This window comes from Phaethon aethereus (genome assembly GCF_964289735.1).
Source record: "Phaethon aethereus genome assembly, chromosome: 3".
Lineage (NCBI taxonomy): Eukaryota > Metazoa > Chordata > Aves > Phaethontiformes > Phaethontidae > Phaethon > Phaethon aethereus.
In genome coordinates, this window is record NC_138576.1 from 4,020,970 (window position 1) to 4,091,401 (window position 70,432).

Sequence of the window (70,432 nt, forward strand, 5' to 3'; positions counted from 1 at the left end):
GGGGCCAAACTAGGTCTAGGACAAGGAAGTCCTTTCCCTTTCTGAGCAAGATCATTCTCTTCCTAACCCAGAGCCTGCCCTTTAGGTTGGAGGGGTCCCACGAAAGGGGCTGTGTCCTGTAAAACTTGGACCAAGAGATTGATTTTAGTTACATGCAACCTTAAGAAGAAACACTATGATAAGAATTGTTGAAACTGTATACTAAATTAATACCAGTAATATTTGGGGTAGATTTTGAGCATTTGCTGCAGATAGTAAGAGCATCCGACTCTAACATCAAGTCCAGCAGGTTGGAAAAACAGCCACCAACCCAAGGATCAGAGTGCGTGGCCTTGTGCTTGGTGGGAATCTTGCAGCAGTTTTGACCTTGGCTCTACATCCTACAGTTGTAATCCTACGTGTCATAATAGTTTGCATTGCCTACAAAAATCAAATGCTTGATGAGTCAAGTGATGGCTCTCCAAATTGTGGGCTACCCTCAAACTTGTGCTGGTTGTCACAAGGCAAGATCAGGCAGGGGAAGCAAATGCGTTTGAAGGTTTGCTGTTCTGTCCTGGTCCCAGGCCTTGCCACACGGAAGGGTTTATACCGTCCTTGCTGCACTTCAAGTGATTTAAGTGTTTTTTCACTCTGTAAATACAGGGTTGCTGCTGTTAACAGCAGACCGTAGGCTCTGTGCTAACTAAACTTGGACTTACCAGGAACTGTCTTGAACAGCCATGGGTCTGTTTTCAGCTGTAACTGCAAAAATTGATAAGGGTCATGACGTGGTTGGGTGGGCTCTATCGTACAGCTTAATGCTAGCTCTGTGGTGGGCTAACTGCAGGTGGTAAAGGTCCGACAGCACTGAGCAGCCATCGTGAAACTATCCCATGGACCAGTCGGAAAAGAAAATACAGCCAAACAGGCAATTTTGAGAAAGTAGAGAAATACTTTTGGGCACAGGAGACAGGCGTGCCGGAGGACTTTCATTTCTCAGAGCACATCCACAATGCACAGGGGGCCTGGGGGTGCACCATGAGCTCGCACCCCTGACCCCGGAGGAGGTGGTTGTGGAAATGGCAGATGGATCGAGGAGTGGCCAAGAGAGGGGGGACTCTGGGGACAGCACCGGAGGGGGCATGATGGCTGGGGCACGGATGGGGTTGTAGGTGTGGGAGCCGTGTTCCCATGGCTTTGCTCCCTGATGATGGGAGATGGTCACTGGTGAGATCCCATCGTGCTCCCTCTCACCTTCTCCTTGGGGGCAATGTGAAATCAGGTGAAATAATGAGGATTATCTGTCCTTAAGGACTTCTAGCCTGCATGAGAGCCCTGTTGCACCCAGGGTCCAAGTCCTGCATGCTGGGTACAATCCTAGCACTGAACCACAGGTCTCCACCTATAGAAATGACTTACATTTAGTTAAATCTAAAGCACTGTTGGGAGGAGGCTGCAAATCACAGCTCCAGATACCCCCACCCACCCTTCCCGTCTCTGCAGGGCAGGGAACTGAAGGTGCACCAAAGACCTGGTGCACATCCAGATTTTTCCCCAACGCTGCCAGACCAAAGAAGTCAGGCTGGGGAGGTGTTTCTCCCCATAGCTCCTTGTTCCTCAGCCACCAGAGGGAGATGCTGCTCAAGGCCACAAAAGCGACAGTGTCTTCCAGACGCTGCGTGCCCGCCCAGCACCCGGGATGCAGGAGGAGAGGGATGCGGCAGGACTGATGCTTCCGTGGCATCGCAGATGGGAGCCGGTGGGAGAGAAACGGGTGGCTCTGGGGTACTGGAGGTGGGCGATACGGTGCACAGTGAGTGCCCGGAGGAACGTGACCATAGTTGTGGGAGTCTGCTTCCACCTCCCCAGGCATCATGGGGCCACGGGGAAAGTTTGGAAGCCCCTGCCAGGGTCTCACCAAGGTTGTATTTGGAGCCGGGAAGAGTCATATCCATCTGCAAATATCTCATGGTGACTTCAGATCCAAAGGTGGATGTGCAAGGGGAGCTGCCACCGACCACGTTGGACACAGCATGGGAACCTGCTGGTTTGGTAGAACCGGCTCCAGCTGTCACCACCACGGTGCTGAGTGCTGATATTTGGCGGTGTACCCATGGGCCTATGAATATGCGCCTGGGCAGGTGACACGGTCACTGCCCATTCTGATCTGTCTTCACATCAACCCACAGGGTGCAGAGGTCCCCCAAAATCCAGGTCATTGCTCTTTGTGGAGCAACGTGCTCCTGGGCCAGTCCAAACCCAGGGCGTGAAGCTGCATGAGGAACTGCAGCTGGGCAGAAGCGTGGCAGAGGGGCAACAAACCAACTGCTCAGGGGAACCGGCTGATGTTTCCTCCCTATGCTTGAGGACACCCACCCAGAACCTCTGCTACTTCTTCAGCATTTCCCATTAATTTCTTTTCATAGAATCATAGAATAGTTTGGGTCGGGAGGGACCATTAAAGGCCATCTAGTCCCACCCCTGCAGTGAGCAGGGACATCTTCAACCAGAGCAGGTTGCTCAGAGCCCCGTCCAGCCTGACCTGGGGTGTTTCCTGGGATGGGGCATCCACCACCTCTCTGGGCAACCTGGGACAGGGGTTCAACACCCACATTATGAAAAATTTCTTCCCTATATCCAGTGTGAATCTCCCCTCTTTTAGTTTAAAACCGTCACCCCTTGTCCTGTCACTGCAGGCCCTGCTAAACAGTCTGTCCCCATCTTTCTCCTCAGCCCCTCCAAGCCCTGGCAGCTGCACTAAGGTCTCCCCGGAGCCTTCTCTGCTCCAGGCTGAACCCCCCCAGCTCTCCCAGCCTGTCCTCCCAGCAGAGCTGTTCCAGCCCTCGGAGCATCGCTGGGGCCTCCTCTGGCCCCGCTCCAGCAGGTCCATGTCTCTCCTGTGCCGAGGGCTCCAGAGCTGGACGCAGCACTGCAGGGGGGTCTCCCCAGAGTGGGGCAGAGGGGCAGAATCCCCACCCTCGCCCTGCTGGCCACGCGGCTTTGGGGGCAGCCCAGGTTATTTCAGATGATATACATTGTCCTGAGCTAGACCTTAAGATCTGCCCAGCCTTGGGGGATGCTCATCACCAACGTTTGTGCTTCAGCCACCAGCAAAAGGTCTGGAGGGGGGAATGTCTCCATCTCACCACACTCAGCCGGATCCTCCTGCACTCTCGCCTGCTCTGGAATAGAAGATTTCTGCTCACTTGCCTCCCATGAACCTTTTCTGTTTGTTTTGGTTTTTTAAGGAAATCCTCTCCAGCACTTTAGATAGGCGGAGGATCGCGCCCCAGCCCAGGAGAGCTCAGTGCCACCGATGAGAGGACCTCTTGCAAGCTGTGAGAGGGCAGCAAGGGAGCGGAGAGCAGGGATCGACGGTGAATTTTGACAATGCAGGGAGTGACCGGCGGGCTCCCGAGGAGAACTGGCTGTGCCGCTCACCACCGACCTGGAAAAAGGAGCGAACAGGCAGGAACAGAGGCTGCGTCCCTAATAAATTAAACGATACCCGGGCGAGAGCCCGGGCTTGTGGACGTGGCTGTCCGGGCTGCTGGCACCATCCCCTCAGCTTGTTGTTTTTAATGGGTCACTCTCATCCCTCTTTCAAGGTGAAATAAAATAAAAAGGGTTGGAAAAGTACTGTCAGGGCACGAGGGTTGGCAGCAGCCCTGCCCCAGCCTTGCTGCGATCTTGCCACCATTTTCCGCCTCCCTCCGCAGCCCGATTTCTGAACGCTGCCCGCGGCTGCCAGGTTTTGGGGTCGGTTTTACTCGACACACGGGGAAAAAACGTTCCCTCCAGCTCCAAGACGATGTAACCCCCTGAACCAACCAGGGAAAGATTTACCCAGAAAAACATCTTTTCGCGTCCAAGAATATTAAAACACAATACTTGGACATTACAGAAAATCTAAGTGTTTGCCCTGGGGTTGTTGGTATTTGCTTGGTTTTTCCAAGCTGAAACTTTGGATGCGTTTTTTCCCCGCTCATTAAACAGCTTTGATTTGTCTCAAATCCCTTTTTGGTGTCTTTGCTGTTCCTGTAAATGGCTTGGCCCAGGCTGCACCTCTGTGCCCATCGCTCTAAGGCTAAACAATAACGCGGAGGGGGGGTTGCGGAGGGTAAACACGGCTAATCAGGACTTGCCTAATATGAACGACTTGCTTAATGAGAACCCGGGGACTGTGCTTCCTGTGCCGGATTTGGCCGGAGGAAAACGCTTTGTGCTCTCAACACCAGGTTTGAGACGGCTCAGTTCCCTCGAACGCACCGGAGCGGCATTTCCTCCCACCCGTGAGTCCTTCGGCCGCGGGATGGGATCTTGCGGCTGCGAGCGAGCCGTGAGGATCCAGGGATGCTGGAGGGAGCTGGGCCGGATCCCACAAGCCAAAGGATCCAGTGTTTGTTTTGTTTGAAGGGCGATCTTTTAAAAAAAAAGCCCTGTTTGTGTCTTTTTCCAACCAAAGGCCCCGTCCACTCCCCTTAATGTCCTTCAGGCTCCCGGGGAGATTTTGGGGGGCTTTTTTGGGGACAGGCTTTTAATAAATATCGGTGAACGTGGCACTGCTCTGCCCCGGAGCGTCAGCTGAACCGTCTCCCCGTCCACGCCGGCCAGGGTGGGGGTCTGGGAAGGGGGTGTGGGATGGGGTGGGCGCCCCGCGCCTCCGGCCTCACCCCAGTTAATGAAGGGGGAGATTTGGGGTTCAGTGCGGGGGCTGTGGGGGCTCGGCGGGGGGGGGGGGGGGCGAGCTGGAGGAGGCGTCGGGGTGTGCTGGGCCACGGGTGGGCGACGGATGCGGGCGCGGTCGGCGCTGGGTGTGCACGGTGGGTGGGTGCAGGTGCGGGTGGGCGCCCAGACGCGCACGGTAGGTGGGCGCAGACGCGCGTGGGTGCCCCGAGGTGCGCGGCCGGCGGGCGCAGATGCGGGTGCCGAGGCCGGCGGTTCCCTCCCTCCGTTGCCCCACGCGGAGCGCCGCGGCGCGCGTGGGGCGGCGCGGCCGGGGGAGGCGGGGGCCGGGGCGGGCGGCGGGGAGGGGTCAGGCGGCGGCGCGGGCGGCGCCTGCGCGGGGCCGTGGCGGCTCCGCCAAGTTGCGCGTGGGCCCGGGGAAGTTTGCAGCGCTGCGCGGCGGCGGGGCGGCGGGGCGGCGGCTCCCGCTCCGCTCCCGGCGCGGCCATGGCCTTCCGCCGGCGGGCCAAGAGCCACCCGCTCTTCAGCCAGGAGTTCCTCATCCACAACCACGCCGACATCGGCTTCTGCCTGGTGCTCAGCGTCCTCATCGCCCTCATGTTCGAGGTGAGACCCCCCCCACCCCGCGCTCCCCCGTCCGGGGGTGCCGGGTCCCACCCCAGTCCTTCCCCATCTCTCACCCACCAGTGGAGAGGCCTCCTTCCCAAACCCCCCCCCCCGGGCACCCTAAATCCCCGTGGGGGGACCCAGCCCGGCGCTGGTTTTTGGGGTGGCGCATCCTTCTGCCCCCCCAGGCCTGCCCGGGGTCGCTGGCTGCAGAGCGGGGAGCAGGGGGGGTGGCGCACCCCCTTCTCCTGCAACCCCACCGCCGCTGCTGGGGACGGTCCCTGCCCTGCTCCGCTGCCCGAGCACGGAGGGGTACATGGGCCGCCCGGCCACAGGCAGGGACAACTCAAGCCCCGCTGATATTTCCAGCTATTGGAAATGGGGGGGAGTATTTTTTTGGTTTCTTTTTTTTCTTTTTGGGGCTTTTTTTTTTTTAACGTTAGCCCTTTTCCAGGTGTTTTCTCCGCAGCCTGCTGACCCCGCGCCGTGGGACGAGCACCGGGGGCTCCTGGGCCTCGTGCAGACGCCAGCGGCTCCCCGGCCTTTCCCCATCCCGGCCATCCCGCTCCGCCGTGGGCCATGAGAAGGCATCCCCGGCTTCTCCGCGGGCAACCTTTGCCAGCCGGGGTGGCCCGAGTCCCCCGGGAAGGCCGCTGCCCCAGCGCCCTGCGGAGCCGTGCTGAGAACACCGCTCTCCCCCTTGCTCTGTCTCCTTCCCTCCCAGCTTGCTTTTTCCTTTCCTCTTTCTGGGAGGAGACATGGGAGGGCTGGAGGCCGCCACTGCCGGGCAGCTTCGCTCCGCTGCGGGTGCCCTATGCGGAGGCACCTCGGGCGGCTGCGAACCGTGGTCAACAGCTTGGCCGGATCGGACCCCCCCTCCCTGCTTCCCCCGCGCAAACCCTCCCCTTCAGCGCAGTGCCACGTTTCAAAGCAAATCCGGACGGGAAAGGGGTGGCCGGGGGGCCTGGCGGAGGAGGAAAGGCTCCTTCTGTAGCAAATCACAGGAGGAGGAAATCCATTTCCTTAATACCCTCCTGGTGGCAGCCCCCTTCTTTTTTCTTCCCCCCTCCCTCTTTTTTTTTTTTTCTCTACAACTGCATTGAATGAGCGAGTCGCTTCCAGTGCACAAAACCCTTTTGATGTGCTTATGCATATATATATTTATTTAAGGGTCAGGAGGTTTTCAAAACTAACCCGAGAGGGCCAGCTGTATTCCAAAACCACATGCAAATGCTGCAAAGTTTGGCTGCAAGTTTCATAGTCGTACTTCTAAAAAAAAAAAAACAAACCCACAACTCATCACTGAGGTTGCATCTCTATCAAGGTTTCTCCACACAGCTGTTTTTTCGGGGTGCTGGTGCTCACGGTTGCATGCCAGAAACCCCATCTTGGTGCGGTGGTACCCGGGGCTCGCAGCTGCGAGGGCTTTGGGTGACATGATACTCCGAGGGCGGTTTTGAAATGCAATGTGATGAAACCCCCCATGTGGAGGTGGTGGCAGGGTGGGTTTTGCGGCATTTCTGATTTTTTTTTTTTTTTTTTTTATGTCTTTTAATTAAATCTCCCCTGGTTGCTGAGAGGCAGCAATTTCCTGCCGGTGCCGCCGCTTTCCCGGCAGACCACGGGGAGACGGCGCTTGTCGTGCTGGGGTGGCTTTTAGTGCGTCTCTGCACTGGCTGTGTCCCCGCTCTGTGGCATCTGCCCTTGTCTTCCCCTTGGCATGGGGTTTGGGACAACTCTTCTGGTCCTTGCGGTTACTTTGCTTTACTTTATTCCTTCTGCTTTCATTTCCCCTGGAGGAGAAATCAGGCCCTGCTCTTCCACAGCCCTCCAAACCATCCACGCCCATTTGCACCACCTCTGCAGTGCGTTTCGGTGGCAGCTCCGATATTTCTGCCTTTCGACGCCTTTTCAGTGCCTTTTCTGCGATGGTGGGGAGGACATGTGGCCACCCCTTCTCCTCCTCCTCACCACCCTGCTTCCCACCCCGCTGCCGCGCTCCTACCTTCCCCGATGCCAGTGGCCACGGCTGAGCTTGGGCTCAGCGGAAACGGCCGAATCCTGCTCACAATAGGCCGCTTCCTGCAGGGGAGGTTTCTTTGGGGAGGCACAAATGTGATTTTTAACCTTTTCTCAGGCGGCCCCTGGGAGCCGAGTGCTTGCTTGCTCCGGCAACGTGCTCGTGGTGATGCTCAAGGGCTGCCATGGGTCTCCCCCCTCCCAAAGCACAGCGCGAGGTACACCTTCAGCATCCTTTTGGGCACGCAACCTCTTCCCTGTCCAAATGGATCAACGGGCTCCACCAACCCGGTAATTTCTCCGCAGCAGGGAGCGGGTACCAGGCGCGATGGAGGTACCGTTCGCATCTCGCTTTGAAGCCCGGCTTCGCCACTAGTGCCGTCCCGGCTCCAGGGAGGGGATTTGGGGGCACAGAGCGTGGCACGAGGCTGCTCACCGGTGTTACGGGTGTGTTGGACTTGATTATTTGAGTATTGTGCGCATTTTAGATGATCATAGCATTGCTCGGGGAGGGGAGCCCAGGGCTTGGAGGGGGTCTCCCCCACAAAGAGCTGTCCTGAGCTGGGCGTTGCGGGGTTTTCTGCCTTCCCAGCCAGCCCTAAGCCTTCTGGGTGTGAAAACAGACCTGGTGCCCATCTGCGTGGTGCCAAGGAAGGATTTATGCTGCGTCTGCGTGGCTGCTCCATCCACGAGTGAGCTGGAGCCCGGAAAGAAAAACCTCTTCTTTTTTGGGTCAAAAACCCTTTAAAGTGACTGCTTATAGAAAAGCGAAACAGGTGTTTTCCATCCCCGCGCAGAAATGGCTTTGCATATCTTTTTCTACCCTGCTTTGCAGAAAAATTAAGCCAAGGCCAGGCTGGGTTTAACCTGCAGCTGCCCAGCGACCTGTGTCCCAGCTGGGACGGCTGCTGTGCGCGGCGTCGGATCGATCAGCCTCCGTGCGGGCTGAGTTTGGGGTAGACGTCGCCGGTTTTGAAGGGGTTTCTATAATAGGTGGGGGCTGCTGTCATAATGCCTGTAAGATGGGGAAATGGAGGCTCAGTCTTATTTGTCCTTTATGCCCAGAACTGGCTGCCACAAGCTCACAGGCAAAGCAGGGAACAGCTCCTGATGCTTATGCATGGGGTGGTGGTAATGAAGTTATAAAACTTCCTAATACGAGAGATGCCGTGCCCTTGCCGGGCTTTCCCTCCTGCGCAGAGCTGCGGCAGTGAGTCACGGTCTCCCAAACACCGGGTTGTGACACTGTCAAACGAAGGCGGCTGACAAATGAGCTGCTATTTCCAGGCTTCCTGCTAAATATACTTTCCCCTCCCCGGTCCCCTCAGTAGTACTCTGCAAAAATTAAGGCCTTCCCGTCGTTAGCGAGGGAAAACAAACAGTGTTTCTGCCTCCCCCGGTCTTTGCCAGATGCGGGAACTGAGGCACGCGGGTGGCTTAAGGGCTGAGGAGTAGTGGGGAGAGTAGCAGTGGGGGAAGGGGAAAAAAAGCAGAATTTAGGTCTGCTTTTGAAAAGGGAATACGCAGGAGGGAGCATGAGGCAATGATAATTGTGTCGTCCTGGGGGATGAGCATGTCTGCGGGAGCAGAGGGGCTGCACCGCCCTCGGGGAGGGTTTTTTGTGGAAGCCGGCTGTTTACTTTTAAAGGCTTTGGTCCAAAGTTTGGTCTTTAGTTTATATAGGGCCTGTGTCAATCCATACCATGAATCAACAAGTTTTTCTTTCAGTAAACACTCCGGCTGGTGGAGGGGGGGAAGAAAACACCACCCTAAGCTGTGAGAAAAGCCTTCGGACAGCATTTTATCTTTAATTAGTTGGAGTTGTTTTTCAAGCCCTGGAAATATTTTCCCAGCTCAGACTGCAGAAACTCCCCCAGCCTCCCCCGCCAGAGGTTTGGAGCTGCTTCCTTCCTCTGAAGCGGTTTTAACCCAAGCAGGACGGTGGGGATGGCTGCGTGCCTGGGTGCTCCTGGCTGGGGTGAAGACAGCACGGACTCCGCAAATCCCGCTGGGCTCAGGCTGTCGGGAAGGGAACCGGGTTTCATAGAGCGGCCTGGTACCTCTCTGAGAAGGATGCTCAAAAATTATCCCTTGCTCCTGAAAATATTAGGGTTTGAGAGTTACAGCAGGTAGATTTTGGGAGTGGTGCAAAGCTGCCTGGATGCACCTGCTTAGATGCCTTTATTAAAAGGCGCTTGCATGCCTGCGAAAGTGGAATTGGGATTTTGGTTTGGACTTTTACAGCATTTCGTGACAGGCAAAAACCTGTCAAAAATCTTCTAAAAAAGATCAAAAACAGGTCAAAAATCTTCTAAAAAGGTGTCTTGCTGTATTAGGCAGCAAACTCCAGGTTAACGGGGGTGTGAATTTTTCCGGTCACTGCATTATCGGGGAGTAGATGCATCATGGTGGATAGTAAATGCATAGTAAATGCATAGTAGTGCTGGGATTGTTCGGTGTTATCCCCTGCCCTGCCGTCGAGGGCTGCGAGGTGGATGTGCTGATTTGATTTCTAGCTGTATTGCTCCATGAGAAACAGCCCGAGGCCTGTCCTGGCTGCTCTGAGCATTGCAGGAAACTGTGGTCTTGATGGACACGTTGAGTTTTGCCTCTTCACCGTCCAGCTGCCCTTTGGTCCTTGGGTTAGTGTCATTAACCACCAGACACCCGCTCACCACTGAAGATGCTGTTCTCTCTGTGTGGCTGTTGAGAGCCCCCAGGACAACTGCTTCCCAAATTTAGCTGGTTCAGGCACATCCCTCATGCAAGGCAGGATGAGGCCGGGATGAGGAGCATCTCCCTCATCCCCTTGGGCAGTGGTGGGTTGTATAGAGGTGCCCTTAATGCAGGCAGGGAGCAAATGAGGAATATACAGCTTTTCCTATAAGGTCCCTGCTCGGCTAATCCCATGCAGACAAATCCCTCTCCCACCCTATAAAAATCCCTACCCAAGCCATGAGGATGCTCTGTAGGATTTGGACTTCTGTCTGCTGTGAGAAAAGGCTGGAGATAAGAGGGGAAAACCAAAGAAGCAAGTTGAGGAGGTGGCCTCACAGTATAACTAAAAAAAAATAGTAATATGTGGAGAGGCTCAGTTCTGCCCCTGCCTGCAGCAGTTTTGCGGCAGCTCCGGCTCTGCTCATTGCCCTGCAAGGCAGGAGCATGCCTGGCGCTTCCTTTCCCCTACCAGCATTTTGTTTCGGAGCAAACAAACAGCGAGTGTCTTGTGCCTCTGAATAATCCTCACGTCGCTCTTCCCGTTACAAACTTCTCCTTTCTCCGGCCGCCTGCGAAACGCTTGATGTGAGCTCTAAAGCTTTGCCATCCCCAGTACTCTTCCCTCCTTCCCGAGCTGAGAAAACCTGGTTTCTGCCTTGCAGGGGAGCTGGAGGTGGCATTGCTGGAGGTCACAGTTCAAGTGTTCCCTGTTTTCCAGGAGGCTTAAGCTGCTTGGTGATGTTTCTGTCTCTATACGCTACGCAGGGCTGTACAGCAATGCTTACATGGTGGAGGAGCTGCCGGGGGGCTTACAGCTACAGTGTGGGATTTTGGAGCCTGATGTTCTCTTGATGGAGCTCAGTTACGACCTTGGTCAAATCACCCATCCCTCCATTCCTGCTGGTAAGGAGCATGTTGTGAGCAATGGCAAAAAGATGCAGGTCCCTGCGTGGACATGCAGGGTGTCCTTCACCTTCAAGGATGGAGGGATGTCATCAGTGTCCTGCTCAAGGTGGTTAATCCCATGCATTTCATGCTCCCTCTGCCTCGGCTGCTGGAAACCACAACTGTTCCTATCTGAACTGAGATGACCTCGCAGTGGTGGCAGGGAGGTGGAGGTGACCTGGCCAAGGGTGTGCGATGCAATCCGGACCCTGGTGGCCTTGTGAGTGGCGAGTCTTGGAGGACAGCGCTAAGCCGGATCATAAGCACGTTGTGGCCCCTCCAGCAGGTTTAAGAGACTTCATCTGGAGATGATATCTTGTTTCCAGCTGTTTTATAGAATCATAGAATCTTTGGGTTGGAAGGGACCTGTAAAGGCCATCTAGTCCAACCCCCTGTCATGAGCAGTGACATCTTTAACTAGAGCAGCTTGCTCAGAGCCCCGTCCAACCTGACCTGGGATGTTTACACCTCTGGATGTCAGCAGCCAGGTACTTCGGTGGGATGTCAAACCTTCAGTGCCTGCTGCTGTTGACACATCTATGACGTGGCTGGCTGTCCCTGCAGCATCACGGCCACCGCTGCCTTCATACATTTGTTTCATGGCCTGCACCAGCTTGTGACAAGGTTTGGATGTAAACTCTGGGTCCTGGTTGTGCTTGTACCGCTCTGGGATGAAGCAACTTTGCTTTCCTAGTCAGCAAGGTTTCCAAGAGCCAGAAGTGTCTCCTTAAGCCAGCGTGAGGCCAGGCGATGTGCTTTTTCCATTACCACCCCAAAGTCTGCCCGTGGTCTCCCCCTCCCTTGGCAGTGCTTCTTGCATCTACTCCTCCACAAGCAGAGCGCAACATGTGGGATTTCTTTTTTTAAGTGGGGGGAAAAAAAAAATCCCCAAACATCATGAAAACACGCTGAGGAGTTTGCTTTCCCTCAGTCGAGGCTGCAGGAGGATGGGCAGCACTGCCTGTGCTGGCAGAGCGGAGCCGCCGGCCGGTTGCTCAATGCTGGGGGTGGGACAGGAATGCTTGGCAAAACCCCTGTGTCCCCCCCACTGCAGCTACGTCCCACAAGACGTGAAGCAATATTTCCAGCCAGGTTTTTAATAGCCTGCAGCTCTGAAATGGTTGCAGTGACGTCTGTGTGAAATGCAGCTCGTCTCCATCGGTGTTCGACGGGCACGGGATTTTTTGGGACTGGTTATGTATGAGGCTGGGCGCTTGCGAAGCCACTTTGTGGGAGGGGTGGCTGAGGAGCCATCGGAAAGGTAAAAATCTCCGGTGATCCTGCTGCCTGTGTGGGGTTGGCATGCATGGACATCTGTGCACCAGTTTCTGCTGCAGCCCTGGCTCTGAGGTGCATCAGTCTCGGAGATGCTGCTTTAGGGGCATCCTGCAGATGCACTGGGGTGCTCGGCTCTGCCCCTGCACTGTGAGGTCTCCTGCTTCGCTGCTGTGAGGATCTTTGCCTTGAATTAAAAGTAATAAATGAAGAGCAAGCAGCACAGCCCAGGTTTGTAGGGAACCTGATGTCTCATCCCAGGGTTGGGTTTTTTTCCCTCTTTTTGGGCCAGCCTATGATGCTGGTTATGTGGCTTGTGCGTGGCCAGCGCCAGGTTCATCTCTTTCGCCAAAGCTGCTTTTCCCCTGCCCCGTAGGATCCTCACAAATACCTCTGAGGTCTCTAAATGGGTCTAGCCTCACCGGTCCTGTGGCTGCTGTTACTAGAAGAGTCTCCACAAAAATGTGGGGGCTAAATCCATGTGTAGCCCATGGGGCTTTGAAGCTACTGAGCTTGCTCAGGTGCTGCATGTTGTCACTTCTAACCAGGCTGGACTCGGGCATGGCTGCCCGGAGTGGATGGGAATGAGGGATGGTTTTAATGACCACAGACAGCCCGCTGGGCCGGGCTCCCAGTGTCCCCCGAGCAGCGGGTCGCACGTGACGATGGTCCATGCTACTGGAGGGATGCTTGTCCTCAAGGGGAAGCAGGAAGCTTCCCATGTCAGGCTGGCTGGTGGCTTTTACAGCTGCATTGCTCTTCCAGGTTTCTCCCTCTTTTATCTACGCCTTTCCCCTTCCCAAATGCCAAGTCCCTGTTGGCAATCTTCCCTAGCAATCCCCTTGCTGAAAGGTACTTTTGTGAGTGAAGCCAGTGCCTGCACATCTCCCTGGATGATTTGCCTTACCCAGTGCGGTAGGAAGGGGGAGTAAATGGTGGCAGAGGAATGGATTTAATAACTGATTTGCCTTTTTTTTTTCCCCTCTCTCTGTCTTTGACAGGTTACAGCCAAGACTGCCTTCCTGTTTATCTTACCTCAGTATAATGTTAGCATACCTACAGCAGGTAAGAGATGCTACCACTGTGGAAACCCCAAGGGGAGGGTTGAGTCATGGACTGCCCCAAACCCTTGCTGCCAGCTGGCCTGGGCTCACCCTCTACTGATGCACACTGCTCAGGCCCTTGTCTGGTAGTAAAGGAGATTTTAAAAATAAGATATGCAGAGGAAAAGCAAAGTTTGAGTGGCTCAGAGCACTCTGATTGTGCCTGCAAGCCCTCCTGCTGCCGGGGTTGGGAGGACATGCGTTCCAGGGGGTCTTAGGGCTTCCTCTCTACCCTGTTTCTGCCATGGTCAGGCCACTCTGTGTGCTCTGCAGGGTGAAGAACCTCCTCCAGGCTTGGTCAGGCAAGATCAAATTGCCTGATTGCATTCCCAGAGTAGCTCTGTGCCCTGCCGAGGAGCCAGAGGGATTTAGCTCTTTGCTAAGCAGCAGGGGTTGCGCTGATAATTCCCGTCTTGCTTTATTTATCGGGGATGGCACAAGGTGAGGGTGTGGAGATGCACATGGTGCACAGCATCCCTGCTTCAGGCAGCTTATGGTCCTGATGCACATGGAGAGTAGTTCAAGGAGGCTCCAGGCTGGCACAGGTCCAAGCCCGATGGACCAGAGGATGTGCCCCAGCTCCCAGCCAGGAGGCAGCTGGAGGCTCGGGTCCCTGTTTGTATTTTGGCTGCTAGTAGCTACCTTCCTAGCCGAGACCCCCTCTGGGGCTGGCAGTGATCTGGGCACCAGTGTGGGGGCAGCAGGAGGTGGTGTGGGTTGGCTCAGAATGAGCATAATGCCTGGGGCACAGAGCCTGGCTTGGTGGCAGAAAACTGCAGCTAATTAGAAGTGTTTGAGTAATCATCCAAGGGAAGAGTGGGGTTGTTGGGAATAGTGAAACTATGATGAAGCAGACACACGGAAGATAAAAGGTCTGCCCTTAAAATCTTTGAACATTATGGTTGAAGAAATCATCCAGCTTCCTGATGAAACTGTGGTCTGCGCCCCCCCATGGCACAGCCCAGACAACCTCCGCTGCCTTTTTGTGCTAAGTGATTTATTCTTCCCTGCTACCAGAAATCTCAGGGGTGCGCGTAACCATCTTGCCAAGGACCAGGTACTGGGGTGTCAGTACAGGGCATAAGCTAGCTGAGGCCGTGGGGAGAGAGACCTTGGTGCAGCAAGCCTGCTCGGAGGAAAGGTTTTTGCTTACCTGAATTTTTCCAAGGCTGCTCCACACCCCTCACAACAAGGATGCTGTTGCCTGTCAGCTGGCAGATCTTGTTCTTGTCTCCTGTGCTCAGCGCACGCACGGATCCTGCTAGAGCAGCTTCTGCAGCACCCTGGAGAGAGGAGCCAGAGCAGTTGCACATGTGCATAATATTATTTTCTTTAGGCTTGCAGTTCTATCTTTTATCTTACACTGTGATACAGGCAACGTTTTTACTTCTGGGTTTGCGCAGCACCCATCCGGGGTGCTCCTAAGGATAAGGTGTTCTCACATCCTTATGCCAGGTGTTTTCATAAATCCTATTCAAATCTTATTCATGTACCTTAAAGCTTAGAAATCTGGACTGAAGCTTTGTTCAAGAGTAAACAGGGCTAGTGACAGACAAGTTGCTTCCCAGCATTGATATTAGGAGAGGATGGCCAGGATCAGGGTAACCAGCTGCAGGTGAGCTGAGCTTTACATCACGATGCCACGAAGACAGCAGCTTTCCCAACTCTGCTTCTTCCTCACGAGCTGCAGGGCTGCAAATAGTTGCCTAAATGCAGGCGTCTGGGGTATTTTGGGTGCTGTTTGGTCTCCTGTTGCTCCAGAAGAGCAGGGCCTCCTGTGGATTCTATTTCTCATATGCCAGCCCGTGCCGCTGTCTTGGATCTCTTAATAGCAAAAGGCATCTGCATTTAGGCAGCTGAATCCCGCTCCAGCAGCTTTCAGGGCTGAGTGGGAGACTCTGGGTGTTGGATGATAACTGAGGGGGTGGAAATCCCATCCCGAGCCCTAATGCGGGGTGTCCCATTGCCTGCTTCAGCGCTGCCTCTGTGTCTTCGTCCCTCCAGGCTGATACGTCCCTGCCTCCACAGCTGGGCTGTCCCCAGGCCCTCACCTCTGGCAGGAGGAGCATGAAGTGTCCTGAGTGTCACCTCCCTTGAGGTGTGTAACTGCTAGAGGGGAAACCATCCACCCTCTGCCAATGAACTGACTCAGGCTAGAACCCTTTTTTCCATCCCTGCAGCTGCTGACAGAGTCATGACCTCCCTCTAGCTCCACCTCTCTGGTGGCCCCATCCAAGCTGCGTGTTGGGAATAGCCCCCACCACCACTAACCCTTAAGCCCTTACCTGCAAATCATTTGGGTCAGGGGCATTTGACCCACCATTTGGTCTCTTTGCAGATGGAGAGCTGGTCCAGTATCACTACGGGCTGAAGGATCTGGTCACCATCCTCTTCTACATCTTCATCGCCATCATCCTGCATGCGGTGGTGCAGGAGTACGCTCTGGATGTGAGTGCTGGTCGGCATCTTGAGTTGCCAAAATATCTCAAGTACCTTGGGGTACAGTAGTGGTTCTGCTGCAATTTAATGCTGCTGTGGGGATGGTCTTGGGGATTGGGGTAGTGATGAGTGAGCCTTCATCTCTGGGGGCTGCTTGGGATAGGGAGGGAGAGTTGTTGACACGGTCACTCATGTTTTCTTCTTCCTTTTCTCTCCCTCTGCTACTTCCCAGAAAATCAACAGGCGTCTCCATCTCTCCAAGGTCAAACACAGCAAGTTCAATGAATCAGGACAGTTGGTTGCCTTCCATCTCACCTCCGTGATCTGGTGCTTGTACGTCGTGGTGACGGTAAGGCACGGGGCTGCCTCGCCTTTGGGTTCCCTGGGTGGGATTTGGAGTTTCTGGAGCGCAAAACCCCAACGGCAGTGGAGGGTCCCCAGCCATGGGGCCAAGATGGGGATGTTGCAACGAATTTAGCTTTCAAGTGCAGTGAAAACTTGCAACTCCAGCCAAGGAGTAAGGACAGTTTCAGGACATCTTTCTCCTGCTTCATGCAAAGCACAAGCAAATGGGCTGTAAAATATTTTTGGAGCTGGACCCCAGAAATCCTGCCCAGCCCTGTCATCTCCATCCGCTGCTCTGGGACCTGCCTTCTTTCTCAGCCTTTATTTTCCTCCTTATTTGAGTTTAGTGCCTTGGGGTTTTCCCTTTACAGGGATGTGGGGTGAATGGGCAGATCTTTGTGATCCCTCTCTTGGGGAGCTTGCAGTGAGGGGAATGCTGAGAGCAGGGAAACCATGCTGATTTTTGGGAGGAGGGAAGAACAGGCAGCAATGGAGAGACACAACTATTTTGGCAGTGTGAAGTGATGCCAATGCTTCGCTGTCGGTGGCAGTTGGGGTCCAGCTGTGGTCCCCAGTGGCGCTGGGGATGGGTGCTTGAGGGCAGGTCCCCTCCCTGCTGCTCAGGGCTCCTGCCAGCCCTCCTTAGAGGACTGCTACCCGCTCCAGGCCAGCACTTCTGGGGATCTGCGGGCACTGCTCCTGCCTCGTAGGGCTGTGGGAAGGGAGGCTTTGGCAGAACAGTCGAGGCCACTGTTTTTGGGCTGCCCTCACCCACTGCCAGATGCATCCTCGCCAGCTCCAGGACTGTAACCTCCTATGCAAAGCCATGTTGCCATAATGTGGTCCCCACATGCCCTGGCTGTGCAGATCAGGTCATCCTTTGCAGAACTTGCACCTTCCCCAGGCTCCCCCACCAAAAAAAGGACTTAGGGAAAACAGGGCATGGGCAATGCTGACAGATAGGTCCTGGGCAAGATGAATTTTCCATGCCAACATCTTTGCAAAGCCCAACGCAACACCCCTGTGGCAGGAGCTGTGGAACGAGGAGGGAGCCCCATCCTGTAATCTGCCCTGCAAGCATAAGGCAAGAGGCTGCAGGGGAATGCAGGCAGGTGGAAAATTAAACTATGCAATGCATATTAAATTATTTTTGTAGGCATTTTCTATTCCCCTTTCTCTTTAGAAGTACTTCTTTTTGCCTAAGTGATACTCGGGTTGGAAATGCTGCTGGGGAAGAAGCCCTCCCCGGGCCGCGCACACAGTTGCTTGTGGCCATGCTTACCAGCATCTCACCCCCATGCCTCCAGAGCATCCCTCTTGCATCACCCAAACCCCAGAGCATCCTAAACTGAACTTGGGGCCCTCTGTGCAACCGAGCAAGCAGCCTTCAACCCCCAAACACGGGGGCCTCAAGAAACTTGAGCAGGGTGCTCGAGACCCATGAATCACAGAATCATTAAGGTTGGAAAGGACCTTAGAGATCTTCAAGTCCACCCATTAACCCAACACCACCATGCCCACTAAACCATGTCTCAAAGCGCCACATCTACATGTTTTTTGAACACCTCCATGGATGGTGACTCCCACCACCTCCCTGGGCAGCCTGTTCCAATGCTTGACCACTCTCTCAGTAAAGAAATTTCTCCTAATACCTAGTCTAAACCTCCCTTGGTGCAACTTGAGGCCATTTCCTCTCGTCCTATCGCTGGTTACTTGGGAGAGAGACCAACACGCACCTCACCAAAACCCCCTTTCAGGTAGTTGTAGAGAGCGATAAGGTCTCCCCTCAGCCTCCTCTTCTCCAGACTAAACAACCCCAGTTCCCTCAGCTGCTCCTCATAAGACTTGTGCTCCAGACCCCTCACCTGCTTTGTTGCCCTTCTCTGGACATGATCCAGCACCTCAACATCCTTCTTGTAGTGAGGGGCCCAACACTGAACACAGGATTCAAGGTGCGGCCTCACCAGTGCCGAGTACAGGGGCACAATCACTTCCCTGCTCCTGCTGGCCACACTAGTGCTGATACAGGCCAGGACGCTGTTGGCCTTCTTGGCCACCTGGGCACACTGCCAGCTCATGTTCAGCCGGCTGTCAACCAGCACACCCAGGTCCTTTTCCACCGGGCAGCTCTCCAGCCACTCCTCCCCAAGCCTGGACCATTGCATGGGGTCGTTGTGACCCCAGTGCAGGACCTGGCACTTGGCCGTATTAAACCTCATACAGTTGACCTCTGCCCATTGATCCAACCTGTCCAGATCCCTCTGCAGAGTTCTCCTACCCTCCAGCAGATCAACACTCCCACCCAACTTGGTGTCATCTGCAAACTTACTGAGGGAGCACTCGATCCCCTCATCCAGATCATCAATAAAGATATTGAACAAGACCGGCCCCAGAACCGAGCCCTGGGGAACACTGCCTGTGACTGGCCACCAGCCGGATTTAACGCCGTTCACCACAATTCTCTGAGTGTGGCTGAGCTTTGGAGAGCTGAGCCCTGGCTTGTGAGGGGGACACGGGTTTTACTGCATGCTGAAAGGATTCAGGTGTGATCCCCAGTTCCTAGTTTTGCTGTAGCATTAGCCCATCCCATCGTAACCATGTGCTGCCTGTTTCTTTTGCTGAAGGTTTGCATCTTTTCTCTTTTTCAGGAAGGATACTTATCAAACCCCCGGAGTTTGTGGGAAAACTACCCGCATGTTTATCTTCCGTAAGCACTCGCAAGGGCATTTTGTTCTCGGGCTGACCACTTCCTTCCTCTCTATGGTTTTCCCTGTGGCTGGGAGCGGGGTGCTGACAGCGCAGTGCCCTTTGCATGCACCCTGCTGCAAGGATGCTGCAGTGAGATCCTGGAGGACGGGGGATATCTCGTTTGTGGCCCTGGGAAGGGTGTTCCCAGAGGCTTTCCTCCATGAGGAAGGTCCTGAGGGCTTGGTTACTCATCCTGGCTGCTTCCTGCCTGCATCATCTTGGGCAAGTTGCTTTGCTGTTCATTTTTCATAGTAGAAATGAAGTGGAGGATAATCCACCCTTCTTGGGTTTTTGCAAGAGTGAGGTTTGCTGAAAGCATGGAGACCGCAGCACGAGCATCTGGATAAACTCCGGGCACGGCTAGCTTGTCTCAACATAAAATTTTAGCCCAGAAATGATGCCTCCTAAATCCTGTGGCTTCAAAGCAGTGGAGGGATTGCCTGGTGCTGTGCAGCTGGGTACTCTCCCTGGTGCCTGGGTCCTTGAGGTCCTGCCATGCCCCAGCCTGGCTCACACGGCTCGTCCCTGCGTTTCAGGTTCCAGGTGAAGTTTTTCTACCTGTGCCAGCTGGCGTACTGGCTGCACGCCCTGCCGGAACTCTACTTCCAAAAAGTTCGCAAGGTGAGAGCCAGGCGGGTACTTCTGCGCACTCTGGGGATGCTTGAGGTGGTTTGCCCATCAGCTTTGGGGAAAGCAAGCTTTGGGAGAGGGTGGGCAAAGAGGGGTGAGGGCTTAACGCAGCTTTCTGCCCCTGCCAGGAGGAGATCCCCCGCCAGCTGCGGTGCATCGCGCTCTACCTGGTGCACATCGCCGGCGCGTACCTCCTCAAGTGAGTTGGCTGCTTCGGCATCCTGTCCAACACCAGGGATGGGGCTGAGCAGGTCCTTTTGCAGTGCGAGTCACCCGGGAAGCCTCAGCAGGGTGTGGGGCTTAAAGGGGATAAAAACGAGTGTTTAAAAAGCAGATGATATTGAAGTTGACCTCCCAACTGTGGGACAATAGTCAAACAGTTTTCACAGGTCCACAGAGCTGATTTTGAGGGAGTTGAGCGATGTTACATGAGTGCACAGGCAGTCTCCGTTCACAAGGCATTGCAAAGCAAATGTTAACCAGGGACCCAAAACGCAGGCTGATGGGTGCATCTCACCTGGGTGTGGGAAGCACCCTGGGGTGCTCTCCCAGTGCGGCACAGGCGGGCAAGCTCTTATCCTTCCTCTGAGCGTGTGCACAGAGCAGCTGTGCCAGTGGTTAGGGCTTTGTGTTGGACCCATTCCAGCTCTGCTACTGGTTGGGCTGCTTTGCTGTTTTGGGGACAGGGATTTCCCCCATTGCAATCCTACCCCAACTGCTGCGGAGATGTTCAGCTTTGGGCTGGTGCTTGCTGCAGCTCAGGGGTGGCAGGGGAGATGCTGTTGCTGGATATGAAGGACCAAGGTTGACCAGCCCAGTGATGTGTTTTTCTTCTCTTTCTTCCCAGCTTAACCCGCTTGGGGCTGATCCTCTTGCTGTTGCAGTACTTAGCCGAATTCTTCTTCCACATGGCCCGGCTGGTTTACTTCACAGATGAGAACAACGACAAGCTGTAAGCAGGCGAGCTGGCCACGGCTTCCATCCTCCAGTGCCCAGGAGAGCCGTCAGCGTGACACGGGGCTCGCTCTCACCTTCCAACTCAGTGCTGGACTGTGGCTCCTGCTGACACCTCTGCTTGCTCTCCTGCAGGTTTAACGTCTGGGCTGTCGTGTTCGTGGTCACAAGGCTCTTCACCCTCACCTTGTACATCCTGGTCATCGGCTTTGGCCTGCCACGGGTGGAGAACCAGGTCCTGGACCCCGAGAGAGGGAACTTCTTCAGCTTTCTCTTTAACAATATCCTCTTCAGGTAGGAATATCCCCCTATCTATCGCCTTTTTTTTTTTTAATGCATCCTTTCACATGATGACTGAATTGTGGAAACCTCTCCCATATGTTCCTTGGTTGTGGTATCCCAGGGTGGTTTTCGCTGAGTTTGGAAATGGCCAGTGGGGATCTGATCTAGGTTCTCTTTAGGGAAGGTCCTAGTAAGCTGCGAGGGTGTGAAGGGAGCGAGGAGGAGTTAATGGCTACAGAGCCATGACAGAGGGGAAAAGCCAGCAAATAAGTTGTTCGTTGAGTGAAGTTATAAAGCATGAGCCTATCTTAGAGAAAGGCTTGCAGGCTTTCCCTTCTGCACCTGTAACTGCGCTTACAGTTGAACTTGATGATCTTGAAAGTCCTTTCCAACCTTAATGATTCTGTGATTCTGTGATACAGTGATGTGGTCAATGAAAAGGCATTTCCCCTTCTGCTTGGACATGTTTTGCTGCTTATTGACATGGGAAGCAGGGGATGGGATGGGTTCCTCATGCCGTGCAGTCTGTCTGTCAAGACTTGGGAGCCTTTCTCACCCATACAGCAGCTGTAGGTTCAGTTCAGAAGTTGCTAGGACAGGTGCCTGGTCGTTCCTAAGCTTTTGGGAGCTATGGACTATTGGCATGCCTGAGGATTTGGGGCACTTTCTTAGGTCCCTTCCAACCACATCCACGTTTTAGTTGTACAGAGCAGCTGGGGACGTCTTACCTTGACCATGCAGACTCTGGTTTGGGCAGTGCTGGTTGGGATGATCCTATTCATCCATTCCTGCCCTAAAGTCTTAAGAGTCAGCAATGCCATAAGCACCTGAGAGCTTTGTAGTGAGGAGGGAAAGGGAAGAGGCTGCCTTGAACTCAGGAGATGGCAGAAAGCAGAGATGGTGGCTGGAGAGATGGCACTTGCCTCCAGCACTCGGTGCAGCCACACAGGGTGACCCCAGCCACAAGCCCCAGCGTGGGTGAAAGGCTGGGCTGGTGGCGACCTCGCTCCTCTTCTCAGCCTGCCTCTTCTCCGCCCCTACCAGAATGAGTGTGCTGCTGTTGGTGTGCCTCTTCCAGGCCTCGGTGATGTGGCGCTTCATCCACTTCCAGCTGCGGCGCTGGCGGGAGTACTGGAATGAGCAGAGCAGTCGGAAGCGAGCTGCTGCCGGTGCCAAGCAGCAAGCCAAGCCGCTCAAGAGGGACTCGGGTGAGTGCCAGGACTGGTGTGCCGTGGGGTGGGACTGGCGTGCCGTGGGGTGGCACTGTGGGAGGCATCAGTCCTGTGGTTCAGCATCCCCTTGGCAGGCTGCTGCCCATGCAGGCGACGTTGCGGCAGTGCCTCCTGCTCTGTGCTGAGCCCAGGGGATCCTCAGCAGGGTCATGCCACAGTGGAGGTTCTCCCCATGTCTGTGGGGCAGCTGCAAGAGCGTTACGGTTTTGACCTGTGCAAGGGACAAAGATTTCTCTCTCCACCCCCAGGTTACCATGAAAACGGAGTGGTGAAAGCAGAGAACGGCACCTCGCCGAGAACCAAGAAGCTGAAATCGCCGTAGGAGCAAAGGCTTGTCCCCTGGGGAGGAGGGCGAGATACCAGGACTAAGAAGCAGCCCTTCTTCCCGGTCCTCACAAGCTTCATCTTGAACGGCTTGGAAACCGGTCGTCTTCCCAAGGTGTCTCTCGCTCTCCTCCCTTCCTTTCTTGCTCTCTTGAACTATTTGCAATAAAACCAAAAAGGTCCCTTTCCCCTGCTCCCTTCCCCTCGTAGGAGACTTTTCCAAATCCTCCTGTTTTTGCCTTCCTCTGTTTCATCGTAAATCAGCATGCAATTTTTTTCTTTTTTACTTTAGTGTTTGGTTATTTTGGATTATTGTTACAAATGCATTGTAGATGGTTCCAAACAATCCTTTTTTCTTCTACAGCACGTTCCTCTCCTCTCTCCATGATGCTTCCCTGAGCCCCGGGGTCAGGGCCACAGCAGCTTGAAGGCACCACATACCTGTTATGGGAACAGGCTCCTGGGAGAATGCGCTGGGGCTCTGTGACCCTGAGGCTCAGGGGTGCTCTCGGGGGAGGGTTGCCTCTTCTAGGGCACATCTGGCCAGTGCTTGGCAAGTGCCACAGGATGGTGATGCTGCAAACAGAGACCAGGGTCTGAGGGAGGAACCTCAACCATGTCTTGTCTCATGGTGGACCTCTGGTTAAGTGGGGTTTTTCTGACTCCTTTGTTTTGAGCTAATTTTGGAGAGCTGGGCAGCAGAGAAGGGAGAGAATTTTCTGACTCCTAGCCTTTGCTTACCACAGTTCTTCTGGTACAGCTGGGTCCCTCTTACTCTCTTGGCTGCAGGAGGTGAGCTGCCCCATAGTTGTTCTGGACCTCCCAGCCCCAAGAGCTGGGCTCGGGGCCCTGCAGCTCTCAGTGCCTTGTTGTGGGGCAGCAGCATCCTCAGGCCCACGTGAAACCTTGAGTCCTGCCCCACTCTGAGTGCTGGGCTGGCTCCTGTCAGCCCAGGCCCTTTGCAAGCTCATGTGTGCCTCATGGACCTGGTGTTCTCATGGCTCATGACCACGTCCAGATGACAAACTGGCTGCTGCAAAGGGTTTTTGCATCAATGGGACTGTGCCCCTCATGCTGTCACCTTTAGCCTTCTTCATCCCTACCAATCCAGCCATGGCATTGGCAGCCACCAGCTTCACCCTTTGTTTCCAAAGGATACAGAGCTTGTATCCACCCAAGGTGCTATCAATTGCAGGGTTTCTTCCAAAAAACCTAGCCCCTTCATCCCTTTCTGAGCTGTGAATGAGATGACAGGGAAGGGGAAGGAAGCTGGGGCTGCAAGGAGCAGCTTGCATGTTAGGAAAAGCCTGACTTGTGAAGCATAGCTGTTGTCAGATGGAGTTGTCTCAAATCTACCTCAGAGGCCATCTATTGCTGCAGACCACTTCCCCTCTTGCTCCTGCCCACTGCCACCTGTACGTGCTGGCAGATTTTGTGGGAACCGCAGATCCCACGGGCTCGGTCCCCTGCTGCCTCTTTGCTGGGGAGTGGCATCTTCTGCCTGGGGCTTTGTGGGTCAGTGCCATCTCACTGAGCTTCTTTGGGGTGCCGTGCACCAGTCTAGATTTGGTAGGCGTGCTGTAAACGGGCACTTCTCACCCCACAGGTCTCCTCTGGGGCAGTTTCTATAGCTGGGCTTTGCTGTTGGTGCCTCATGTGCAGCGAAGCCGGCAGTAGCTTTAGTTCTGCTTCGTCGCAGCAGGCGAGTGGTCTGCTCCCTTGGCTGGGCAAGAAAAGGGGGCACAGGGTTGCAGGGAGCTGGGGTGGTCTTCAGTATGCAAGCCAGGATTGAGGTCCACCTTCCTTGCGGGTGAGGGAGGCGTGCAGTACTTAGCATGCCCCTTGCTCAACCCTTCAGGCTAGCTGATCTCTGGCTCTCTCCAAGTGCAATTCTAGCTTGAGGCTGGCGCAGTCGTCCTTCGCATCATTCATGTTTTGGGGAACGGGTGACAATTGATTTTCTGCCCCTCTTTGAGTTGGGTTGGGGTTTTTTCCTCCTTCTGTAGGTGTCTTTTCTCCCTTCCTCCCCCTCCTTGTGCTAACGCTGGACACTGGAGGGAGAAAATGCACAGGGACACAAGGACACTTGTTCACATTCCACTTGTTCCCCTGTTTCCACGACCTCTGAGTGTCAAACGAGAGATATCGGCTGCAGAGGGATTCCCCCTTTTTCAGGGGAACTGAGGAAGGAGACTTTGGAGCAGAGCCCTTGGGAGTATCTTGCGATTGCTCCTCGTAGCCCTTGCCAGGTAGATAATACACATTTTGGCTCACAGGCAGCGATGGTACCTGCAGTGCAATGTGAAGAGAAGAGGGGAAAGAGCTTTCTGTTGGGGAGGATGTGGAAAAGGTCTAGTGTGAGAGGTTTTTTCTTTCTCCTGCTTCTTCCCATCCCCAGCCATCCACTGCCACGTGCCCTCTGAGAGCGACTGCTGGCCGGCATCTCTCCAGAGCCTCAACCGGTCCTTTCTGCAAAGCCGGTGCCTCGCAGCAGCTGAGGTACTGACTCTGTTAACAGGTGACACATACAGTCCCCCAAAAAACTGGCTGCTGAATGATTCCTCCTCCTGCCTGCTTTGCTTCAGGCAGCTTTTCCACTTGCACAACCCCGCGTCTTCATAAAGTAGATAATTATTCTTTGTATCCCAAGTGCCTTATGTTGCCATGTAGTCTCTCGTATGCTTGATCTGTGTACTATATGAGTAGCTGAATGACCTCCTTCTTTACAACATATGTACAACGTATGCTACATTTATGTGTTTTTTGTTTTCTTTTTGATAGAGCTACCAGTAAAAGGGACAGTTTGTTTTGGAAGTGTTTCCATGTGTTCGTGGTTTTTTTTGTTTTTTTTTTTTTAAACCTATAGATGATGGGGCTTTTTTTGCCCTCCTCTATACTTAGTCCTCAGAAATACCCATCCTTCTTCTGTTATACCCAAACGTGGCAGGATCTCTGCAGGGGGTTTGAGCTGAGCCTTTGCTGTAAGGCAATATGTGCTGTCACCCCAGAGGTCTGCAATCTACCCTCCATTGGAGGGGCTGCCACGGTCTTCTTCTGTCTCTATCTTCTAGTGCAAGCACCATCCCTTGGCTGCAAGCCCGAGGTAACTGCTTCTACGTCCATGTCATTTCTCAGCAGACCGAGCCTTCTCTTCAGCCCAAAGAGCTTTTTCTTTCCCAAACGGAGTATTTTCATTGCAAGCCCTTAGTTGTCAGCCTTTTCTTGACCGCCCTGCGTACAAAGATGCCGAGAGCCCACTTTCCTTGAGTGGACACTCTTACCACGCCCCATCTTCTGCAAAAAAGACCCAACCCCAAACAGGAGCTCTTATCCACTACAGTGCAGAAAGTGTTAGAGACTATGCAAAACTGAAAGTCCTTACTTTCAGCGTTATGCTATTGCTTGCACCCTTCCTGTGGCCTTGAGGCTGCTTTTGTAGTCTGTGTCCATTATCCAACCTAAGAAGGTTGGGGATTGAGTAGGCTGTGATTTTTTGGTGTGAAGCATAGTGTTTTCCTGCCATAGCCTAGAAGAGCTGTGAAATACCAGCAGTAGTTCTCTCATTTTGTGTTAGATAGGTAGTTGGGAAATGGGCTTGGGAAGATAAAGGGGTGGAAGAAAAACAGATGTAGCATTTCAAATATAATTTTTGAGTGAGTCATGTTATGGGGCATTACAGTTGTGTTGTTTTTTTGTTTTTTTTTCATTTAGGAATCCTTCTTTTTACTTATCGTTTCGTTTAGTAGTAAAGAAGACAAGTTCCAGTTTCTCTGTAGGTCCCCTTACACTTTAAAATGGTGAGTTAAGGGTATTTTTGGTAGGCTTCCCCAGTTGGAGGGAAGAACGACTACTCTAGGATGCCTCTCCCTTGCCCCCAAGTGACTCCTGAAGCCTGTAGCTACCCTGCCTTTGCTGCAGTGTGTGGGGGTTTACAGCAGCCTCTGTCTCTTGCCTTAGATGAAGTCTTGGTAGATGGACCCTGACTTACATCAGCAGTAGATGGAGTTTATGGGGTTTGATTCCCAGTCTTCTGGTAAACTTCATGAGTGTGTAATAGATGGTTTGGCAGGCTTTATACTCAAGCTGTGAAGTTAGTTAACTTTGCCTCAGGGCTGGGCAGGGGGTTGCTGGCAGCAGGGAAGAGTGGCTGTTGTAAAAGCCAAGCAGAGGCATGTAGTTTTTCTTTGAATACATTGAACTCGATGGACCAAACTTCATCAAAGGAACTCGAGGAAAATTTCTGTTCTTCCATATTTATGCTTCAGTGCAAATTGCCTCATTTTGGAGGGGGTGGGGGAAAGTAACAGGCTCTGATAGTTTATCCCATTTGTTTGGTTCTTCCTGTCACTTAAATTTTTGTACGGATTTTGTTTGTTGTTGTTTGTTGTTAAATGACTTTTGTGATAAACTCAACAAAAGTATTTTTCTGAAATAAATAAACAAAAGGCATAGATTCTTCCATTGCTGCTGTCCGATGATGCTTTATCACTCTGCTAAGCCGTATGCGTTTCCAAAGCAAGCTGCGATGGCTTGTATTTGTCTCCTGCCATACCAGACTAGTCTGTTCCCTTGGTGCAGTATCTTGTGTCCTTGTATTCCCCACAGCTGGGGTTTCTCTTCTCACATTTCCCATGTCTACAGCATGGGCAGCTGCTTCTGAGTTAGTTATCTGTGGCTGCCTTCATCGCTGGGAGTGGAGGATAAGGGCATTTGTAGAATATGATTTATTTGATGTGGTTTAGGTGCATACTTTATGGTGAGCCAAATTGTATATTTTCTGCAGCTGGCCCCGGGCATGCTACATGATTTGGCCTAGTATTAGGTTACAGTTTCATAGCATGTGCAGAAAACAGTTTCTGACTTTCTTTTCTACAGCCTATAGCTCCAGTAATTTAATCTGTAAGTTCCTGGTCTCTGGAAAAGCTGATTAAGGTGGCCTTTAAAAGTTAGCCTTTGTCAGCTGCTGCTTGGAAGGCACATCATGCAATGCCAAGCCATGCTTTTGAAATCTGAGGTGGACCTGAGAGCGCTGTAGCGATTCTCAGTTGGAGTGAGCAGCAGCACAAAACGGGCCTAGAAGGGAAGAGTGGTGACCTTTCTGAACATGACGAGGCAGGAGGGAGCTGTCATGTGGAGACTTTCAGCTGTCTGAGGGGAAGTGGGAATCCACAGCACAAAAGCTGATTTAAATAAGCATTTTGTTCCAAAGAGCTTTGTTCTCTACTGCATGCATGATAGCTGCCTTTCATATGTGCTCAATGGCAATATCTGGCAGGTGTCATCTGGGGTGAGAAGGTACCTGCCACGTTTACCTTCATGGACAGATGAGCAATCGTAAGACTCGTAAGTGGAGCACAAGTGTGATAACTCTATTGCTGTGCTAATTGCTAGTTTTCCATTTTCATTGGACCTGTCTGGTAAGATGACAAGTTGCAATAAGATGGGTTTGGATAGTATCTCAATCCTAAAACCATCCTCCCAACCTTCTGTTAAAAAATGCAAAGCTGCTGTCAGCAGACTTATGTACAGACCCCTGCTATCTGCACAGCTATGTAAGAGCTAGACTCACCACTCCCTTTCAAGTAAACCCAGAATCACAGTTCTGTGGGGTTTTTTTCCCCTCACTTTATTCCTTAGCTATTCCAGCCACTGAGGAACTTCTATTTAAAGCAGATTTATTAACAAACACTTTTATAGCAGCCATGCATGACTTGCTTACATTCAGACTAGCAAGCGTGAGTTTATCATGGTCCATGGCAGGGCTCTTAGATCGTCTTGCACTGCAAATAACAATTTAAACTGGCAGTCTTCACTGCTTGAAGGTGAAAGGCTCCTTTTGACTCTGTAAGAGAAATCTAGAGTGGTTATCACACCAGGCTTTAGAGAGCTTTAGCTCTAGCAAGCCTTGCTGTACTGCATTAAAAAGTTGAGAGATCAGCAAGAGAACCTAGCTTTAGTTCTCCAAAGTTTTTTCTCATGTGACTCTCATTTCAATATCCAGCAGTTGTGAGGTTGAGTTTGGTGGTAGCTAAAACGGCAGGGAGAGGTTAGGAAGTGAAAAAAAGTTTAAAAAGTGGGGGTGAAATTAGTTGGCTCTAGTGAGAAGGGAAGGGGCAGAGTGAGTGAAGCAAGGGTGAAGACTAAAGCATCTTTTTTGAAGTACGCTGTCTTAAAGTCAACTCAGCTAAGAATTTTATTGTTTGGTCTTGTTCTTCAGCTCCTGGGGGAAGATCACGAGGGGAAGGCTCTAAGGAAGTCATGGTAGTTTATCTTGTCTTCTCCACAAGAACATAGGTCAATCAGCTGGGGAAAAAAAAAAACAAAAAAACAAAAAAACCAAACAACAACATAGAGTTGGAAGAAGCTGCAAATTTGTTTTTTTTAGGGGAAAGTGCCCAGAGATACTCCGTGTGTGACAGAGCAGAAGATCTTATTCACCTGCGTGGAAGAGCCTACCACCTTAGTAGTCCTGAATCACAGCTAACCTTGAATGCTTCTAGATGACACTAATCTATGCAAGGAGAAGAGTTAAAGTGTTTGAGTTTAATCTTGATTGCCTTCTGTGTATAACCACAGTGGCAATCAATCCATAAAAAATAAAAGTGTGGCCACAGACTGACATAGACTACAGCAAATTTTTCAGAAACCCCATAGAAATCTCTGCCACAAGTGGGGTGGGGTCAGCTTATCCGAACAGTTACCGTTCACTGGTGTCACTTTGGTGTGTGCACATGGCATAAAGTGGAGACACAGATAATTGAGCTCACCGACAGCCCTACTAATGAGCCAGTTCTGGTATCCGTGCCTGACCCTGCATTGTGTTACAGAGCTATAGCCTTTGTGTGCTTAAGGGGAAGAAAGAGGGCTTTTGTTTCTTTAATTGCATAACTAATCTCCTTCTGACACCCAGAGAAATGGAAAGGGTCTAATATCACAGTTCCTTGAAAGGATTCTTCTTCCCCTTGTCGCCTGGAGACAGATTTACTAGGGTTGCTCTTATGTGACTGACAGCTGTGCACCTCTCCAATCCAGACAGTGGTTAACTATCTGCCATATGTTTAATTTATAGCACTGCCACACATCTGAGGGCTCTGAGCACACTGTTATTAATAAGATTTACAGAGAGAAGAGAGATGCTTTTAGTGTATAGGTCCTAGATGGGGATTCAAACATGGGGGTTCAGACTCAATTGTCACAGGTTCCCCACATGCTCGTGGGCACGTTAAGTGGGCACACTTAATCTCTCATTCTTGGAGTGGGAGCAGGAAGGGCTGTCACCACATTGCAAATTCCTTAGGGCAGAGTGGTCTCCAATGAACTCTAGTACAGCATAAGCCCTGCGTGCTGATCAAAGGCCTTTATTCAATGCGCATTCAGAGACATAAATACCACGCCTGTGCACCTTTCTAACCACGGCTGTGATGCTCACAGTTGGCTGCTTTAGAAAATGTTTCTTTTTTAGCAAGAGGTCTACTCCTGGTTTCTAGATTTCTTTAAACTCTGAGTGAGTCTGCCTTTATTGGCCACTAATCTACTGCATACCACATTATGCTAAGAAAACATCCTTGCCAGTCATATTCCTAAAAGAATCCTCTGTCCCCACTACATGAGTTTTTCTCTTCAGTTGCCCTCACGTTTTCTGCCATGCAGACTGTAATCTCCATGTGCTGTTGCTCATACTGCCCAGCAAGCCTATGTTTTAGTTATGTTAACCAAGCAGTTATGATTCTAATTTCTTTTTCTTTTGTTTGGTACAATACTTAGTTCTCAAATCTTCGATTCAGTTGCTGTTAAGTCCAGAATGCATCTAAGCTTTCCTAAGGCTCATTCCCTAAGCACCTCAGTGTCATCTCGACCCAAGCCCAGGTGTGCTGAAGTCATGACAGACATTCAGTAGCTCTAAAGAAGCCTATGCCCGATCTCTGTCATGATATACAACCTCTTCTGCTCATCTCTGAGACCTGAGCCAGCAGGCATTTTCAGGCTTCACATAACAGTGCAGCCAAACACTAGGCTGCTCATTTGGGGGGCAACCTGGGTAACATTTCTTCCCTTTACTTAGAGGACAGCAATTATTATCTCCTTCTTTAAGACAAAGGCTCAATCCAACAGGTCAGAGGCCTTTCTGAACTGGGACTCTCTTCCCCTTTTCTTGAAGCTGTTCCCCTTTGTAGGGTAGAACAGCTTTTGTTCTCGCCTGGCTAGGGTTGATTTGTAGAAGAGCTCTTTTGGAAGGGCTATAGGAGGGAGTTTGATATGCACAGCACCCCTTCCTTCTGACCTTGTTAAGAAGAATGGCGTTGGTTGGCACGCTCAAGCTGTTGCAAAGGGCTAAAAATTTTGCCTTGTCCAGAACACCAGAGCTATCCTCATCACACTGGAGAAACGCCTCCCGAATGTTCTTGTTGTTCAAGTACTTATGGGGCTTCAGCTCTTCCTGAACCTGCACAATTAATTCATCCAGTGCCTGCTTGCTGGTCCCAAGCATGGGGATGTCACTGTAGAAGAAAGGAAGACCAGGACTGCATGTAAAAGCTACTTCTGGCAGCCTTACTGTGACACTTGTGTGCTGGCTGCCCACCATGGCTGGCCAGACTGTATTTCTGAATACACAGCAGGTTTCTGGGGTGCTTGGCTTTTATGACAAGCTCATCTCATCCTTGACATGAAGATGAAGCTCAGCCTTGGTCTTGGAGCATTAGGTAAACTCTTTTCCCTTTGCAGGACATTTCCCCCATGCACCTTTTGTCTGCAAGTGCTTTCAGACAAGCAGTGTTTCCTTGTGTGCTCCATACAGTCCCAGGAACTGTATGCAACTCTGATTTCAACCAGAGCTTCTGAACTACCATGATACCGACTCCAAAGTGTTTTGTGAGGTAATAGGGTTGTTACTAGGTCACCCAAAATGGGTCCAGACAGCTAAGAAACCAGTGGTCTAGGTTTTGATGGGCTGATAAGCACAGCCAGAGCAAATGAAAAAAACGACTCCAACTCTCTGCTGAGCCTGCAACCATATAGCAGCTTCATGCAGATACTGTTAGCAGCATCTGTTACAGTTAACTGCTGTCTTTTGGGAAAAGATGACTGTGTCCATTTAGCCGAAAATATCTCTGCTGCTGAGCCAGAGCTGTCCCTCAAGGTTTTTGGGTCATCAGCGGCATTATATCATACACACTTGGCCCCCTCTGTATGTGTCCAGACACAGGCTCCTGGAGATGAACAATCAGCTGAGCAGCCATTAGACAGCAGGCTGGACCCCACGGTGGCTGCTAGAAATCCGCTCAGTTGTCAATCGTGAGTCTCATTTAGCTCCGTGACGCCATCCTTCAAAGCTTACCTTTTGGCAGCCGTCTCTACCGCCTGCCGTGGGCGAAAATGATCCCTCAGGGACTGCAGTGTTGCTGCAGGGAAACTCTCTGCGTTGCTCTCCATATAATTAAGCACATACTCATCAGCATCAGTGATAACAAATCTGTGGCCGAACACTGGAGAAGAGGCATTAAAGAAAGCAGTGTTACTTGCCTTTCAGCATGGGTAAGTCACTTCATCATCCAGGAGAGAGCATGGTTTCTCTCTTGTGGCTGGGCTCAGGTTTGGGCGAGCTCTGATATTTGTTTCAGTCCTTGAAGTGAGAATAGCTTCACTGATTCAAAGGGAGTATTGCTCCAAGAAAAGCAGCTCTTTTCCTAATTATGCCAAAGGTCCAAACACTGACAGTAACAGAGTTATATCAACATACGCCAGCTGGTGATCTGGAAACTCAAATGTGATGAGACCCATAAGGAACAGATCTTTCGAGTGAAGGAAGGTATATGCACTGCCTGTGCAATAAATGACATATCAGAGCAGGCACTGAAAACCAATGCTCAGAGAATATTATCAATCCAGACTGGATTTTACCTTCAATTGTAGAACCGATGGTGAGGTCAGAGGGTTCATAGTACACAGCATTCTCTGTAGTAGAGCCTGGTTTGGCAACTCTGGTCTTTGCTAAGTATTTGCCTCCAATGATACCAGAGTTACGGACTGGGGGTTCATAGATGCTGATCATGTCATTGGAGAGGAAATAAGAGAGGATGAAACGACGCTTTCTGTCCTCGGGGTTTGGTGATTCCTAGAGGAAAGGTAGTGGCTTTGGAAAAGAACATTTGAACTAGTATTTTTTCTTTCCTGGGGTGCTTAGGAGTACCTAGTAACCCATTCATAAGCACCCAGAGTTCCTAGCTTTTTTTTATAGCTGACAAACAAAGCACTTGATGTAGGCCAAGAGCTACAGATATGCTGACATAGCATAACAAAGTCTTAAACAGCATTAAGTACCCAAATTTCAAAGGTTACTTGCTCTAGTCAGGCTAGCAGAAGCAGAATCTGGGCTTCAGTGACCAAGTATATTCAGTGTTTCCACTGAGTAATCCAAGAGAAAGGAATATCCTATAGGGAATGATTCATCAGAGAGAGAGAGTGGCTGTAAAATGTAGTATTAAAGTTATATTTTTCATTGTAACAAGTGCCTGAGAGAGGTTGGTTCTGCTTCCAGCTCTTAGTCACAGGAAGACACTCCCCAGACACACCAGTGGGTTTACTTGCTTAGTTTAAAATTAAGTGGATCTGAACTCGTCAGCTGTGACCTTTAGGAACTCCTGCACAATAGGGAAAAGAAATCAGCCCTTATTCACCCTGAGTGTTTGGAGAGAGCAGGCACCAAGCAGCACAGGAAATGCCATTGCTACTGCTGGATGTGCCAGGGGCTCCTTGCAGAAACCAATTGTAAAGCTGGCACAAAGTCCAAGGCCTGAATGCCATTGCTGCGGGTGGAAAACACCGTCCCCATGGACTCCCCAGCTTCTACGCTGGCACTTGGCTGCTCCGCTAGCACAGCCCCTTGCTGGCTGCTGCAGCCAGGACTAGCCTGGAGAAGGACAGGTGCTGGGAGCCAGCAGCGGAGAGACAGCAAGCTCACGCTTGTGGCAGCAGCTGAAGGCAGGCAGAGGCACAGTGCCCAGTTGCAATGCTGTTTCAGTTAGGGCCATCTGTCACGTGCTGTTGTCAGTGGGAGTTTTTCCATAAATGGCTGTGGTTTTGTAGCATGTCTGTTTTGTACTTTCTGGCCTTGTTTTTTTCTACCTTTGCATGCTACTAATTGTCACAGCAAGTACAAAATAACCCAACGGCATCCCCTAAGGGGCACTAGTGTTGGCTTGGGGAACTCTCTTTTCCCACCAGCACAGAGGAGAATTTGCTAACAGCCTTGTCTGAGCAGGCTGTTCCTCTCATCCTTCTGACTCTACAACATAAGCTGGCACTATACCATCATGGAAAGCACTTACCAGGGCCACCTGGTATCGCAGCACCTTGTGGTCATTCTCTAGCATCTTAATTATATCTTTTGGGGGAGGCTTTGGAAACAGAGAAAAGCAGTTCTGAAGAGAGTCTTCAAGGATGCCAAAACCATTATAGGGAGGAATTACCTGCATGCAGAGGGGATATCAAGCAGAAACAGCTGAAACTAAGAACAAGCCAATGTTTGCAAAACAGCTTATCAGAAAACAACTGTTTGGAAAGAAATATTCTGTCACCAGGTAGCACATCCTCCCCAGTAGAGACACTACTAGCCCACCCATGTGTTGGACCCCTTAGTTATAGAAAACATTAAAGAGAATTAAGAAAATCTGAAATTCAGAAAGCTAGGTAATTTTCTCTGAAGAAAGAGACTATGGCTATACTAATAACTAAACCTTCCTGTGCACAGGAATTCCATCATCTCTGTTAACCTAATCCCCACCATGTCTGTGGTCTAGGCCAGCTAGCACTCCAAACCATTCCTAGTCTCACTTTGGGAGGTAACAAGGGTTGTGGCCACGCCCAATAGGGAGTTTGGACTTGGCAACCATGTTTTGGAGGGTGAGGGAGAGTTTAGTAGTATGAGTGCAGCCAGATTGTGCCAGTTGGCTTCTCAGCCAAAAACAAACACTGACACCATTTCATTTTCTAGTACAGACATTACCAGAGTTCTTTATATCACTATTAGCAAGCGATTTGTCCTTTACAATATTAGAAATCAACAGTTTCAGAGGACTTCCATTTTTATATCGATTATGACCATTCTTTGTCTTTTTCAAGGTACTTGCTCTTTTCTTTAAGCTGACCTTGTTTGCAACAGATTCTTACCAAGCTGAATCTATACTTTACTATAAGAGCTTATACCAACTGCTTCCTTCCCCGCCTTCCTTTGAGAAATTGTTTGCAGTACCTGTGGAACTTCCTCAAGTGGTTTCTTCTTTATTTCCACTGGCTGGAAGTCTGTAATGCCAAATTTGTCACGATAGAAGTTTCGTGTGAACTCATCGCAATCATAGATGAAGAAAGTGCGTCCAAGGAGGGTGGTAGATTTGCCGACAGCAAAATCTTTAGCTGTGTACCACTCAAGTACCTCCTGATCAGAGATCTCCAGCACACAGCTTGGAAAGGTCTCTAAGGACAAGAGAGCAAAAGGAAAAATAAATCAATCAGGTAGATGTTAACATTTCCTAGTGAAAAGGGATACAAAAGCAAGCACTATAAATAGCTCCAGGGAGCTGTTGGTACTGCTGTCCTGACACTGTTTCCTAAAAAGATATAGAATTTAGTGATCATTTAAAGAACTTTCTTTGGCCAAAAACTGGGGATACTTGGAGTCTTCTCAGCAAAAATTCTCCAGACTTGGTGTACCTCTGACACAGCCACCACATACGTGTCTGCCCACCAAGGCACTCTATCACAGACAGATGTGCTGGTCAATCTAAACTTACTTTTCTTGTCCACAAAGGTTTTGGGCAAGCGTTGGCGTTTTATCAGTATTGGGAATGGGTCTCTACCATCATTTTGCTTGTAGACTTCCCGAACCTCCACTGTGTCATCTGCCAAGTAGTAATGGATGATGTAAAGCCGATTCTCACCAAACATGCTGTCAGTGTCATCCCACACGGCATAGAAGCGAAGGACCTCAGGTGGAGAAAAAAGAGGCAGAGAAAACAAACATGGATTAGAATTACTAATGCTTTGTCCAAATGAAGCGAGTTGAAATGGGTTGGATGACTGGAGGCATCTCACCAGTCTTCTCTGCCAGGTACAGGAGAATGAAGCGCTTGTACTGTGGGTACTGGGATGAATGGGCTGCTGAGGCAGCAGTGGGAAGGGCAGCAGGGGCCTGGAGAGCTAGACAGGGCTGACTTACCTTGACAGCAGCAAGTGAGAGAGAACAGTTTATGCTAGGACAAGAAATTTAGTTCAAGAAGCATGAGGAAAAATGGGGGTAAGTGATTAAAAAGCAGCAGAAAATAATCTCCCAGAAATGAGTAGGGAAGTAGTCTTTTAAGAGAAATGATTTTTATAAGGAAACTTAATTCAACAAGACAGAATTTTGTTTTGACTCTTAAACCTCTTAGAAGTTTCATGGCCAATTCTTTACTAATCTCACCCTAAGGAAGGCAGAGGGGAATGCACTCAGCAGTCCTGAGGAAGCTGCATTCACTGCTGGAAATATCATCTTTTAATGCCACAGAAATCAAACTCCTCCCACTACAATGCTCAAGAGTTCCCCAAAGTACAGCTCCTAAACAGGCAGCCCAACAGCTGTTGCAGGCAGAATTGGCCCAGCACAGTCACTAAGTCACTAAAGCTAAACTGGCAGTAAAATGGCAGGCATGACCCAGCTTGCATGCACACAGCAAAACTGTCTGCTCCCCTCAAAACAGGGTGACCATATCCGAAATGCCAAGTGGATATGATCCTGGCCTGTGCTAATACCTAGCTGATGCCCAGGAACTGTTTGATTGATAGCTGGCCAGGCACAATATGCAGAATTGTGTATTGCCAGGTTGTGTCCTGGCTCTGTTTTATTTTCTAGTATAGATGTAGTCTATAGGGTTTCTTACATTGTAGCTAGATGAAAAGAAGATCCAGAGGAGCAGGGAGGAGAGTGTTAGTCAACTGTGTGCACAGGGAGAATTCAGTCAGAGCAAGTGGCATTTGTGTTTGTCTGAAATTGTTCACTCTGACACCTCGCATCAATGCTTTGGGGGAAGACAGGAGTGGAAGCAGCATGCCCACTCGTAATAGAACTGCATCTGGCCCTATCTGCTAACTTCCCCAGGCAGGTGGCTTATCTCATCCCAATAGAAAGCAAGAGAGAGATGGAGGAGCTAGAGCACAGGCTCTGCAATCTGAAGAGAAGCGCAAGGCACAAAGTCCAGCAAAAACATCAAAGGTTTTGCTTCTCACAAAAGCCAAGAAAGGAACAAATCTGGAGTCTGTTCAGTGGGCTGAGATTTTTTCGAATGAGTAAGGTTGCAGACACGCACAAGACTCGAGTTTCAATAACACATATAGTCTGTAATGCAAGTAATCACTCCCAGCTCTCTCACCTGCTTGTCGTAAGTCAGAAACTGTTTGAGTTGGTCGAAATCTGATGGTGTGATGTACTTGCGCATAGGCATCCGACGCAGTTCTGTGTAAGGATCGAAAACCATTTTCTCTGGAGGGTTCAGTTCAATTCCTTGGCTCTCCAGGAACACCTAGGAAGGTCATCTAAGGTATTAATGCTGCCATGAGCTCTGAAGGTAAGCAGTAACTAGAGATTACAGATGGACTGAGATGAGTGTTGTCAGAACACTGCACGTTCATTCCTCACAGACCACCAGGCTGCAGGAGTATTAGTTCTACTCCAATAGCAAGTACAATAGAAGATGATAAAAAAAAATGTTTCTGTTTAAGCTGCTTCTTAGCTTTACTTGCCCTTTAATTACGCAGAGGAGTCCTGTCCTCAGCATCCTAACTCAGATTTTACTTGAGCACAGTTTTCCTTGGCCTTAGGGCTTTAAATGGAGGATAATTGTCAGTTGGTCTCTTTCATATAAATGAAAAAAAATTAAATTAATGCATAACAGCAGATGTAGTCAGTCAGAATTTGCAAGAGGCCTAAAGCTCCCCAATGTATCGGGCAGTGGAAGTTAGTGTTACCCACACTAGACCCACCAAGGCCTGTTGGGCCATGAGGATAAGTGCCATAGTGGCAGCTTCAGTCCATCTTTCAGAATCAGTACTTTTGCCACAGAAAAAGGACAATCTGTTTGTTTATAAAGAGATTTTTTGCTTACCTTGATGCATCAACAAACTCTAGGGTATTACTTGTGCACTCACATCAGTCACCCAAAACAACCTCTGAACTCAATGGACTTCTTCCCTTTTTGGCCTTGGGAAGTGGCCCATGAAAACATTCAGCCCAGGAAGCACCTATGCAAACATCTCCCACAGGCACATGAGATCACCCCGAAGACTCACAAAGGAGGTTCATGCTTTCAGACTCACTATTTTCTGGTCTGGAGGATGCCAGTTAATGGTAAATAGACTAGTGTCCTTGAGATGTAGACCCATGTAGCTCATTTCTTGTTTTCCATCAATCAACCAACATTTACTTAAGAACCAGCTCTTCATCTGGTGTGAACTGACTTTGACAGTCATCCACTTCCAGCAGAGCTGGCCCCACATGTTCTCAACAGCCACATATATTTCAATATATTATACATACTTGGGAACATCCCTGGCTACTGAGGCCAAATGGCAAGAAACATCCTGCATCTAAACCCTCTCAGCCTCCAGAACAGGTTGGCTGCATGTAACTCACCTATTGGGAATGGTCCCTGGAGTATGCTAACTCCTGGACTGCTCCTGGGAATTGCTTGAAAGAATAGTAGTTGACCAGGGCTGAGATTATATTGGGGACAATCTTAACAGGATACCATTATACTGGTATTTGTTATTATTTGGTACTGGATTGTTATTATTTCATTTACTGGTACAGAAGTAGCAGGAAATAGAAAACCAGACGACGAGTAAGCTCTCTTAGAAAGGTCAGTTCATACCATGATTCTCAACCCACGGATCATAACCGCTCTTCTGGCTTGGCTGTAGGTGGATGCAGAGTTACTGACTGCATTCCCTTCTCCTATTCTTAACAGAAGAGTATTAAGTCAGAAAAGAGTTAGGATCAGTAATTTCCCTCTCACCTATGCACAATGTTTCATCTGGACTCTAAGCAGTTAAGCTGGTGTAGACATAGAAATGAGCTTAGACCAATTCTGTTCACACAGAAATAAGCTTATAATTTGTACTGTACGGAGCATTTCGGAGGACAAAGGACTTCCAGCAGCCCTGGGGCAAAAATACTGAGCAATTAATGTGCCCTCAGCACATATACCTTGAACTTCCCATTGGTCCAAAGAAAGAATTCTCCACTAAAAGCAAAACGAAAGATTGCAAACAACCTCATTGTGAAAGCTACAGATGCAGACTACTGGATTCTAACAGGTCTATCCACCCGTAACTCCTGGGATTCTCTGTGTCAGTGTTCTCTGAACAAGCAACACACCTGTGTGAATGGATCACAGTCGACTATGCGGTACGTCCTGCCATACATGGTGATGTTCATGCCCCGATTCAGATCTTTCCAGTGGTAATGATCCCCATGGTCATTCTTGGGCACTCGGTGGCGTCTGATAAGTTTGCCTTGAGGAAGACCAGAGTTCTGCACAACAGGCTCTATGACGGACATGCTGTCATCTTCCAAATAGTAATAGATACCCACTTGGCGGATCCGGTAATGTTCTTCTGCAGAGAGAGGAACATCTTCCTGGAAATAGGCATCAAACTTCAAAATCTGCCAAAGGGGTGATATCCCAAAGGAAGAGAGAGAGGAACATTTTGAACACCATGATTAGTCTATTAAGACAATTAATTTATTTGTAACATTTTTTGCCAGTGCAAAGTTACTGGATTGTAACCTATAAAATCACCAAAGCCAACTGTAGCCTAAGCTGTGACTGATGGCAGAGGCATCGTGAGGGCTTTCCTAAAGACCTGCTTTTTACAAATTTGGTACACTTGACACATGTAAAAAATACAGCCTCTCCCTACTCCTCCTTGATCACCTGCTATTTCACCTACTGCCAGGTGCTTGGTTAGTGCCAGTAATCTAGTTTTCTGACATACATGACTTTCTTTACTATTGTCAGCTTTGCAGACCCTGACTTAGGGAAACTATCAGGAGATTTTAGTAAAACGTTCAGCCACATCTGTGGATTTTAAAATCTGTGTGGGTCATCTTAAGTTACGTCTATTCATCACTGACAGCAAAAGGTAATTGCTGCTGGAGAAACAAGGAGAGAAATCCAGGTGCAGAGAAAATGCACCCTGCCAAAAGCCAGTTAATCACAGTTCCTGTGCTTGGCAGAAGTATGAGGAATATGCCCTCCGAGATCATTCATTGCCCTAGGAGGATGTAGGTGGCCAACCAGGCCTTACATACCCAGCCTACATCAACCCAAAGGCCTAGGTAATTAAGTGATGATAAAGGCAGAAAGTTCCTACCAGCCAGCAAAAGTGCTTCAAAGGGGACCGTGACTTTCCCCCACAGCACTGAGGCCCCTGGTGCTACTCTGGCTTGAATGAAGGGGCAGAGAAGTATCTGACAGATTAAGCGGCAACATCTACATTACTCTGAAGGAATAGCCTCCGTAATTAACACAACACATCTGTTCCTCAGACTGTATCACAGATGGGCTGGGGGTTGGCTGCAGACTGCCTTTCCAGGCCTGCCTGGCAGCTTGCAAACCCCTGCACGCGTTCAGGTCTGCCGAGCCTTGCACGCTCTGCAGCGACTGCTCTGTCCGTGGCTGCGGCTGCACTTGCCAGCTTGCAGTCTGTGCCTCTGGCACATTTAAAATCAAGGGTCAGCTCAGGACTGCTCGGAGCAGACACACAGCCACCTCCTAGTCAGATACAGTATCACCAAGATGTAAGGCAGAAAGTACTAACAGAGCAGTACAGGCTGTAACACCCTGTGGTGACAAGCACAAGCATAAATAGATAGACCACAGCTAAACAGTCTAACAGGGTCCCCATTGCAGTCTGTCTTTTACAGTTTAAGCTCAGTTACAATCCCAATATAGTTTTGGAAACACAGAAGGCCAGGCTGTGGTTTACAGGGCAATGGTTATAAATTGAAGCTTTTCAGAGTTAATCAGAATTCTTTTCCAACGCCTGCTGGAAATGCTCTAGCGTAACTTGTGGGGAATGTCTTACATCGTTTACGTATTATAATCCTCCTCCCAAGCAAAGAAAGCCTCTTTCAGTCTGGGGTTCAGCTGTCTCTGACTAAGGGCTATGGCATCTGAAAACTGCTGTACACTGTCCCATGAACCCTGGAGCTGACTGTTTATGTCTCCGAACTTGGCCAGCGATATTCCTGGAATAAGCTTCTTTATACCTTTTTGTCAAAAGCCACGTGTGCTGGAATGAAGCCTGAAGGTGGAGCCTGCTTGGCTTGCCCATAGGTCAGCGTGGGTCTCTTGTTGGATAATTTATCTAATTCAGCTTGAGAAAGCTGATTCACATATAGTCGCTCCCCGCCAATACCCACTGTTGGCAGCCGAGAAAAGGCAAATCCATTTTTGTAGCCCAGTGTCTGAGACCGATGAAAAGATGTTTTCTGTGGAAGGAAATCCAGCTGTTAAAATACTGCATGCACTTGGTAGATACGGCTACTTAAAGCACAGAAGAACAGTAAAAGAGTGTAATATCCAGAATGCCCCATCGGCATTTTATTATAACCTACTGCAGCAGTTTTTTGCACTCAGATTTTACACCCAGATCAAGAAGGCTGAAAAAACAGTAAGTGGCTGTAGGAACAAAGCATCAGAGTGAACTCAAATCCTAGCACTCCCCAAGAGCTTAAATCACTTAATTTCCCTATTGCCACCATTCTCGGTGCCTAGAATGGGGTGACAGTACTTTATTTGCCCTAGTATTTATCTCACAAACTCATTGTTCCCTACTCTGCGTTATGGCAGTACAGAGCACCATGGGATCTCACTCTGTTATTGCCTCACGGTGCTCCCTTGACTATTACACATTGTACACCCTCTGTGTTTTTCATCGCTATTTATTTTCTTAACCCTCTCCTGGGGATGATATCCACAGGATTTTCTTCATTGGGCTAAATCAAGGTGTGTCATGCTCACAGAACTGCAATTATGAAATGTCCCAAAGCACATTAGCTCTTTCACCACTACTCTCCACAGTCTGTGCAAGGGTCACACAGGCAGTTGGACTAGATGATCATTGTAGGTTGCTTCCAATTGAAATATTCTATTCTATTCTATTCTATTCTAAACACAGTGTAAGGCCCTACAGCAGATTAATGAGAATCCTGATAAGACAAGAAGAATTCTATCCATGTGAGCACTATATAATGTTGGCTATAGGATTCACCTGTTCTTTTTTGTTTTCTTGGTTTAATCTTGGTTTTGAGCTTCTTGGAGCCTTTCAGCTATCTTTGCTATCTGTCTGACACCAGCTACTGAGCCATTCTTCAAGCTAAATAGTTTTCCAGATGGCACAAGAAGGTCCCTGCTTTGCTTAAGGACACACCACATGAAAACGTCAGAGCTGTGAATAGGACATGGTCTCTGTCAGCCCAGTCCTGTTCTTCACTACTGGAGATTAGGATAGGACTTGACTGACACCAAGCTACTCGACTTTCTGGAGAGTCCATCATCTGGGGTACCTCACCTGCAATCCTGAAAGCATTTGAAATAACACGTGCCTGGCTGGTCCCACTGGGCTTTCAACACTTAGTGCTCCAGAGAAAGCCAGAGAAATTGTGAGTCCCTGATAATAAAATCTCTGACTTTACCTTGACTTTTGCCAAGTAAAACAGAGTTGTACACATTTCTACTGCCGAAGGAACAAGCTTCAGCTCCTTTTCCAGACACAGACTTGCAATCAGTCCAACCTCAGGCATGTGAACCACTTCTTCTCCACCCCCTCCCTCACCCTTCATGGTTAAGCCTCTAATCTTATTTATACCTTCAAAGCCCCACTTGAATTTCACATAACTGCCTGTTTTCTCTTTAAACTGGTGCTATGGATCTTGCAATGCTGTGGAGAGAGCAGTTAGGAAAACAGGTTCATGTGAAAACAAGAGACCTTACTGAAGACAGGTTAACAGAATGTCTTATAAACATTAGCCCTGCCACAGAATGGCCATTTCCTTCTGTTAAATAAATACCAAGGGAAAGGTGTGGGAAAAATATTCAAGGAAAAACGGGAAGTTTGTCTTTAAATTGGGCAATATCAGTGTTTGTCAGAAGCGCACAGGCTTTTAAGGGCCCACAGTTGCCTGAAGAAAACATCTCATAAATTCATAAGACTCCCAAAGTCGATAGGCTCTCTCAAGTCAGCATGGATGCCAGATTACATCTCACAGTATCAGGTGACTAATGTAAATTTAAAAGGGAAAACCCAGAATGTAAACTCCTAACCTCAGTTGCTGCCAGTCCATATATGAAGAAATTCCACTGAATTAAGTCTGTCCTTCTGCCAGGTCTATAATGCTTCATACAAACGCTGTTCATCCTCCCAGTGTCTGTGTTCCTCTGTCACATGAGCACTAAGCAATAACAATACTAACTTATTTGAACACAGAGGTTTTCTTCAGCACTTCTCAGCACTCATTTAGAAAACAAGGATTGTGACGCATAATTTATAGACTGGAAAATTGAGGCAAAGTGAGTTCACACACAGAATCACACAGAATCATTAAGGTTGGAAAAGACCTTTAAGATCATCAAGTCCAACCATCAACGTAACACCACCATGCCCACTAAACCATGTCCTGAAGTGCCACATCCACATGTTTTTGGAATACTTTGTTGATAGCACTCACTAGGGCTCATCCCGAAGAACACTGCAAAGCCATTTCTGGAGTCCAGATCTCCTTAAAACATTACCAGGACTTCAAGTTACTCTAAAATAATGATCCGCTTTGCTAAGTCCTGTGGGTGTTTCTTACATACACACAGCACTGCTGAAGTCAATAGAAGCATTCACATGACTAAAGCAGGCAGGATTTTACTCATAGAGGAAATAATATTTTGCTAGGGTAAGAAATTTGCATTGCAAATTTCCAAGATGTCATAAATGTTATTGAGGGAATACTATTATTAAGCTGCAAATAATTCTGAGATAACCTTTATTACTGCATGATTAAGAGTATTCGTTATAAGTAAATGACCCCGCTTACTGTTGAAGAAGTCAGTCGTCACTGATTTAGAAAATAGTGTGACTGTGCATGCTGGAAGGCACCACTAAGACTGACACATTGACAATTTATCCTTGGGTATTCCTAATCCACACACAAGCAGAATAAAGAAAAGAGAGGGTCCTATTTTGGAAAAGAGAGAAAACTGGGTTCTCACAAAAGGATCCAGAATGATCTGGAGTCGGTTTACCAAAGCTCACCATGACACAGTCCTTGTCAAGAGCACATTATGTCAAGAGCACATCTGTCAAACAGGTATTAGTGACAATACCATCACTGGTAAAAAAACATAGGACAATGTCTTCCTAAGGGAGCACTAGATGCTTTCAGTGTTGTTAAGCTCCTTTAGAGGTTCCTCACCACTCCATCTGAGGAGCAATCAAGAGTTATAGAAATTTCTATCATAAGGGTACCTAGGAAGTCCTGTAGTCTCCTCAACAAATATCAAGAGCATTGCAGTGGCAGGAGATGGACGGGAAGCTTTCCTCTTTTGAGAGAATAAGCATTTCCATTGGAACATCAAATAAGCATGAGGTCTGTCTCCCAGAAGATTAAGAGGCTTTGTGAGTGATACGGGAAGAGCAGAGTGGGCTGACCTTCAGCAGGGCTCACCATCACTTGAGAAGGTTTGCCATATCAGATCTCAAAGGGTGGACTGGATTGGTAAGAGGTTCTCTCTTCTGTAGAGCACAGTCTAGGGGATGTATCAGGAAGACCTGGAAATGATTGTTCTGAAGGTGTCAGTTTTCAGTGGGAATATTAAGGACAAGGAGCACTGTCCCAAGGTATGTCTGGGGTTTTTCTGGCATTAGAGCATTTCTCATGACAAATGTTCACATGCAAGTACACAAAGTTCCTTATTCTCCAATACCAGAGCATATCTGGGCCCTGTTCACCTGATGACCAAGCAACTTGGACGTACTGGGAGAGAGCAGGAGGAGGAAGGGGTCCTCACTCAGAATACTGAGCCTTATGGAAATGGAGGAGCCTGTTCTTAAGGATATTAAGCTCCAGAGAAATGTAAGGTATGCCCTGGTCTATCCGTTCCCTACAAAAGTCTGTGAGCATTGCTTCTGAGGGAAGCAGTCAGTGTATTGGTTTTTCAAATTGACATTAGTAGCATTGAGTTGAAATTGCGCAATGGTGTCAAGACTCAAGATACCTCAGGGAACCAAGGAAGGGCAGAGCTGTCAGCTGCTCTGAAACAGTACTGGAAGGAACTCAGGGAGTATCAGTTCTCATCTGTGGTACTGCTTCCTCAAGAGGATATTGGGAGGATTTGGGCTTATCAGATCCTTAGTCCGTGGGCCATTGGGAATGGGGAAAAGGAGAGGTTGCTTCCTCATTTAGGTATCAATTCAAGTGCAGAGGATGAGGATGAGACTACTTCTTCCAAGGAACCTGGGAGCAGCTGAGAGGGTCTCACTTCCTTGGGATGATCCTGGAAGCTGTGGTGGTATCAGTTCTGTGGAGGGATACCAGTTCTCTGAAGACTATCAGGTTCTCAGGTTCCAGACCACTAGTTCTCCATGGACTATCAAGGATTCAGTTCTCCACATAATAGCGGGAGAGCATTTGTGGAAGTATCAGAGCTTTGGAGGAGGAGGTATCAGGAGGGTGTTGACTGCTCAGGAGATTGGTGACTTCAGGGTGTATTTGTTCCTCTTCAGGTGGTGGGTGGGTCCAGGATATAACTGTACTGGGATGGTTTGGGGAATTGATTCCTAGTGGAGGATTGCTTGAGGTTTGGACAGTGTTGGTTCTCCTGGGTATATCAAGACAGTTGAGGGGCTATCAGGTGAGTTTATGGGTCCTGGTTCAGGGCAGTATCAGAACGAGTAGCAGGTTCAGAATACATCCCTTTGGGAAAACTGAGATGGTTCAGAGAAACAGTAGTTTTCCTGGGGGAATCAGGTTTCCAAGACTGTAAAGTGAGTTTGGAGATAATCCTTCCCTTGGGGTATCACATGAACTGGTGGGGGAACTATTGGATGGATTCAGGGGCAGTGGATCTCCATGGGGTGAGTTTGCAGAGAGTAGTTCTGCAGTTACAGAGAAAGCTTTTGAGGTCTCAAATGAGGCTGGGGGAACTTACCTCTCCAAAGCTATCAGGACAATTTCAGGGGTTATCAGATGGGTGCAAGATGCAACGGGTTCCTTGGGGACAAGCTTAACAGTACCAAGTGCCCTGGAGGGTGGGCTCAGGGATATCTGGTCCCCTGGGAACAGATTTCCATTGGGAAAAGTTCTCTCCATTGGGAGAACTTTGGGACTACCAGGTCTGCTGTGGGTGGGCTCAGGGGATACCAGGTGGGTTCAGAGAGTTCACATCCTCCAGCAGTGGGTTGAACAGGTATTTGTTGGCTTTGGGAAACACCAGGTCCCCTGGGGGAGAGTTCAGTGGGTGTTAGGTCTGCTGTGGAGCATCAAATGAGTTTACAGGGCACCAGACCCCTTGGGGGTCACATCACTGGGTACCAGGTCCCCTGAAGGGTGTCTGGTGAGTTTGAGGAGTACCAGGTTCCCAAGACATAGGTTCACAGGACACCAAGTTCCCTCAGGGATATTAGGGGAATTTGGGAGTTACCAGGCCTCCTAGGGGAATTAGAGGGTGGTCTGAGGGAATAGGAGGTGCCCTTGGGGTGGGTTCAAGGGAAATATTAGGTGAGTTTAGGGGTACCAGGTCTCCTGGGAGTTAGAGGAGAGTCTGAGAGAGTATGAGGTTCCCGTGGGGTGTCTTCAGGGGGTAGAAGGTCCTCCGGGGGAGCCGAACAGGGTGCAGGTCACTGACCAGTCCCTGGAGCAGGCGGGGGGTGTAAGAGGCCCGGTTCTCAGGGAGGCTCTCAGGGGGGCACCTGCTAGGCCAGGCCAGACCGTGCCTGGGAGTGTCTCGGGGCAATGGGGGAGGGGGAACACCCGGTGGCAGGGTACACCGGGCGGCTGCGCTCACCATGGGGTCCCTGAAGGCGCAGCCCGGGAGGAAGGGCAGGCCCGGCCCCGGCTCCGAGCTCATGGCGGCGGAGGCGCTCCCTCCCCGGGCTCCGGCGACGCCGTCTCCACGGCAACCGCCGGTCAGCCCAGTGCGCAGGCTCCCGGAGAGGCGCATGCGCAGTGAGCCGGCCGCCTTCCGCGCCTGCGCGGTGAGCGCCCTGGAGGCGGTTGCCGTGGCAACGGGAGGGTGGGAGCGCGGCCCGTGGCGCCTGTCCGAGCCCCGGAGCGGGGGCTGGAGGGGCCTGGCCGACTCCGGCGCGCAGGGAGCGGCGTCCAGGGCGCCGTCGTCCCCGTAGTGTGGAAAAGACGCGGTCCCGGGGGTTGTTGAAAGCATTAATCCTGTTTTCTTAACGGATTTGAGAGCGCTTCGGCCTACTCCAACACAGGCTGCTGCCATGTTCCTCCTCCCCCCTCACAGCCGGCCGGGGCCTTTCAGCATCCCGCAGCTTAAACTCAGTATTGTCTCTGCCAGGCCCTCACCCTCTCGGCACAGCTGGACTATGTCAATGCTCGTAAAATCTCTTGGGCTCCACAGCGAGTGGTGGCATCCCAGGCTGCCTGTTGGGAGTTGTCCCTGCCCTGCACGGTGCCTGGGGAGACGAGGTGCCGTAGAGGGCCAAGTCATACCTGGAGTGCTCAAAACGTTTTAACAGAGGTGATTGTGCTGGTTTATTGTGTATATAGTATGTATATTAGCTGAGAAATGGTAGGTTTTGTAATATGTAGCACTGGCATAGTTCCTCTCTTCTAAACACAATTCTTATCTCTTTCTAGCCGCAAAAAAAGCAGCAGGGGGGGCATGTAAAAAAAAGCAGTTTTGTGCAAAAGTCGCTCCCAAACATAAGAGATAAAAGAGAGCCAGGTCAATCACCACAGAGAAAAGAGGTTTTTGTATGTCTTTCCCTTGGTCTCTTTATCAATGGTACACAAGACAGGCCAGGCTGCAATTCAAGGGCAGGCAGCAGGATCTGAGAGTTTTGTAAGCAGAAGTCAAGCAGAGACAAATGCAGCCAGACCGTCTGTCTAAGCATGGTGTGGGAGAGAGAAGAAAGCCAGCCGGTGGGAGATAAAAGAATGTCTCTGATGAGCTTAGAAAGGAAAATAATAGATTGAAGGCCAAGCAGGGCTGAGCGAGCTGGATCTGAAAGACAGCAAGCTGCTAATGTGACTGCTGATTCAGATGCAGGTGCTGGGACCAAAGCGCTCGCTCTGATTTCTCCTGCTGTGATATCCAAGCACCGTTTAGCACATTTCCTGAACTTAGCAAGGGCCAGTGCCTTCCTCAGGGAAGGCAACTTGCCTCTGTGGGCCATGGGTCATCCTCCAGGAGAGTGACAGCAACTTTTTATCAAGGGTGCGTGGCAGATTGCCCCTGTGCCCAGCTTGCAATGGGGCAGGAGTGCTGCTATCGTGCCCTTTGCATGAGTGGGGAACTAAGGCCAGGAGTATTATCCAGGGTCACAGAGTAGGATCTTAGGCTCTGAGCAGTGACAGGATTTGAAGCCTGTGGTCCCAGTACATTCCTCCTGGGCATTTTAAGGGAGATCGAATGAAGAAAGGAAGATTAATAAGGAAAGCCATAGCAGAAGCTGGTTCTTTCTTAGAAGTAGTGACCATAAAGCAGGATAGTGGAGAAATGGGGAATAAGGAATTGAAGTGGAACTTAGAACATCTGGATTCAGCATCATCTTTGACATCAACTTCTGCACAGGCAAGTCTGACTTGCCAAGATTAAGACAAGCCTCTTTAGCCTCCTACATCCCGGCTCTTATCCCCTTCATGAAAGCGAAAAGGAAGTCTTTATCAAGATTTCCTATTTCTTATCTATTTAAAGCTTATGTATTTTAGAGGAAAGACTGTGCTATTATGTGTATATATGCTACTATAATATGCAGCAATAAAAAAGTCTGACCGGTGAATCCCCATGCAAGGAGAGTGTATGGTGTTTCAATACACCCCATCTGTAGTCTGAGGGATCCAAGGACTACTTCTAATGGGTCTTTTAAAAAAACACTCAGAAGCATGGACTTGTTGGCAGGAGGCTGAAATTTGCCACCTGGATACCCACAAGTCTAGTGAAATATTCAAGGGATTCATAAATCGGACTACTCTCCTGCACCACTTTCTACACAGCTTTGTAATCATATCCAGCGTTTGTCCAGCTGACCAACAGACACCCTGATGAAGCAATACGAGCTGGGATTTTTTCCTTTGTTCTACCCCTTCTATTGGTCCCAAAGGTCCAAATATTTGATACAGGTGTATTAGAAAGGATACCGCTAAGGAATGAGTTTAGTTCTCTTTCTTACTTCATAGCAAGAGGAGCTGTTTTGGATTGAGAGTAGGTCTTAACCTTCAGCTGGAACAAAGCAAAGAACTACAGGAAAAAGGAGAAGCCATCACTGGGAACAGTGGCAGAATTTAGGACACAACAAGCAGCTTAATGCCTTAAACTTCAGGCATGTTGATTTTTTTTTTTTTCCAGGGCTGCTAAGGCTTCACTTCTTCCTCTGAAGTCAACAGAAGCACCCAGCAACTTTGGGAAGTGTTCTTTCCCTGACCTAGTCCCCGAGACCATCTTCAACAGCTGCTTAACAGAACAAAGAAGGAAACATCTCCCTCAGAGCTGTTTGCTAATGCTCTGCCTCTTAGCCCATGTTATCAGAGAGCTGAAAGGATAAGACCAGATAAAGATTGCCATTGGGTAAAAGAACCTCTTCTGAGGCAACTCGCTGCTGCAGTATCTGGTGCTTGAAGTAAAAATCATTACCTTCTCTGACATTCTCTTCTCTGTGGCTGGTGACACACAAAATGACCAAAACAAAATGCCTTGTTCCTCTGACTTGGAAGCTCTTTTACTTTTTGCATTTGGCTTCATGTGCCTTGGGTAGGTCAGTTCCCTCTTTTGCTAATAAACATCTCTGGCTTTTCACGTCAAGGATATGTGTGTGTGTAATAGCGAATAATGAAGGGCATGTAGTAAATATGTTCCCTAAACCCATATCACCAAGCAATTTCTTCTCAGCATACCACAAATCTCTATTTTTGTTTCTAGTTAAAAAAAGTCAACAGCCCTGTTTTTTTGTTTTGGTATTTTCTCCCATTCCTCTCTGGTTTATACTTCATGGAAACCTAAAACTTTGGCCTAACAACTCGTCTGGTGAAATCCCTGTCACTTATGGAGAAGGCGAGACGTTAGCAAAGCACATCCCTCGCTCAGAAATGCATCTCTTTGCAGAGTTGGCTGCATGCCTGCTGGAATGGAAGCATTTTTTCCTAAGCCTGTCTGGAGAGCTAGCGCTGAAGGCTCTGCTTTCGTGGCACTGGAGGCCTCTTTGTGGCCACAGATGAAGACATCTCGCCCTCTGGTGGGTAAAAACACAGCAGTATGGAAGCCTTGGTCTGCAGATTAAGAAAAAATAATTAAAATTATTAATGTGTTGGTAACAGAAGGAAAAAGAGCAGATTTTTTTAGAGGACTGAAATTCATGCTGAGTGTGTATCCTGGGGGATGGGGTATGTACACGATCACACATGATCCTCTTGGTAAAGAGGGTTTAGACTAGGGATGATGGGGGAGAGACAGAGTTACCAGCAGCCCTGTGAGGGAGTGATGGACAAGGTTGATGAGCAGAGGGCCTGGAGTGCTGTAACAGAAAGACATGACAAAATCAACAAAACAGGGCTTAAGTGGGCTCACCTCCAGCATTTGTATGTAAGCAAGGAGATGCCAACAAGGCACCATTATGGAGAAATCCTTCACACCCTTTCTGGGAAATGATGTCTCTCTGAAGTGCATGTAGACTAATGCAGGCAGCGTGGGGACTACGCACGATGTGTTAGAGATCTGTGTGCAGCTGCAGGGCTATGATCGTGCTGGGATCAGGAAGACGCGGTGCGATGGCTCCCATCACTTCAGTGTTGCAATGGAGGGATACAGGCTCCTTAGGAAGGACAGGTCGAGAAGTTGAAGAGAGGGAGCTGCCCTTTATGTGAGAGAACAGCTGGAGTGCATGGAGCTCTGCCTGGATGATGAGACAACTGAGAGCTTATGGGTAACGATTAAAAAGCAGACCAATATGGGTGACATTGTCGTGGGTGTGTGCTATAGCAAGTGGATGAGGTCTTCTACAAGGCAGATGGGAGCAGTCTCATGTTTGCAGGCCCTGGTCCTCATGGGGGACTTCAGCCACCCCGTTATCTGCTGGAGGGACAACACAGCAGGGCATAAGCAACCCAGGAGGTTCCTGGAATGCAGTGATAACTTCCTGCTCCAAGTGATAGAGGAGCCAACAAGGAGAGGTGCTTTGCTGGACATCATAATAGGGGCAAAGTTTTTAGCAGGGCCTGTTGCGATAGTGCAAGCAGTAATGGTTTTAAACTAAAAGAGGGCAGATTTAGACTAGAGATAAGGAAGACATTTTTCACAACGAGAGTCGTGAAACCCTGGCCCAGGTTGCCCAGAGAGGTGGTCAATGCCCCATCCCTGAACACATCCCAGGTCAGGTTGGACGGGGCTCTGAGCAACCTGCTCTGGTTGAAGATGTCCCTGCTCACTGCAGGGGGTTTGGGCTAGATGGCCTTGAAAGGTCCTTTCCCACCCAAACCATTCTGTGATTCTGTGATTCTATAAAGCAAGAGCAATAGGTATTGTCTATCTTGACTTCTGCAAGCCTTTTGACACTGTTTCCTGTAAGATCCTCATAGACAAGCTGTTGATACATGGACCTGTATTTGGTTTGTGTGGCAAGGTTTTGGTAGTGGGGGGGCTACCGGGGTGGTTTCTGTGAGAAGCTGCTAGAAGCTTCCCCTGTGTCCGATAGAGCCAGTGCCAGCAGCTCCGAGACGGACCTGCCGCTGGTCAAGGCCGAGCCCATCAGTGACCTTGGTAGTGCCTCTGGGAGAACATAGATAAGAATGGCAAAAAAAACCTGCACAACTGCAGCCGGAGAGAGGAGTGAGAAGGTGTGAGAGAACAGCCCTGCAGCCCCCAGCCCAGAGCAGGAGGGGCAGGAGGGCTCCAGGCGCCGGAGCAGAGGGTCCCCGGCAGCCCCCGGGGAAGCTCCCGGGGAGGCCGGCTGTGCACCTGCGGCCATGGAGCTCCACGGGGGAGCAGATCTGCACCCGCACCCGGGGAGGGCCACACGCCGGAGCAGGGGGATGCCCGAAGGAGGCCGTGACCCCGTGGGCAGCCCGTGCCGGGGCCGGCTCCTGGCAGGGCCTATGGCCCCGTGGAGAGAGAGAGGAGCCCCTGGCTGGAGCAGGTTTGCTGGCAGGACCTGGGACCCCGCGGGGGCCAGGCTGGAGCAGCCTGTTCCTGAAGGACGGCACCCGTGGGGGGCCAAGGCTGGAGCAGCCTGTTCCTGAAGGACAGCACCCGTGGGGGTACCGGGCTGGAGCAGCCTGTTCCTGAAGGACGGCACCCGTGGGGGACCCGGGCTGGAGCAGCCTGTTCCTGAAGGACGGCTCCCATGGGGGACCCAGGCTGGAGCAGCTTGTGAAGAACTGCAGCCCGTGGGAAGGACTCACGCTGGAGGACGGTCTCCCATGGGAGGGACCCCACACTGGAGCAGGGGCAGAGGGTGAGGAGTCCTCCCCCTGAGGAGGAAGGAGCAGCAGAGACAACGTGTGATGGACTGACCACAGCCTCCATTCCCCATCCGCTCGGGGGGAGGAGGTGGAGAAATCAGGACTGAAGTTGAGCCTGGGAAGAAGGGAGGGGTGAGGGGAAGGTGTTTCTAGATTTTGGGTTTATTTCTCATTACCCTACTCTGATTTGATTGGTAATAAATTAAACTAATTTCCCCAAGTCGAGTCTGTTTTGCCCGTGACGGTAATTGGTGACTGATCTCTCCCTGCCCTTATCTCGACCCACGAACTTCTCATTGCATTTTCTCTCCCCTGCCCAGCTGAGGAGGGGAATGATAGAGGCTTTGGTGGACACATGGCATCCAGCCAGGGTCAACACCACAGAGCGGGATGAACAGTGAGATGGATTAAAAACTGACTGGGGGCCACCTGGCTGGAAAGAAGCTTTGCATGAAAAGACCTGAGCATCCTGGTAGGCACCAGGTTGAACATGAGCCAGTAACGTGCCCTTGCAGCAAAGGTGGCGAATGCTATCCTGGGCTGCATTAGACCAAGTATGGCCAGCAGGTGAGGGAAGTGATCCTTCTCCTCTACTCAGCACTAGTGAGGCCACACCTGCAGTACTGTGTCCAGTTCTGGGCTTCCCAGTCCAAAACAGACGTGGATATACTGGAGAGAGTCCAGCGAAGGACCACTAAGATGATGAAGGGGCTGGAGTATCTCTCCTATGAGGAAAGGCTGAGAGAGCTGGGGCTGCACAGCCTGGAGAAGAGAAGGCTCAGGATGGGGATATTATCAATGTCTATAAATACCTGAAATGAGGGTGCAAAGAGGACAGAGCCAGGCTCTTTTCAGCAGTGCCCAGTGCCAGGAGCAGAGGTCACGGGCACCCAGTGAAGCACAGGAGGTTCCTCTGAACACCAGAAAACACTTTTTTACTGTGAGGGTCACTGAGGACTGGCACAGGTTGCCCAAATTGGTTGTGGAGTCTCCATCCTTTGGAGATAACCAAAACCCATCTGGATGTGGGCCTGGGCAACCGGCTCTCAGTGGCCCTGCTTGAGCAGGGGGCTGGAACAGATAAACTCCAGAGGTCGCTTCCAGACTCAACCATTCTGTGATTCTGCATAGCTATCAGCAAGAAGAACGGAAGCTCTAGCCTTATTTCATGTAGGCTCATGTCCAAATGATTGATATCCTTCTGACCATCAATGGTTGTGTCTCTTTTGCTTAATTCTAGGCATGTGCTGAAGCGTTTTGCTTTAACAGGCACTTCTATTCACAGCTTGGCCACTGAAGCTGCACTGCTTTGGTGCCAGGCCACCAAACCACTAGGTACTCACCTCTGATAGAAATGAAGGAAAAGTGGACACCCAAATACATTCACGGATGATGAACTTAAATCCCCCTAATCAGTGTCAGGGCAGCCATTCTGCACCTCCCTTGTGAAAAGGGAATGAAAAGCACAGTTACTGGGAAACCTGGAAAGTACTTTGAGATGCACAGATAAAACCATACCCTATTGTTCATGATTGTTATAATTATTATCTACTCTAATATATCCACTATTATCCACTTTTCTTCCTAATGATTCATAACCTTCTGTAGTTGTGCATTTGTGAATGTCACACCACACAAATTGTTTTGCTTTTACAGATTTCTTTTTTTTCACTAAGGTTTTTAAATAATGATCAGTACAATACAAAGCTTAAAATATTATCAATGTTTTCAACAATACAAAGTCAGCAGATGGGAGTTGGGAAGGGGATGTTAATATGTAACACTCATACCCTTCCCTGTTTCCCAGGGAAAAAATGCAAACTCTTCTGTACTTCTGTTTAGTAGCAAACAGTGCTTAAAAATAATCTTGTCAGTAAAAGATGTACATTGCAAGGCACATGAGGAACCCGTCCTTGCCTTGTTACACAAACCATTAGGCATAAATACAAGTTTAAGGCACCTCTCCCCATCCTCCCCTTCTGCTCCATACACCAAGCAAATCCTGTCAGTGGGTATCAGCTGTTAAGAGCAACCATGGACCAGCAAAGAGGCTGCGTCTGAGCTTCAGGTTCCTTCAGGATGAATCCCAAAAAGGAACAGCATAAGGCACATTGGGATGAATTCTCAGGAGTTATCCTGTACAGATCCAGGTTGAAAGATCTGCAAAAATACTATCTCAGCACCAGAGATTCCTGAGGGAGAGGGTTAGGACCTCGGTCCCTTCAGGACCTTGGATGTGCTCAACCTTTGGTGGTCAGCTCTTCACCAAACCTTGCCACTGGTACACCCCTCCCAGCCATGCCTCCTTAGAGGAACACCAGGATGGAAGGAAGCGTGCTCCAAGCAGTGAGCCCAAGGAGAAGGCCCTGAGAGGCTCTCAGACAAGCTGAGCATTTATCACAGCGGCACTTTTATTCTCTCTGGACCCATCCCTGGTCTCCTCTAGATCAACGGCAGGGCTTTCAGGAGGGCATCGGCAGCCACTTTCCAGTCCCGACCCCTTTGAGGTGCAGCAGACTGCACGGCATGTGGAGTCTGCTCAGGTAGGCAGCCAGGTGTGTAAGGCACAAGGATGAAGTCTGGGGATGAGGGAAAGAAATAAGCTGGTTGTAAGAAGAGGAGGAGGATGGAGACAGGGATGAAGGAAGCTCCAGTGTTGGTGAGCCCCTTGTGACACAAGGGTGCATCCTCACAGCAGCAGCAATCTGTATTGCAATTCCCTGCTAAATCAACCTGTCATAGTAACCAGGAGGTCAGCTCCAGGTCTGAGAGCAGGGCCACACAGGGACGTGAGTGGCTTCACCTGAAGGGTAACATGAGAATATGTAAAAACACCACCACTGTCATACAATTGCTCCAGAAGAAGTTTCACTTCTGCTGGACCAGGGAGGAGAAGACATATGACCAGAAATACCTCGAAAGAGCCGTGTGGGCACCTCCTCTCCCTAGTCCGTGAACTAGGTGGCATTAACTGTACTCATCCTCCTTTGACAAGGGCAGGACATGTCATCTATTTTCAAATCTTTAGAGAAGGAAACCCCTGGGCGACCCTTTCCTTTGGAACCACTATAACTCTAGGTAGCAGCAGAGCAGGGTTTGCTATTAGCAGCGATGCCCGCTCCCTCTCAGTTTTGGCCCAGAAAGGAGCTCTGGACCAGACTGGTTTATTCCCCTTCCTGCACAGGAGCCCACTGGGACCATCCAGTCAGATCCACACTCAGCAGCTTATTCTGCTTTACCTAACAAAAGCAAGGCAAATTAAGCTGTGAGAAAAAGCAATGCTCCCACTGGACGTCCTTCCCCAAACTGGGAGGAGACCCACCCACAAGCAACGCCACGGAGACCATGGAGGGAGCAGTCCATCGGTGCAGCTAAGCTAGATGAGCAACCAGCTGCTGTGCAAGGAGGAACTGCTGCTGGCCTCCACTCTGGCCCTTCCTTGAACAGCAGTACTGTCCAAGTGAGATGGCTGAAAGTTAAAACCAGCACAAAATTACTAACATTTTTTCAGTAGGATTGGTTTTTCACTGGTACATCTCCCAGAACTGGCTCGCTCTGTGGCCAGATAAGCTTCTGTGCAAGGGAAGCGGAATGACAAGGTGTAAGTGGGACCCTTCTACCTGCCACTCCCCTGAGGCAAATTTACTGTTAGGTCAGCATGGCTGTACTGTTAAAATACACCATAGGAAATGAAGTAATTAATTTCTAAGCTGAACTGGATGTAAACCAAGAGGCCTAGAGTGATGAGAATGGGTGGAATAGATGACCTCCTGAAGGGCTTCCTACAACTTCTTCTCCTGTACTCAAAACTCCTTTCTTTCCCCCTTTGTATTTAATTTGTCAATAGGGCCATGAGTTTCAAATTTGTCCACAAAACATAGGACACAGCAAAGCACCTATTAATAGATCTGTTTTCAGAGACGCTGTTCTCTGGCCCACCTTGCTCCTCCTTGATCCTGATCCAACTAGGAGGCTCTGCAAGTATAAAAGCCAAAGGCAAAGCCTTTCTGGATAATAAATCATGCATGCACACACATACACAAACACATACACATCTCAACAGTTAAAAACCAGATCAAGTGCAGAAATCAGTGCTTGTCATGACAAACCATATCCCGAACCCTAAACTCTGCCTGCTCAGAACCAGCAATCACAATTCATTTGCCTGCCCTTGGATTCAGTGAGATAAATCTGTGGCTGGAATAGATCCCATGGCTTCCTTGCTTTCAGCAAAGATTTATAGCTCCTAGGAATTTGCCAGATGTCAAGGCATTTGAGGTTGCAGGTCTTGCACAGTGTATAGCTGGGAAGAGCCATGCCAGGGTTTACTATGGAAAGTAAGCGCTGGGTCAAACAGGAGGTTTCTAGGCTGCATGGGACCATATCTCTGCATTGGCTCTGAGCATCCTGTCCTGCAAGTGCTACCAACCTCAGTGCAACAGTGTGGCTCCATATCTGATAGTCCCCAAGCAAGCACAGAAGAGACTCATCTGATGGAGGACACATTGAAGCAAACCCTTCTACACCTTGGACAGGACTGACCCATGGACATCAAGTGTCCCTGACCACTATCTTTGCTACTCCACACAGGAATCACCAAGTCTCAAGTACAAACCTGTCCCAAGGCTGCACAGGACTCTAATGCTGTCACCCAGCTCCTGCCTTTTGCTGTTCTATCTTCATCCAGTGCTGATAAAAACATGTCAGATTCACGAGACAGTTAGTCAGAGAAAAGCAAGCCTGCAGCTTCAAGGTCAGCTTTCCCACAAGGCCCACCAAGGACTGCTTGGTGTCCTGAAAAGCACCATTAGGAGGGGAATAAAGACTACTTCACTTTCATACCCTTTCGGCCATGACCATAGTAGGGCTGTTGGAGGCCCAGGGCCCAGAGCCTTTCCCATATCAGACAGGTCACACCCAAGTTACTCTACACTGCATGGACAGTGCTGGAGGTCAGTCAGACTCTCTAGACAGATGATGCAGAGTCAGTCTATGCAGGAATGCATGAACCTGTCACACAAGCAGCCGAAATGATGCACCCAGCGTCAAAAGCATCTCCCCTCCTGGGGCCAGCACCCTGAACGCTGATGGCCTCAGGGGTGCTCAACTTCTGCCATTGTTACTGAAGAAGGCTCAAAACCATCTCCAACCTGACCCAGGCTCAGCTCATCAAAGGCAACTAAGCACTTAAAATGGAAGTGAGGAGCCTCTGAAGACCTGTCTTGTAGGCTACCAAACAGCCATCAGCACTGACACTACCTTAGGTCAAATTCAAACTGCTGAGAAAGACCCCATCTCCTGTTAGTAATCCTTGGGACAGCCCGACTCTGGTTTTGATGAGCAGCTCCACTGCAGATGGTGCAGTCCTACAGAAAGAGAAGATGGAGCTGACCTACCATCTCCACCTGTGCCAGACCCACACCAGTCACTGGCAGACACAGGGCTCAGGTTCAGACCCAGTTTGTCCTAGAGGACCCCAGGTCAGGCCTAAGTCTCCAAACATGCTTTGCCAAAGCCACCTCAGCTACCTGGCTTTGAAATACTTGGCAAGCAGACCGTAGAGAGAACCTGTCTTAGCCCAGCCGGAGCAAGAAAAGGATTATACCAGCCACTGTGCCACATGTGCCCTTGCAGCTGAACCCTAGAAATGTAGACTCCTCCTAAAACCTTGCTACTGCCTTTGATAGTAACAGGTCTCCCACAGATAGCAGAGATAGCAAAACCCAGAGAGGACATCACATCCAGCTGCGGTCCTCATGGTGCGTTCTCCACTGCCTTGTGAGCCCTGGCAGACCCTTCTACAGTCTCACAGCCTTCAGGCTGTCCTCCCTGACATTCAGCAAGATATCACCCACAAGTTTACCAGAATGAGCAAGAAACCTCTGCCTATTCCAGCATCCTTGGTTAAGTGACTTGTTCTGGCTTAAAACACTCCACGTCCCTCTGCATGGCAGAAGGCAGTCCCTGCTGTGAAAATGCATACAGCATGAAGTCTCCAGCCCTCCAGCCAATTCCAGGGTCCAGGTTAGTCACAGCATATTAGGCAAATAAGCCAGTTATGTCTCTAATACGTTATGCCCCTTTTCTTTATTTTCACCATCCCGGTGATGTCAGGCCTGTCACGTTCGTGACTCTCAGGAGTCCTTTTTAGCCAGACTGGCCTTGATCCTGCACCGCAGGATGTAAGCTGTGATGGCACTGCAAGCCACCAGGCCAAAAAAAGAGATGCAGGAGAGATAGATGGAGAAAGGCCCATGTCTTTTCAGGAAGATCTCCTGCCTGTTCTTGTAATCCAAAAAAATGGCCTCCAGCTGTGATAGGGTGCAGATGGCCAGGAAGGTGTGGAAGATCTGGTGGGCATGGCCAACAATATCGCAGGAGCCAGGGAAGTACTTCTCCGGGACTGGGCAGGAGAAGAAATAAGCACTGATAAGGAAAAACAGTATCTGGTATGTGTGGTACCAAGCAGCATCTTCCTCACAGCCCCTGAGGTGACACACAACCACCCGGTGGGCGACAGGACTGATATCCAAGATGAAGGCCAGCCCGGCTGGGATCACTTGGCACATCTTCCTCATGACAGGGTAAGGCCGTCGGTACCGATATTTCGCGTAGCAGCAGCCAGCACAAGACAGCCAGCCACAGAAAGCAGCTGCTGGCAGGAAGAAAAGCCAGAACTTGTCGTACCAGGCTTGGTCGGAGCTATAGTAGAAATGAGCCAGGGCACTACCATACTGGTAGATGCTGACTCCGACGTAGTCCACAAAGTAGAAGGTGTAGTGGTACAGCTCTGATTTGGACTGCAGTAGGTGGGCCAAGAGGCTGCAGGTCAGGTAGGTGACAGAGGAGAGGACAAAGATGAGCAAAGGCAAGGACCACGCGTCCACGGGTAACTGCTCAGCCTCCACAAACGTCTTGAATCTCAGCAGCACAGCCATTGCTGCCAGGAGATGAGTCCATACGTTGACCACCTCGTTGTGCTTCTGGAAGAGGCTAAGGAAGTAGTACCGCCAGTCCTGGCCGGTGAGACGGTACCCGGTGTGGATGTATGGCTCACGGAAGAGCTGCGGCACCTCATACTCTTTGACCGTGCAAGGCATCTTGGGGAAGCCATCCTCCAGCAGCCTGGGGAGACGGCTGAGATGCTGCCCGCTGAGGGACAGCGTGCTGATCCGCTCCAAGATGGCTGTCATCTTGCTTCGTGCGGCGGCTGTGAGCCTGGCTCTGGGGAACGTCGTTTTTGTGCCCTGCGGGGAAGGGAGAAAGAAAGAATGTTAACGGTGATGCATCGGGGAGAAGAGCATGCTGCCATTCCTGGGCGGGATGAGCCATGGTGCTATCGAGACGCTGGTGCTGCTCTTAGGGGAGAGAAGCTTTCCTTGACTCGGCAGACCTAAACTCAGCACGGAGAAGGATGGCACAGTCCCATCCCTGCAGTTCAGCCTATGGCAGATGGGCACAGCAATGTCACAAGCCTGCCCTTCTTCCCCACTTCCTTGGGCAATCATCTTGGAGCGTGTTTAAGAGTAGCCAGGACCTGCCAATAAGGGGGTGCAAGAAGCAGTTAGATGTCAAGAAAGCACTTGAAGATTTGCGGAGGGGATTTTTCACCCCCTTCCCCAAAACAAACTACTCAGGGACAAAATTAGGATGTAATTACTCATCTAAGGGATAACCTGCCCTTCTGCACCTGAATGAAGAGGGTCCCAACCAAATCACAGAGGTTGCAAATAAACCTGGCTTCCCTGCCACACAACTGGCACGTGGGCTGCACGCCTAGGGCTGCTGCAGTGAGTGGGGCAGAGGGAGAAGGGAAGAAGTCCAGAGTCCCAGATCTGCAGCCCTCCTCCCTTCACGTGCAAGAAGCAGCAGGACTGGGAGGTGATGAGAAATGAGGGGCTGTGCATCAGAGCTGGCTGCAGTTTGAATATAGCATCGGAGCCTTGGGAGCATCCACGGAGCCATGCCGAGGGGCTGCCAGAGATGTGCCTGGATGCTCACAGCAGCCAAACCCCAGTGCTGGGCACTCCTCTGCCTGCTCTGCTCTGCTCCTTGGCAACCTCCAGAGCTGCTAAGCTCTGGCTGGAAAGATTCAGATTCAGGGCACAGCAGGATCCTAATGTCTGGAGACTACCTCACAGCACTGAATCAATTCCCAATACTCTCTGTTTCCCTTCCACCCTAGATATTTCTCTTCCCTGCTGGTATTTATGGCACACAAAATAGAGGAGAACTCATCACGCAGATGCCCATGCTTGACCTGAAATTGATGCTGATGGAGCCCCACCAACCTCTGCATAGCTGTGGTTGCCCCCGTGCAGCCAACACATACATATTGGCAGGAGTGGGGCCTGACTCCGAAGCTTATACGCACCCAACCAGAGCTGCAGCGGATGGAGATGGCCAAAAACAAGTAAATGCAAATAAGCTTTTTGCCTGGCTGTGGGAAATGGCGCATTTTTCTTCTGTTGCATCAGATACCAGCTGGTACCAGAGGTGAGACAGAGGAATAGTTTGCCTTGGCACACGGTGGGAGGCTCATGCTAGGCTGGACAGGACAGTGTTGGACACCAAGAGAGTGAAAGCAGGGAGGTGGGACCCGTCAAACAGTCCCAGGGCGAGACAGCACAAAGAGCAAAGTCAGAGCAGACTCTGAAGCAGGTTGCGAGTCCCACTTCCTCTCGCAACCCAACGCCTCTGATAACAGGAAAAATATTTTCGTGTTGCTTCCGTATTCAAGCAGATGGGAGCCGTCATAATTAAGTTACATTTTCCAGTCAATTCTCTTTTTCTCTGCGCTTTCCAGGCTTTCTCCCTTAGCACCTCTCAGGGCTGCTGTTGGTTTTTTTCCTCCTTTTTTGCCATAGGGGAATCTGGCTGCTGAGTTTGATGGAGCTGCCTTAGCCACAAAAGGTGGAAGGGAGGACGGTCCCTGCAAATGGTATTGTAGTTTCACAGATGCCTAAGACTGAAGATAGCACCCTTGGTGGGAGGTTTGATGTTGTGTATGTTCACACAGACTTTGTTTCTCTCCTAAGAGTCTGTGGGGTCCAGATCTGTGATGGGATGTGCAGTTTATTCAGCAGCTTGTGTATCCTTGTGGGGATACATGCCAAAATTTAAGGAGGCAAGGCACTCCTATGAGGGCATGGTGTGAAAAAGAGGCAACACTCCCTCTCCCCAGTTCTAACGTACAGCAAATCTATTCTGGCTCTTTCTAGCTGATGGAGAAGGAAAGGCTCATTCGTCCAACTTAGTCTAGACCTCAGCTTCAGGATAAGGCAAAGTCCAGGCAAGGGTACCATCCCTGGCTACACAGCACTGCAGTACTCACCTGCTGTTGCCCTGTATCTCCTTGGAATGATCTGGCCAGAAGTTGGCTGGAGGCTGAGCACGGTGGGATGGGAAGGACAGGGAGATTTTACGGATGTGTCTATACTAAGTGTTTGATTTCCTGGTCTAGATGCACAGACAAGAGCTCCCTTCCCATGTTGACTGCATCTCCTTCACTGCCATGCCAAGAAGACGTGCTGTCTCCAGCTGATGATCTCCAGGCCATATGCACAAGAGATTGCCCTGTGTAGAGGTACAGACTGAAGTGCTTTGTGTGGCCTACACTCCTCTGCCCTGTCCATTAACCTGCCATAATGTGTCTTACACCTCTCCCAGCATTTGCTCTGATACAACCCAAGCAAGAGGGTTTGGACCCATGCTCATCATCTCCCAGCTTCCCTTTAACTAGGTGTGGTCCAAGGACTTGGGCCCACTACAGCGGGCTTAGTGCTCAATCTTCATCCCAGTTCATTCCAGCAGGATGCTGGAAAAACTTCCAAAAAGCTATTTAGGCACTGATGTTGGAGACAGGGATCATGGTGGCAAGGTACAAGGAGAAAGGGCATGCTGAAGCTCCCCACCTCTTGGAGAACACAGACTAATGCTCGCGCGGACCTCAGGACATCAGGAGCCGAAAAACCCACAGACCGGGCGGGTGAGCTGCACGGGAGCAGGGTCGGCGCGCTCACCTCCTGCGGAGAGGCAGCAATACACTGAAACCTGCCCGTAAAGAGCACAGGCAAGCAGAAGACATGGGGGAAGGCGGCAATCAAGCCTGGGCGTACGGATGCGTGCCAATGCGAGGGGCACATCGCCCCTTCCACCCGCCGTGGCCTGCCTGCTTTGCATGCTGACAAGGGTACGAGAGAGACAGGCAGCTTCTGTACCAGGCACAGGCCGGCGCCGGCTCGTACGCTGTGTGCTAGCGCCAGGGTTCTGCCACGGTCTCTCGTCCCGACAGCCCAGCGTGTACCGCGAGCATCGCCTTTGAGCAGAGCTGGGGAGAGGTGAGTCGCTGCAGATCTCCCCGACAGCAACAGACAGGAGAGATTCTTCCAGGCAGGCTTTCGTAGCTGGAAAATGCCAGTTTTTAATGGGCCGAGGGAGGGTCAGAGATTTTCAAAATAATAGTCTGAAATCACAAGAAACACTTTTGATACTCAGATAAACACCGCTAAATCAGGAACCTGGTAGACTGCTTATTTTAAACCGAACTTGTGACATTAACGAGTGAGAACAAGTTGGCAATTTCCAGCGATCATGTGATGGACAAAGCGACGAGCAATTAACGTTAGAAAAGAGAGAGACAGAAAGAAAAAAAGCCCCACCAACCCAGAAACCCAAGGTCAGCACTGGCTGTTTCACTTTCACAGAGCCCCTATTCTTTTCCCTTCACGGGGGCACAGGAGCGGCTGAAAGCCACATTCATCGGCAGGGCATCTCGTTGAGATTCTGTCCTCACCCCCCATCTCCGGGGGATTCAGTAATTTTGGCTGCTCCAAGTATCGTTTGTTCGGGGAGGGAACTGCAAGGCGAGAAGGAGGGAGTGGATGATGGCCAGGCTGTATCATTACAGCACAATAAGAACCGCGGCGCAGGAGGAGAATGATCCCGTTCCAATTTTTCTCTCCCTTTTGAAGAGAGTAATTGGAAACCCGAGCTTTTTCCCAGCTCTTTTGCTTTTTGGTCACAGTCTGATGGAGGGGTTTGAATGAGAAAATTTCCTACAGAGTGCGGCAGATTTTCCCACCGCCCTGGCCTCAGCGTCAACTGTCTGGGACCGAGGCTGTACCAATGGGATATACTTGCTTCCAGAACAGTATTCAGGCATCAGAGGTTAACACAGGCTTCCAGAAAGGCAGTAATTCCTGGTAAACAAAGCAGAGTGGACTGGGGAACTCAGCTGTGGGGAAGTCTTTAATAAATCCACTGCATTTAAAAAAAAAATAAATAGTGATTGTGGGTAGCATGAAAATAGCAGCAGCGATCGTGCAGCAGTGGACAACAGTTTTGAGATCTGCCGGTGATTAATTCCTGATTTTCTCTCTTCTGGGAGTTGAGCAAACGTCCTGGGAAGGATGCCAGGTCATTTTGAAGCCTGGAGTTTTATTCTCACCCCTTCCAACATGGAATTAACTTCGTTGTCGCAGGTCCTACAGCACTAGGATGGCAGAGATCAGCTCAGGTTGACTCTCCAGGGTTGGGAGAGGCTGCACCCAGCTCAGATGCAGTGGATAAGCCTCATCCCAAAGCCTGCTGCCTCCAGGCTGGTCCTCCCTAAGCACGAACACCTCCTCCTACAACTAAAGCACGTGCAGAGGGCTTGGGGCAAAATTTAAAAGACCAGCATGGTGCCAGCTCCCCGGTTCCATTCTGCCTGGTGTTTCGGAAAGGCTCCACCAGAGGTGAGAAACTAAAAGACCACAGACCGGCCCAAGCAGCGATTCTTGGGCAGTCTCGGTAGTATCTGCTTCCTTCTCCTGCCACACACGCAGGTGCCAACCTTCCTCCTAACTGCGACCGATGCACACAGCGCTCAGATCCCCTCTGCAGGGAGCAGTTACTGGGATGTACACGGGGATCACAGAGGTCAGACACTGGAAGAGGTGGCATTTGGTGGTTTGTGCCAGGGATGAGCCCTGCCCGAGCAGGCAGCAGGGTATGAAGCACTGATCTACATTCCAGCATCGGAGAAGTAGAAAACCCCATAACCAGAGAGGAAGCCAGGTGCTCGGGACTTCTGTACGTTAGGCTTACACTTCCCCATCTATTAAATGGGGATACCAGTCCTCATCATCTGCCTCATAAGGACTAGATATTGGGCTCTTAATGCACTGTTGGAATGCACCAGGCAGTGCTGGGACTACGTAACAGTGCATTGCACAGAATATTTTATTTCCCTTGGCATGCTTATGTACCCGGTTACATCTATATCAGCCCGGTGGGTGTATTACAAACACCCATCCAACAAGAACTCTGCATGGGTTAGGATGCTCTGGAGGGTAAAAGGTGTTGTGATGTGATTTACTGGAGACCTTGAAGGGCAAGCCTTAAAATAACCTTATCTGTTAAGAAAAAAGGTCAAAGTAACCTTGTAGAAAATTTCAAAGAGAAGAAAATGGCTCAAATTCTACTTTTCCATATACACATATACACACACAGAGCATGTAGCTGAAGCAGGGTTTGTCCAAGCATGCATTGATTGGGAAACAAACATCTCGTGATGCTGGGAGATGAGCCATTAGAGACAGCAGGAGACGGCAGGATACCCCACGGAAGCCATGGCAGTGTCAGCTCCCCTGCGATTTCTGGCCTGGAAGCAAGCCGGGCCGGCAGCCAGCTCAGCCGTGCTGAGCAGCAAGTGCCTCTTGACATGGGTTCGGCGTTGCCTGTGAGTTGGGACGGGTCCAAGGGATGAGGACAGCGGAGCGGGCGCGATGAACGCCGTGCTCGGAGGGGACACAGCAAAACAAAGCTGCTGGCAAATACCGCGTCCCTGCAGCAAAGCTGAGGGGGGTCAACAGCATCCCACCAAGGAGGGGGAGCCCCTGAGGTCCCGCAGTGTTTGGGGGAGCAGAGCGGGGCAGTGGAAATCCCAAGTTAGGAAACCAAAGACTCGACGAGGCTGCTGGCTTTACTGCGAGACTGCAAACCTTGAACCAGACATCACAAGCAGGGGTCTGATTTTCACAGCGCCGAGCCCTTGGTTCTGAGACCAGCCGGGCTGGCTTGGCCACTCCCGGTCTGCTACATCCTTGAAATGGGTGGCCACACGCAAACTGTCTGCCAGGAACAACTCCCGGACTGTGCTAACTCCCAAACCATGCTAGAGAACGCTGTGGGTCACCACGGCACATTTCTGATTTGCTGTGATAAACACAGCTGCAGTTTCTTCATGCCTAACCGTGGTTAAAACTTGGTGATGCTACTGATGCCAATACACTCAATGCCTGAAAAGAGAAATCCATCTGCAGCACTAGGCAGATGCAAAAATGTTAATATTCATTATTTCTACCCATAGACCCTGGCTGAGAATTCTGTCTTCTGGCAAATCCATCCCTCCCCTACCAAAAATTGCTTAAGATGGAGGTAATATTCCGCAGCTTTTCCTCCTGATCTCACTAAACCTTTGCTGTTTGCGCTTGCCAGATCTGCTCACCACTTTTGTTTCCCACACACAACTAACACAGCCCTCAGTGCAGGATCCCCGGGGGGAGCAGCCACGCTTACAGGCTTTGAGCACACGTGTAACCAAACACGACCAGGGCAGGGTCCCGATCAATGACCTGCGACCATCAGGCTGCTGAAGCGTTAGCATGCCCCTGGGCACGGTCCAGCCACCCACACCGGTACTCAGTTGTGCAGGGACCACCAATGGAGTCGGACGACTGACCCATTTCAGATGCCAATGCTGGAATTGCGCCAGAGAAGTGCTTGGGATCCTTCCCTTCCATCCCCAAGTAGCTGCATGCACACCCCGTCAGCGCAGCATCTCTGCTGCCGGTTTGCCTACGTTAAGAGGTCACTGCCATGAGCCTTTCCTAAAGCCACAGGACCAGCACCCACCGATGGGACAAATCTTTCAGCACAGAGCTGCTGGAGATGGGAACTCCTGCTAGCACAGGGAGACGTCAGTGAGCCAGCAAATCCCTCCCTGCTCAGATCTATCTGCTGATGGGACAACCCAGGAACCATCTGCCTGCAGGAGAGCAACCAAACCAAACTGGCCGTGCACTGTTTGGGGATCCGGACCGTTGCCAGAAGATCTCCCAGAGCCCACGGGCTGAGGCTGCTTAGCTTTGCTGTCGCCCACAAAAGCCTGTTGCACAAAAACATTTTTTGTTGCAGATTTTAGAGCTTCAGTCATTAGAAAAAAATGTATATAAATCATGCACACCACCGCCGCTGCTGCGGGCTGACAGCAGGCTGCTGGGGAGAGACTGCAGCTCTGTGCCAACTCCCTGGAGCTGCGAGCTCTCTTCTTCTCTGCACTAGAAGTCTTTGTCCCCATCCGGGACATCCTCCTTTAACCCCACGGCCTCTCCCAGCGAGCTACAAAGCCCCCAGCAAGGGCCAGCAAGGATCAGATGGCGGATTTCCCCCTGAAGAAGGGATGTGGGCTGTGCTGCATCCACATGCTTACAACCCTACTCGATCCCAAGGATCCACTGGGGAATAAAAAAGCAACCGGGAGCAAGCTTCTACTTGCTACTGCCTGTGCCCAAAGGCTGGCGGACATGAGGTATGGCCGCACATGTGCAGCTGCAGACCAAACGCGCAGCCTCCAGCAGCCTTCCTGGGAATTTATTCCTCTGGAGGAATTTCTTTAGCATAAATGGATACTGCAAGGAAAAGGCCACTGGCCTGACCCCAGGAGCGGGGGTTATCACGTACACTGGCAGCTAAAAATGAAGCTGGTGCATGACTCAAGACGTGCGAGTAGCTGCAAGCGCCGCGCACGTGACCGACGATGGCAGCTCCCCTGTCCTCCGCCTCTGCCTGCGCTGCCGGCACGTCGCTCGCACTGGCCATCCCTCCCTGCGTCCGGAGGGACGCGACCCTCTCCTCGGCCCGAGGCTCTCCAGCCGCAGCTTCAGCTTAAATAACTACAAGCAGTGATGCCCAGAGAACAGAAAACCCTGCAGCGAGCAGGGCTGTTAAGCCACAGCTTTACCGGCTGAGCGGGAGGAAATGCGTAACGGCTTGCGGTTTGGCCTGATCGGCCCGGGGGTTTCTAGGAATTGTTTGCAAGGGGTATCATCCCCCCCGCACCTCGAGACAAGGCAGGAGCACGGTCTGCCAGTACAATTCACGGCTGTCAGTCCCCTCCCTGCTTCGGCAGTGAGCAAAACCAGACTTCAGCCCCGCTGGATTTCACTCCTGCGGAGCATCGTGTACGTGCTTCATCCTTTTTCATGACCTCACTCCTTTCCAATGACCGCTGCCATTGAAACACACCAAACGTGTCTTCATCCCGACCCCCCTCGGGGCTGGCAATCCCCCCAGCACCTGGGGGGCATTTCCCAGCTCTGAAGCGATGATCCCGCAGCATCCGACAAGAAACGCACACCTCCATCCCGCGACGCAGTGAGAAGCCACGTGCTCCAGCCCGGGGATGAAACGGTGGAGCTGCACAGTCACTAACTGGGCGTCGGGTGCGGGAGGCTCCGTACCCAACCCCGCTCATACCGGAGACAAGTCAGTCTGACACCGAGCAAACGGCTGTTAAATGTTTACCCAAACATATATATATTATTTTGTCGATGAAAACTGGAACGGTGCAAGACTGTCGGCAATTTTTACCCCTCCCCTAAAAAAAAGTGAGATGCTCATGGTGTTTTCAGGAAAAAAAAAAAAAAGGAGAAATTGGGGGAACACAACCAACAACCTGCAAAGCGTCTCGGAGAAGACAAGCAAGGAAGAACCCTTTGGCGAGGAGCTGGGGTGCGTCAAGCGAAACGGGCCGGTGGCAGCTCCAAAGCAAACAGCGGGAGCTGGTTACCCGGCTCTCGGCTAAACTAGGCGTCTCCTTGCCGCGGCCGCCGGAACGCCCCACGGGTCAAAGTCACGCGGGTAAAATCCACCCGCGGCTATTAAAAACAAACACGGAGGAAAACCAATGCCCACCTCTCTCCTTCGCCAAGCCCTTGAGATACAGGTCACGCGGGTTTGGGGGGAATTTACGGCTAAAAGTCAATTTGTCCCCGCACACTCCTCACCGCCCCCCCACGCTCTTCCCCCAGCGCCCACCTGGCCGCAGGACCGGCCCCGCGGACGCGCGTGGGGAGGGGGCAGAAAATCACGCATCCTCCTCCACCTGGATGTCCACGCGTGTTTAACCCGTCCGCAGGGTGACCGCAGCCGCTGGGGTATTCTCCGCGACCCGGCCCCCGCGGAGATGCTCCCGCCGCGCCGGGCGTGGTAGAGGGGGCTGCGGTACCCACGCGGGGAGGCCGATACCCCCGGGGAGGGGGATAAAAAGACCCGTCCCGGATCCCGCACGGCACCCTCGGCGGGGTGTCCCCGCGGGAGGGGAGCTGCCCGCGGGGAGGGGACCGGCGGCCGCGCCCGCACTCACCGCCCGCTCCGGCCGCCGCCGCCGCCGCCGCCTCCGTCGCCTCCCGCCGCCTCCGGCAGCGCCGCCGCCGCCGGGCGCCCCTGCGCATGCGCGTCCCGCCCCGGGGCTCCCCCCTCACCCGCGGCGGAGGCCGAGCCGAGCCAAGCCGAGCCCAAGCAGGCTGAGCTCAACCCTGGTGGGAGCGTCCACGGCCGCGGAGCGGCGGAGCTGGAGAGAGGCGTTCAAGGGGAGACAGAAAGGCGTCGCAGGGTGGTTGGGAGGGGAAGGGACGTCCGGGGGTGACCTCGGCCACCCAGCGCGGGTTGCGCAGGACCGATGGGTTTTGCAGATCTCCAAGGCTGGAGATCACGAGGATGGAGAGCTCTCCCAAGGGCGGAGATCCACACAGCAGAACAGACAGGACCAGAGGCCGTGGGCACACACTGAAATACAAGAGGTTCCTCTGAACATCAAGAAACACTTTTTTACTTTGAGAGTGACCGAGCACTGGCACAGGTTGCCCAAGGAGGTGGTGGAGTCTCCATCCTTGGTGATCTTCCAAAGCCATCTGGACATGGTCCTGGGCAACCGGCTCTAGGTGGCCCTGCTTGAGCAGGGGTTTTTGGACCAGATGACCTCCAGGTCCCTTCCCACCCCAACCGTCCTGAGCCGAGTAGCTGCACAACGCAGCAGAGAGGCCAAGGAGGGCTCCATGCAGCGGTGGGCGGTTATAGCCGGAGCTCACGGAGCTATGATCATTAGGCCAGTCATGTTGAATAAACACCATCCTAGTCCTGAGAGCTGTTTTTATGCCACCACCAAGCTGACCCCGGTGGAGGTAAAAATGAAGGAAATGGGAGGAAAAATAAAAAGTGCTGTTGCTGACCAACCAGTTCCTGGGCTCCTATTTGGGGCAAACCCCCTGATTTTGCTGCGGCGGACATGCAAGTGTGGAGGAGAGAACAATTTTCCCCAGGATTGCAGCCTGAAGACAGTATGGCCTTGAGCCAACTGCCAGCACCAAAATCTTTGGGCTCCAGAAAAGAGGCATTTGCACACAAATGGCTTTTCAGGAGTGATCTCCGGGCCCTTGAACTATGCCTGGGAAATATCTGGGAGAGGCTTATACAGCCTAGACTGAACCATGGCGATTGGTTCAGCCCTAAAGGTACCACGATCCCAGGAGCGGGTTAATTTATGAGTAGGGAGTACTCGTTTCCCCTCTCCCATCTCCGTGTCAGCTTGTTTATGCGGGTTTTGCTTCTCCAGCATGTCAGGGCTGTTATTTTTTGATGGGTTTATGAGGGAAACAGAAGGACTGCATGTTCTGCAGGGAGAGGATCGCAGGGGAGGCAGCTCAGGAACGGGACTTTCCGGCTCTGATAAGATCACCCCAGCCTGGGTGAAGCTTCAGCACATCCCAGCACCCATCCACCAGCATGCAGGAGAGCCTATGCACCCGCAGCAGGGACCTGCGGGTAGGCAAACCTCCTGGGTGAAGAAGGTGGGCAAGGGACCTCCATTTTTCCCTGTCAGGGTTGTGGATGGGACATGATCAGCAGCTCCCAACCCCCTCAGTGACATCTTGCACTCATTTTCCACCCGACTAAGACACCTTCCCCTGTAACACCCACCATACCGTTTTGTCACCCTCCTCCATTCCTTAAACTGGGAGGTGATTCTCCCCCTCTACTCCATTCTCATGAGACCCCACCTGGAGTACGTACTTTAGCTCTGGGGTCCCCAGCATAAGACAGACAGATCTGCTCAAGTGGGTCCAGAGGTTGGCCATGGAGATGCTCAGAAGGATGGAACACCTCTCTTCTGAGGAGAGGCTGGGAGAGCTGGGGGGGTTCAGCCTGGAGCAGAGAAGGCTCCAGGGAGACCTTAGTGCAGCTGCCAGGGCTTAAAGGGAGCTGATAGGAAAGATGGGGACAGACTGTTTAGCGGGGCCTGTAGCAGTAAGACAAGGGGTAACGGTTTTAAACTAAAAGAGGGGAGATTGAGACTAGATAGAAGGAAGAAATTCTTTACTGTGGGG

General features: G+C 50.8%; 3 protein-coding genes across 3 annotated transcripts; 1 reads left to right on the top strand and 2 right to left on the bottom strand.

Moving 5' to 3' along the window:
- Positions 1-5,151: 5,151 nt before the first annotated feature.
- On the top strand, positions 5,152-22,832 carry TRAM2 (translocation associated membrane protein 2; the record flags this gene model as incomplete). The annotated part of the gene is made up of 11 exons (XM_081997167.1): positions 5,152-5,271; positions 13,230-13,293; positions 15,670-15,779; positions 16,003-16,119; positions 18,764-18,822; positions 19,400-19,484; positions 19,622-19,692; positions 20,341-20,445; positions 20,583-20,741; positions 21,774-21,937; positions 22,210-22,832. The coding sequence occupies 11 exons, from the start codon at positions 5,152-5,154 to the stop codon at positions 22,281-22,283; spliced, it is 1,128 nt and encodes a 375-aa protein (XP_081853293.1). The 3' UTR covers positions 22,284-22,832.
- Positions 22,833-28,067: 5,235 nt separating this feature from the next.
- EFHC1 (EF-hand domain containing 1) lies at positions 28,068-46,434 on the bottom strand (the record flags this gene model as incomplete). The annotated part of the gene is made up of 11 exons (XM_081997537.1): positions 28,068-28,588; positions 30,567-30,783; positions 31,623-31,770; positions 32,186-32,399; positions 33,613-33,753; positions 34,536-34,756; positions 35,074-35,266; positions 36,688-36,837; positions 38,691-38,978; positions 40,587-40,808; positions 46,372-46,434. 11 exons carry the CDS (start codon positions 46,432-46,434, stop codon positions 28,517-28,519), a joined length of 1,929 nt encoding a protein of 642 aa, XP_081853663.1. The 3' UTR covers positions 28,068-28,516.
- Positions 46,435-58,135: 11,701 nt separating this feature from the next.
- PAQR8 (progestin and adipoQ receptor family member 8) lies at positions 58,136-59,194 on the bottom strand (the record flags this gene model as incomplete). The annotated part of the gene is made up of 1 exon (XM_081997538.1): positions 58,136-59,194. The coding sequence occupies one exon, from the start codon at positions 59,192-59,194 to the stop codon at positions 58,136-58,138; it is 1,059 nt and encodes a 352-aa protein (XP_081853664.1).
- Positions 59,195-70,432: the final 11,238 nt, after the last annotated feature.